This window comes from Papaver somniferum, chromosome 3 (genome assembly GCF_003573695.1).
Source record: "Papaver somniferum cultivar HN1 chromosome 3, ASM357369v1, whole genome shotgun sequence".
NCBI classification, from domain to species: Eukaryota; Viridiplantae; Streptophyta; class Magnoliopsida; order Ranunculales; family Papaveraceae; genus Papaver; species Papaver somniferum.
Window position 1 is genome coordinate 145,320,544 of NC_039360.1, and position 72,089 is coordinate 145,392,632.

At 40.4% G+C, this 72,089-nt stretch overlaps 1 protein-coding gene across 2 annotated transcripts; it reads right to left on the reverse strand.

The window, feature by feature from the left end:
* Nucleotides 1-24,780: 24,780 nt before the first annotated feature.
* On the reverse strand, nucleotides 24,781-28,228 carry LOC113357617 (uncharacterized membrane protein At3g27390-like). 2 transcript variants are annotated; one of them, XM_026601058.1, is made up of 11 exons: nucleotides 28,085-28,228; nucleotides 27,904-28,004; nucleotides 27,706-27,814; nucleotides 27,389-27,584; nucleotides 27,124-27,257; nucleotides 26,477-26,765; nucleotides 26,213-26,319; nucleotides 25,916-26,057; nucleotides 25,600-25,795; nucleotides 25,256-25,505; nucleotides 24,870-25,103 (listed from the first exon to the last, which is right to left on the reverse strand). In XM_026601058.1, exons 2-11 carry the CDS (start codon nucleotides 27,998-28,000, stop codon nucleotides 24,962-24,964), a joined length of 1,662 nt encoding a protein of 553 aa, XP_026456843.1. In that variant the 5' UTR covers nucleotides 28,001-28,004; nucleotides 28,085-28,228; the 3' UTR covers nucleotides 24,870-24,961. The 2 variants fall into 2 exon arrangements, with proteins under 2 accessions (XP_026456844.1, XP_026456843.1); XM_026601059.1 differs by having other exon boundaries at nucleotides 24,781-25,103; nucleotides 27,904-28,187.
* Between the last annotated feature and the right edge of the window lie 43,861 nt (nucleotides 28,229-72,089).

Sequence of the window (72,089 nt, forward strand, 5' to 3'; positions counted from 1 at the left end):
GGATGAAGGACACAACCGAGCATTGTATGTCACTGGTTTCATTAAAGGCACTGAATTTAGAAGAGTTCTTGTCGACAACGGTGCTTCCACCAACATTGTCACTATGAAGACTCTCAAGATGGCCAGCTTCCCACAAGGTAAAATCGTTCGCTATCCCATCCTAATGACAGGATTTGAAGGAAGTCAAAGCCATACATATGGATATGCATACATAGATTTGAGGGTGGGGCCGATTCGATCGAAAGCAAAGTTTCATGTGATCGAGCAAGAACCTGACTACCACATAATACTAGGACGCCCATGGCTCCATGATAACAAGGTGGTTCCTTCAACATACCATCAATGCATGAAGTCCCTGCTCGACAACAAGATCGTTTGCATTCCGACTTCATCATCTCCTTATGCTCCCGTCTAAGATACCGAGTTCCCTGAATCTCAAAAGGGCCTCCCGGAACCTCCAAGCAGGATTCGCAGTACTCTACTTCCAAGATGGAAGACTATCGAAAAGGCTGATAACGATCCGTCATCCTCAGCTGCTAAAATGATCAAGTCACCTACTACACCGACTAAACGCCATAATGGTCAAGTCTCAATTTCAGGGTCAAACTTCACGACCGATCGAGACGTAGAAGGGAGAGTCATTTATCGCCGACGGAAAGATTAGCAATTAATCGGGGAGAACGATGAAAAGTCTCCCCACCATGAAGAATCGTGTCAGAGTGAGCTATCACTTGAAGAAGAAGTCCAAGATGCCCCACGACAACTACAGAGGCACTGACTCTACCACTGACGATCTTGAAACAATCAACATTGGGACTGAAGACGATCCAAGGCCAATCCTGATCAGTTCAGCACTATCACCAGAGGAGCGGACCGAGCTGGTAAAATTATTGAAAGAATATCAAGATGTCTTCGCCTGGACGTACGAAGAAATGCCGGGTCTGGATGAAAACTCGTCACCCATCACCTGCACATCGTCCCTGGTTCCAAAGCTGTCAAACAACCGCCCAGACAATTTAGACACGAAGTCGAGGAGCAAATCAAGGTCGAAATCCAGAAACTGTTGGCAGCAGGGTTCATCAAGCCTATTCTTCATCCAACGTGGCTAGCAAATGTGGTACCTGTTAAGAAGAAAAATGGTCATCAAAGTTGTGTCGACTTCAGGAACTTGAATAAATGTTGTCCAAAGGATGATTTTCCTCTACCCAACATTGACATGCTCGTCGATGCAACCAGTGGTCACGGTATGTTCTCATTCATGGACGGCTATAGTGGGTACAACCAGATCAAGATGTATGAACATGACGCCAACAAGACTGCGTTCCGTACTCCCATTGGGAATTTTCACTACACTGTGATGCCCTTTGGATTAAAGAATGCTGGTGCCACCTATCAACGAGCCATGACTGCCATATTCCACGACATGATGCACAAGCAAGTAGAAGACTGATGTTGATGATGTGGTGGTAAAATCGAAGACTCGAGCATCTCATCTCGAAGTTCTAAGGCAGGTGTTTGAAATGCAGAGAATACAAATTAAAAATGAATCCTTTAAAGTGCGCATTCGGAGTTTCTTCCGGAAAATTCTTAGGATTCCTGGTCACGGCTGAAGGGATCAAAGTCGACCCAGACAAGGCAAAAGCTATTACCACCATGCCTCCTCCACGTACCGTGAAGGAACTACAGAGCTTTATGGGCAAGGTAAATTATATTCGACGCTTCATTCCTGGATTAGCTCAACTCATTGCTTCGTTCACACCTCTGCTGAAAAAGGAGCAAGCTTCACCTGGACAGCTGTTCAACAAGAAGCTTTCCATAAAATACAACAGATATTATTGTCACCGGCCGTCATGAGGTCTCCAGTGCAGGGACGACCTCTGATTCTTTACAGCCTCCAGTGACGTCGCCATCGGCGCACTCCTCGCTCAGGAAGACGACGAAGGCGTCGAACGACCGATTTACTACTTCAGCCGCACAATGAGAGATGCTCAACTCCGATATCCAAAGGCCGAAAGGGCATGCCTGGCATTGGTACATGCAATCCAGAAGTTCAGACATTACTTACTATCTAACAGGGTCGTACTCATCTCCAAAGCTGATCCCATAAAGTTCTTGCTATCAAAGCCAGCCTTGATAGGGAGACCAGCGAAGTGGCTACTCCAGATGTCAGAATTTGACATAGCTTGCACGCCACCTAAAGCCATCAAAGGTCAAGCGGTCGCAGACTTGCTCGCTGCTTTTCCAGGGGAAGACACAACAACACTACATGAAGAAGTGCCCGGCGAATTCCCAGACATCTTGGTCATCAAGGAAGAAACATGGCTTCTATACTTTGATGGATCTGCCACCCCTAGTAGTGACACCGGAGGAGCGGCGTAGTGCTGGTGTCTCCATCTGGTGAAGTTTTCTCACATTCGTTCAAGTTGGATTTCCACTGCACCAACAACTCAGCGGAATATGAAGCCTTCCTATTAGGATTATCTTGGCCAAGCAAGCAGGAGCAACACACCTCGAGATAAGGGGAGATTCAAAATTATTGGTCAACCAGATGAATGGAACATATTCTCTCAAAGAAATCACACTTGCTCCATTCAGAACCGAAGCTCAGCGACTGTTGACCTATTTTGCTGACGCAACGATCGTCCATACTGGACGGACTAACAATAGGCATGTGTGATTGCCTAGCAACTCTCGCCTCCAAGCTGCAATTCGAAGGAGCACAGAAAACGATCACTGTACAGAGGCGTACAGTATCTTACTTGGCTCACTCAGATCGAAGACATTCCAGCGAACGATTGGCGAGCACCCATCATTCATGAATTGAGCAGCTCTATTTCAGAAGGCCAAGTCAGCCTCAAGGAATTGAAGAACTACTTCTTGCTTCATGGAGGGCTATACTATCGAAACCCTGATGGATCTCTATCACGATGTCTTGGGAGCGACGAAGCGGAAGAACAGCTCAAGCGCATACATGAGGAAGTCTGTGGGAAAACGTTAGTGGTAACACTTTACAGAAAGCTTCAAAGAATGGGGTACTACTGGCCATCCATGGAGACTCAGTCAAGAGCTTTACAAGGATCTTGTCCTGATTGCCAAACACCTCCTCATCACTTGGAGGTTTTGACGGTCCACCACACTGGGGACTGGAGGGAGCCTTACATCAAATACCTCCGGGACAACGAACTACCACGAAAAGAAGCAAGCAGTCAAACTCATTCAGAAAGCTAAGAGATTCGTCTATCTCGATGGGATCTTATACCGCAAAAGCTTTGGTGGAAATTTACTGAGGTGCTTAGCCGAACATGAAATCCCTACAATCCTGAAGGAAGTACATGATGGAGAACATCAAGGAAAGAGGAAACTATTTCTTCAAATTCATGAGAAATATTATTGGCCAACCATGGAAGATGATGCAGCCGCACACGTTCAGAGGTGTCACCAATGCCAAACCCATGGTAATCTCATCCACACTCCTTGTTCCCGTTGAATTCTGTGAATAGTCGTGGCCTTTCTACATGGGGACTAGATATCATTGGGAAGATCAATCCAGCATCTTCAAAACAACATGAATACATCATCACTGACAGAGTACTTCACCAAGTGGGTCGAAGCTATTCCTCTTCGAAGCACCACTGGAGTTACGATTGCCGCCTTCATCAAAGAGCACATAATATGCAGATTCGGAGTTCCTAAGCATCATCACAGATAACGGAACTCCTTTTGCCAATCAAGATGTTGAGAAGCTGCTCAATAAATATGGGATCAAACAAATCTTCTCCACGCCTTACTATCCACAAGGAAATGGTCAAGCAGAAAGTACCAACAAGACTTTGGTCAGGATTATCAGTCGGACGATTCATGACAATCCTCGATCATGGCATGAGCAATTACCCATGGCTCTATGGGCTTACAGAACTGCACCAAGGAGCTCGATCGGTACTTCGCCATATTCCCTTGTCTATGGAGCCGACGCCATACTTCCAGCAGAAATCAAAGTTCCCTCAGCCAGGATTGCAGCATCCAGTGGTGTACAATGGGATGAGGCCGAAATCTCCAGATCAAGAATCTGATGGATATGCTGAATCAAGGAGAACCAAGGTGGAAAAATATGTGGAAGCTTACAAACAGAGGATCTCCAGAGCCTACAACAAAATGGTAAGACCTCGAACATTTCAAGTAGGAGATTTGGTATTAAAGACGGCAAAGCACATTCAACAAGACATGTTGCTCCTAAGTTCTCTCCTAAATGGGAAGGGCCATATGTTGTTATCAAAGCAGTGTCTAGCGGATACTACAAAATTTTAGCAATCAATGGAGGAAAGGAAGGAAACATCATCAATGGCAAATGGCTCAAAGCTTATTATGCCTGATCCATGAAACAAACTACCTCTTCATCATTTCAAGCATTTTCAAAAATGTAATTTCATTCCTCCAAAGAGCATGCGAATGCTCCTTTGTTCATTAAACATTTCATAAATGAGCAAAATTCGTTCATACCATGATCAACTGTTTCACCTAACTAGAAACTCAGATTTACTCAAAAAACAACAACCACAAATGCTCACTCAGAGCAAACCATCCAGCAACGGAATCCCTGTAAGAAGCCTCGTCAAGCTTCTTCTGAAAAATCTTGGTCTTTGCCTTCAAGTCTTCGACCGCTTTCTCAACCCTTGCTGACTCCAGAGCCAGTATCCTCTCCTCATCCAGTAAAGCTGCATTCATGGAAATTGCATCAGCAGCCTCTGCCGCCTTATGAACCTTGATTATCTCAAGACGACGACGGAGCCAGCTTACATTGAATCGCAATATCTCACAATTCGAGATCATTTCATCCCATTGGTGCAGTTCATGGTTTTTGACGTCTCGCAAGTGCATCTGATTCATTTCCTCGATGATCGGCAATAGCCCCGCTACCGTGGTTAAAAGGGTTGGAAGAAAACCTTTCCACACTTCTGTGGTAGCAATGTGACCATACTTCTTCCAGATCTTGGTGTACAGAGACATGACATTTGGGAATCACGAATCCGCCGACCATTTCATTGTCTGGGAAGGTATTAATCAATGGGGCTTCGAATAAAAGTCCAGCGGTTGGGTATTCACGAGCATGGACCAGTCTCCAGTCTCCACGGATCCTACAGAATCTTCACATGCCTGGTTACTGCTTTCCTCAACCTCAACCACGGTCACGGACTTTCCACTCTTTCTTCGTCTAGCATCGACGACGACACGGACATCCGCCTACGATGAAACGAAGGAGTGTTAATCCCGGGACTCAGTACAATCTCAAGAGTCATAGGTTTACTTACAGACGATCCAGCTTCAGCACGAGCCGATCCATACCGGGCAGGAGCTCTAACAGTCCGCTTAGGCCTTGCATTATGAGGAGTAGCATTCTTCTTACAGTCCTACGACAAATCATTTCTTGTGATCAACAATCGAACAGAGACAAGAAAGGAGAAAAGAAAGAAGTGTACAACTTACTGAGATAGACGTTGCTATTTCACGCTTCGACTGAAGATCATCTTGAGAAGAAATGCTATTGCTCGACATGACGGCAAGAGGTAGGATCAAAACTTCTCTGCACGATGAAACTGACTCAGGAATGGAAGAAATTTGCGTGGATCATAGATTTGGAGTCTTGATAATATATATATATCAGGCGATAGTCATATAGTCAACTCAGTTACGAGTTTCACTGAAACCCTAGGCTTCAAAGATCGATACCGAAGACGCGGAGGAAAATAAACACTGGGGACTGAACATCACGGGTCAAAGGATAGGCCACGCGGCCTTGTACACGTCATGAATTCTCAGCCGTGTGTTATGTTACTTCTCATGAAAATCGACAAGTCATGATGAATTTGGATATATGGACATTGGTCCATGTCATGGATTAGAAGAAATCGACGTTAACAAAATGTTCATCATTCAGAAGAAAAGTCTAATTGAAGTAAAGTCGTTTAAACAGTCAAAAGAAAGATATCCACTATGAAGACTAAAAGGGAATGCTCTAACGTCTAAAGAAGATGGAAATAAAACTACTCGTAGGACTCATCCGAATTGTCGGCTTCATCGTCACTGTCCTTCTCGGAATCATCTTCTTCAGAGTCACTGTCAGGATCATTGGTGAAGTCCAGTGGATGGAAGATAACATCATCATCTGAATCCGAGTTATCTTCTACTGCAGCTTCAGCTTCAATTTTCTTCATCATCCTATAATGCTCTCTTTCATATCGATCAGGCTTAATGTAACGCTCGGATGGTTCCCATGTGATCTCTCCTTCAGAAGCATCAGCATCATAATCAGAAGGAACCCCATCCAAGAATTGACGCTTCTCCACAACCCTCTGTCTCACGTTGACGGGCATCCTCGTTTTTATCTTCAGCTCTTTTCTTTTCGAGTTCAGCAAAAGAGACTCTTCGCTCACCCAAGGGAACATTACCCTTTCTGGGTAACCCTAGCCTTTGATTTCTCTACAGGAGCGTCGTAATCCTCATCAGAAGAGCCAGAGGAAGAATAGGAATACCAGTAATCGTAATTGCTGTTATTGTTGGTCGACATTTTCTGAAACCGGAAGATCAAAGATTACTACTATGCAAACAAACCAACATCACCAAAAAAAAGGTAACTCTTAACTCTTACCTTTTATACTTCCACTAACAATAGTGATAATAATGCTAGAGTTAACACCTCAAAATCGTTCGTCTTTTCGAAAACCGCAAAAAACGAACGAAACTTTATTTAGTTTCCGAAACTGATTTTCATGAAATCACGGACACAATTTTCATAATGTGAGAATTAACACAACTGACCTATGAAGTTCATAACAATACAATATTCTATCATAAATATATTGTCTATCTTTGAAGAATCCTCAAAACCCACGTTTTGATTTTTCGAAAAAAACAGCAATTAATGCAACTTGCATACATAAATTCTCAAGGATTTTATCTAACGAAAAGAAACTCATGCAAATAAAATATATCATCATATTTTGCACAATATATGTCACGGCTGCATATATATATATATATATATATATGTATATATATATATAAAACTATTTTTCCTTCGTATCATCATTATTTGTCTTTAAAACGAAGGTTTATTTCAAAAAATATTGTGAAAGTTCACATCTCATACATATGATAAAGTTTTGTATTAACATGAAAGCTCATAAAAAAAATTTTATCACTGGACACTAGTTCATCATACATATTTTCCTTCGTGTCATCGTTATTTGTCTTTAAAACGAAGGATTATTCCGATTTCATGAAAATTCACTTCTTTTATGATAGAACCTTGGTATACATGAAAGCTCATAAAATAAGTTTTATCACTGAACCTAGGTTCATATACTAAAAAAAATCTCTCCTAAATCAGGGATTATAGTTAGTTTGCAAAACTAACGATCGAACGAACATACGTTTTCAAAAAACGAGGGTTTTTCATAAAACTCACACTAATATACACACATGTATATAACTTCATTATGATCAAAGCATGAAAAACTCATGAGGATCATATACATCAGCAAAAAAAAAAAAAATTACCTAACGTGCGGCGGCTGGAATTTGGCTGGACGACAGTCGGACGGCGCCGGCGATCGGTGGCGGCTCCGGCGGAAAAACCCTCCTTCCCTGGCGTGAAGGTGATGAAGGTGCTGGTCGTGTGTGAGGAAAATTAAAAAAAAATATTAATCTCTTTTATATCAATTTTATTTCCAAAACCTAATTTTCTAAGGATTTCCTTATTGGGTCGACCCGCGAATCCTAACCGACCACGGACTCGTCGTCTAAACCAGCGGTTCAACACCAATTTATGCTCATCAAACGACGCTCCAATTATGACATTGAAGCCTTCATCAAGTCGTGGTTTTCTCATGCTCTCTAAATCCGGTAACGTCTCAACTTACGATTAAGATTCAATTACTGGTATTATTATTTATGGCCGGAAAATCACCATTTAATGCTGACTGAGGAACCCAGCTTTCCTCAATAAGCAGGGGACTTAATGTAGATGGTAGATTTTCGACAAAGGCTAAAATCGTAAACTCATAATTATACGAAGATCTGATTCAGCAATCAGACGTGAGTATCGAGACACGGGTCTCTCATCGAATTCTCAACGGAGAGTACTTTCTCTCAGAGTACATGTAGATATGTAGTCTCACGACTGGACAACGGCATATCTCATGAATACTGAACACTTCCAGTGATTATTTCTATATAGTATCACGATATGGACGGCTCCTAGACAGCTTGCTCTGCTAGTATAGAGCGATAACGTCTTCAGGAACAAACAACGAGTTTACCCTAACTATATAAAGGATATGACTTACCGACAAGCTCATATCGGGATAATTAATGCTCCTAGACAGCTTGCTCTGCTAGTATAGAGCCACAAAGTTAATTATCCCTAATTACAATTGCTCATATTCCATGGTCGAACCCACGACTGGTCCCATGGAATGGCGATAACAATTGCTCCTATTTCATGGTCAAATCCACGACTGGTCCCATAGAATGCGATAAACAATTGTTCTGTAGCTATGATCGAATCCACGGCTTGATCTCATAGAATGGCAATAACTATATTATCTCATTACTCCGATTTCATGATCGAATCCACAACTGGTCTCATAAATGGTAATAGATAAAATTTAATTACTCCGATTCTATGGTCGAATCTACAATCCCATGGAATGGTAATGCTCACTTTATTATTCTGAATTCTGAATTCACTTTATTAATCCGATTCTATGGTCGAATCTCCACTGTATTCCATAATTAGTAATAAATAATCAACAACTGGGCGTCTGAGCTACCTCTAAGTAAGCCCCGATTCAAATGGTGAAGGTGTATTCAACGACGATACACTAACAGTCACCGCACGAACGAGTATTTCAAAAATACAATGAAACGATGAACCTATGCAAAATAGAGAAGAAAATAATAAATAATTAAAAATATTGACCAGGGTGCTGGGAGCACGGACACACGATCGACCGACTGTGTCGTGGTCAATCCCACCCCAATTTTATATTTTTAATGCATTTTTATTATTTTCCATGATTTGATGAAAATTCTCTCATTTTATCAAATCTCCTTCGTCTCAAGGAAACTCCTCGGTTTCATGGTACTTCCATAAATCCATAAAAAATAATATAAAATTAAGGAAAGGAGTGTGTGCGTGACCATTGGCCAACCGGCCATGCCTTGGTCCCAACCGGCCCCACACCCCACGGTTCCTTATTATTTTATTATTATTATTATTATTTCTCTAATTTCATGAAAAAACTCCTTGATTTCATGGTATTTTTGCACAAATCATCAAATAATAATAAAATAAATTATGAAAACTTGTAGCACCGGGCCTTGGCCGGCCGGCCATGCCCTAGCCGGTCCCACGCGCCCCTTTGTTTTATTATTTTATTATTAGTTTTTCTTGAATTCATCAAATTCCTTGATTTCATGGCATTTCTCTCAAATTAGGAAAAATTCCCTCAATTCATCAAAAATACATGAAAAATACACAAAATTAGGGAAACTCGTGGGACCGGGCCCAAGTGATCGTCAGGCGGTCACGAGAAAACCCAGGGCCGGTTTCATGACTCCATGGTCGGTCCCTCGCCTCGTCATAATTAATTAGGTTTTCTCACCTAAGGCTCAGACGAGCATTTTTGAATAAATGATTAAGCCAACATTTAATCATTCTTCCACCAACAAATCGTCAACTCTTCAGGAGTTCTTCGTATTTTCTCACGTGAGCATATGGACACTACATGGTTGATCCACGGTCCCATGTAGTCGATCCCTCCTTCGTCCCATGGTTGAAATTCTGACGAACCATGAATTGATCATCAATTGATCAAATTAGGGTTTCTGAATCCAAGGATCGTCATTCCAGATTCTAACCTTAATAATTTTACGACGACCTCATGGTCATTAATTTTATTAATTATGCTCGGTTCAACGACCAGTATTCTAATTAATATTTTTGGTACGCTGCCAATAATCCATCAGACGAGCAACACATTCTCAGACGATCAAATATTCAACAATTCATCACATGAGCAACACTTGCTCAGATGATAAATATTTTCTCAAACCAAGGAATATTGGTTCAACAATCAATATTCAACGAATGAGCAATACTTGCTCACTTCATTGTATGAACTATACCTCTGTCTCATGACATGTTCAATTCATGAGTTTCAGAACATCATGTTCGACACTCAGCAACTACATGGACTCATCGTCCCATCAAACCATGAAGTCATCAATTGACTAACAAACGAAGAGACGTCAATCGTGTCACTTGGGGGGATATCACTTAGGGTATTGGTCTGGCGGTCTATGGCACGTGTGTTCAAACACACGATGGAATGTGAATAAGTCATGCAATCAGTTGAAGGAATTCACGAGGTAGTGGGTGGAAAATCGACCAAGTCTCCACACGTTGAGCAACTGGTTTCAAACACGATCTCCACTTCCCCACTCCTTGATTCCATCAACTGTCACACTTCATGGAATCATGGTGTCTAAAATTCCAAAAATATAAATAACTCTCTGAATCATGATTGAATCATCATCATCAACAGTATCATCAATCTCACGTCTCATCGACAACACGAGATCATCAACTCATCAATTGAGCAACTACTCTAAATTGAACAACTTCAATCACTCAGAGCTTATCGTATTCAGATTCACACACCCACAATCTTTGATTATCATTGATTCCACACATTTCTCAGCTTCCCTCCTACAGATCAACCCATCCTCTCTTGTGACCGAATTTACTCTGGAACGGTCATTGTCTTGATTTAGGCCGGAGTACTACAGATTGATCTCTCGAATCTAAAGCACCCCCTTTGCAGCGGTGCATCTGTGTGAGGTTTAACATTTCGCTCGGTTCGAGGAGTCTCCTCCGTACGGTCGTCTCCTGAATTCCTTAAAAACCAGCAAATCTTTTTTCCCCATCTACACCACCGTCCCATACGGGTCTTCCGGATATCCACTCGTAAGTGGGGTGCCACTTAGGCCAGGCAAACTCACAACACTCAAAAAAGCTCAACTCGATTCGCATAGTAACTGGCATAGCAGTTACAAACTCCTTTCTGCGCAAAAGTTGGCCTACTCTCCCACTTATTTCTGTGACGCCCCAACCTAAATACCTGCTTAGCTAGAAGGATTACAACCTAATTGAAGCATCAGAATCCAAATTATCGATCTAAAGAACCATCTTCACAAAAAGTGCTAACAAACAAACCCAAACTCCCTGATACAGTATATTTGAAAGTCTCTCATGTTATATGAATATATAGATGTGTTGTTTTACAAAATAAAGAAAGAATACATATAATAAAAGATACACAATAATACCAGATCCGGTAAAGCACTAAGCTACGAAAACGGATATCTTCTCGCGCTCCTTTCTTTCTGATTACTGAAAACTGAAGTGGGAACGAGAGAACACATCATCCCAGAAGGGTGCTCAATGAAAACATGTAACTCTCAAGTAATTACTAACATGCTTCATAGTTCTACATGAATATAAGTTGAAAGAAACAAGAAGAAACTAATCTAGTTCAGCAATTTATGCATCATGAAGCAAGTGTCACTCTAACCTCGCCAAACTTATTGGAGAAGACGACGCGAGAGCAACCCTAATCAATAATAATAACATCGTCCATACAGAGTGCTCATATAAATCATGATTCAGAACATGACCATCAAGATCAGAAAGTTAGACAAACAAGTATAATATGCATAATAGTGATTTCTCCCAATTAATATAGTATATATAATATTCAAACGGATGACTTACCGCCCTACTAGGTACTATAGCCGACGAATGACTTACCGCCCTACTATCTTAATAAGCAATAATATTCAAACAGGTGACTTACCGTCCTACTAAATGAAATAGTTATAATAATATTCAAACAGATGACTTACCGCCCTACTAATACTATTTTCGACGGATGACTTACCACCCTACTTAACTTAGCTAAGAGCCGTGGGGAAACACAGACACTCTTCGCGGGGAAATCATACAACGCATATTACACACACGCAATTACATTTCAAGCAACATTGTATGCAATTAGAATATACACTCATACAATTAGTAAAGAACATCATGCTCGTAAGGAAAAAAAAGTCAGTGATTACAAGAAGGTTACGAGAGTTCCCACCTGATTTGATGACAAGCCACGCCTACCTTGAAGTCAAGAATCCCTAGTTCATCCTTTGAATAGATCGTTGTTAATAAAGACTAACTGTTAATAACACAATAAATCTACGAGTTTAGCCAAAAGGCTCATACAAGGTTCATAACATAATATCACACAAGTCTCCAGATATGGGCTAAGTCAAAGAACTAATGGTTATAACTTTATCAGTGGTTCTATCATTTGATATTAAGCACTCTAGGCATAAATAATTATCTACTTATCTAAATAGGGTCAAATTGGGTATCATCGGAAAGCCCTCGAAAAACCCTACAACTTTACAGAAGGAACCAAAAGCTAGTCCGGATCATAAGTGGTCAAAAAACTCCAAATAAGGTTTCTAGCCCTAAACCCAAGCCCATTGGGACTGACCCGAGACGGCCCGCTAATCCGGCCCATCAACCCATAACCTGACCCGTCGGGTCAATCCACGACCCGACCCATTAACCCGTTTCCTGACCTGAATTGTCTGACTCACTAACTTGGTCTGACTCGGTCGAGTCAGACGGCTGACTTAGTCATCTTCTCCGCTGGACAACTTGGAAATATTCCAAGTGTTGGCCAAAAACCCAGATTAAGTGGCCTACTTTCAATGTCTCTAGATTATATCCTATAAATCCAAAATACACACGCTTAGGTTCATTAGAATCATGGGATCATTCTCTATAATTTTATCCTACTGAATATTTTCCAATTATAACTCGAACCTATCTAGAAAGTCTCATAAACATTGACACTCGTGACTTATAACACGTGGTATCTGCTGCGACGACTAACTTTCTAACGCTGATAACTAGTTCTCTACTCAACCGATTTGGACAATCTTTATATCTGCATAATCACCACCCGACATACTAAAAAATACGTTTATAGATCTATATCCAGTTATTAATCTATGGTACCTATAAAAGTCTCTAGATATAAGCCAGTTAACAAAATACCATGCACATAAAATTATGATTATCATTTATTTATTTATTTTGTTCGGTAACGATTAATTTTATGTAGAATTGTTAGTATAAAGTACAAACCCCAAACATATGCTTCTAAGAAAGAAGCCCAACAAAGGAAAGACCTGGCCTAATGTAATAAGTACAAGGCCCAAACAATGTTAACTCACATTACACAATTGTGAGAGCCCAACATAGAAAACCCTCTTCAGGACAAATGAATTGCCCAAAATTACATAGAAACCCTAGCCCTAAAAGAGCTTATCACATAGAAACCTAGCCCTAAAAGATCTATAGAAAAGTCTTCCAGCAACCTGAATCCTAACTCCTCCTCCGCCGCCATTATTTCCAGATCCACCATCATCTAAGAATCCACTACAGAAGCTATTAACGTCCACAACCAAGCCACCATAACGAAATCCGTCGACACTGATTTCGTCAACCTAAACAAGTACCTAGGGTTGATGAAATCAGTGATTTCGATTTGATGTTGATTGAAACAAGAAGAAGAAAAGGGAGCAGATACCCAAATTGTATGAAAATCATGATTATCATACTATTCATAAACTGAAAAACTTGATTGTTTTTAATCTAATCTTGTTTCTAACACATACCCAAATCATTATACATATACAAATCATTACAAATGGTTACATTGATTGGTTTACTAACTTCCATCATCTCCATCCTCTTAAAAATTAATTCATCATCCTTATGATCAAGAACACCGTTAACATATATAAATCCTTCCAAGCTCATCTCCCAAAAACCATAACCTATTTTCTACTGACCTCTATAATAATTACTCATCCTCACCCTATTCATATATAAACTCTCCCCCATCAATATCTAGAACTCAAGTTTCTCCATAACAAATTCTTAAACTCTTTTCTTTTTCTCTTCTTGTCCTTCCTTCTCAAACTAATTCTTCCTTTTAAAACAAACAAAACAAACTCTCTCTATGACTAATATCCCTACTTCATCAATAGTTCCTACTTACTTTCAAATGAGATGAGTTTCACACAAAAAATACCTATTCCTTTAACTAATCGTAATTAGATGACTAATCTTAGCCTAAACCTGATTAGCTATTAGTAATTAGGTCTAAATTAATTAATAAGTTTCTACTATTACCAACCACTCAAAAATAGTAAGGGACACACCTTTACTAAAGGAAGGTCCGGTCAAACTTACTTTGACTTCGTGGTCAACGATGTACCGCAGTCAATGGTCATGGTCAACTCCGGTAGACTAATTTTTGTTCCATCTTCCGAGTCTGGTTTCTTCTCTGAGTAGTCCATTTCGCATAACTTTTCGAGATCTATCTAATGGTACTAATTTTTTATTCAAATTATTACTTGATTAATTTCTATTAAATTTATTGTTCATAATTAATCAATTACGTCATTATCGGCTAAATCGTCTCTTGACCGGTCTAATATCGTTGACGTGCTTGCGCGTCTCTAAAATTTCCTTTTTGAAGAAAAATTACTCGTTGACGAGTCCACTCCGCACAGTCCATAGAGTTATCTCGGAACTTTCTCTGATACCAACTGTGACGGACCAGAGAATTACGCCTGGCGCGCCTGGGCGCGCATACCATAACTTCCTCGATGCGCCATGATGATGTTACAGTCCGGGCCTTAAAGATAGGCAAATGCACGTCCATTTTCCCATGCATGCATGCTCCGTAAGCATGATGCATCTAACTTAGCTTCCACAACGTTCCAAACTTACCCTTGTCCGCAAAAGGGTATAAGGCCATAAGGCCAAGGCCAATACATAGTTGCATGCATCACTGGCATTGCCTCAGCGTAGGGAGTTCATCACTGAATTTCTTATCTAGTTGAGTAACCGTCAAACTGCCGAGTCTTGTCCAGGCATAAGGCATAAGCCTTGGACTTAGGCATAGGCCGCTCCAATCCTATTGCCATTTCCTTACTACGCTTACTAACTCTTTGCAGCTTGATAGGAAGTATGAACATCCACTTGCTGGCATGCAACTAAGCCTCATCAAGCTTGGATTCAATCATCTCTTGCATCGAGCTACCGAACTTAGATGATATGAGGGGCCAACGTGCTAGACCGGAAATGTTGCAACTCATTGCGGCTGCCTACGTACCCTTCCCTACTCTAAAGGGATCAAGCACTGAATGAAGTTCATCACGAAGGGACAGAAACTTAAGATAACTCATTTGCAAGGCTTTGACCTAACAAAAATGGTAATGGCCTAGTTCGTATTGGCCGTTCCGTCAACATGCACAAAGGTTGCGCATTATCGGGTCCGCGGCATGACATAGTGATGCCTAAGCATCAAATTCCCTCTTCGCAAGGCTATGCAGCTATGAACGAGGCTTACACATTATTTATACTCTTTCGTCTAAGCTATGAAGATTACTTGGTGCATAGTCCGCATATGCCCCTTCAACCGACTACTCCTCCCTATATATGTTAACTTGCAATTTTTACAACTTTCGAAAAGGGAGAGGATGGACATTCACCAACTGCCACTTTTGAGGTGCTTGCTTCACTATTCATGTACAATGATTGCGCACTATGATGGCGTGCAATGATTGTGCATAATGATTGCTTACAATTATTACGCGACATTCTCTAATCCAACCCGCACTGGCATATTGCACAATGATTGTGCAATATTCACTCAGTCAGCCTGCTCCGTCCTGATGCACAATGATTGTGCGAAATTGGCTCTAGACCAATCGTCCGCATGATACGCAATGATTACGTTGCAAAACTCAAGGCCATCTACCCAACTGGTCTAATGCATCATGATGATGCAACATTGGCTATGGGACAATGTTCCTCTTTACGCGACAGAAACTTGAGATGAATCATCATTTCATGCCATGTCGCATCTTTTAGCATTCACCATGCTAAAAAAACTGGGTGTTACACTTTGTATATACGACATCGACATAGTCTATTGTATTTAGTTACTTGATTATGTGTATTATATAGGTGTGATTTCATCCTAGGAAACTATGTATTATTACATTATTTTAAGGAAGTAGATGTATGAACTTGTTTCATAATCGATAGGGAAATCATGATGTGTTCATCGATTCTTCATTGAATATTTTGATTGATCAATACAAGATGACTAGGTAGAACCAATCTTAACTTTGGTTTAGAGATGAGGTATAACCGGTCATAACCTATGATATGTCGTTAGTTGTAATCAGCCACAAGCTACTTTGGAAATCAAGGTGTAACCAATCACAAGTTATATTGGAATGCAAGTTGTAAATGGTCACAAGTTACTTTGGAATCCAAGATATAACCGGTCACAAGATGAATTGGGAAGTTAGTTGTAATCAGTCACAAGCTACCTTCGATAAGCAAGGTGTAAGCGGTCACAAGCTACTCGGGGAAGCAAGGTGTAACCGGTCACAAGCTACTTTGTGGAGTAAGGTATAACTGATTACTATCTATCTTGGGATTCATGTTATAACCGGTCACAACATATTTTGGAGTGATGGTATAATTGGTTCCATGAGAAAAACCAACTATCCATGGTTCACATATCTCTTCATGATGTGTGTGAATTAGGGTTTAGGGTTTGCCAAGATGAGAAGCTTCTAGATGTAGACATTATTTGAACATGTGCACAACTCATATTATTAATTTTTCAAATATATTCCTTGATACTCAAGGTGATCCCAAACCGAAATGATTAAGGAGAATTTAATTATGATCTTTGATTTTATATGATTTCATTTTCATCAATAAAAGCATATACTCTAGAAAAGGGTTATTAGTTAATGTGCTAGACTAATAACAAAATTTTGTATGAGAGATTTCGAAAATATGGTTCAAAATTAATTGGGAATTGGAAAACCGAATTGCACTTATTGCATATCTTGAAAATACTTTTGGTTTTGGAATTTCCTTGTTGTTCAAACAACCTTGGTCTATAAATAGTTGAGTTTCCATTTCTTGCAAACCATCCTAAGAGCCAGGAAAACTTCAATCATAGAGTTTCTGGTGCAGCCATCTATTAGGAGAGTAAAGTACCCTAATTAGGCAAAATCTCTTATGACCGCTCCTTTAAGACTTCTGTGGGATCAAGAAGCTCTACGAGTACCGTTGGTGGGAAACTAGATAATTGCATTGTTATTTTATTTTTCGATTATTGATTTGATTGGCTAACGGTTGTTGTAACTTTGATTGCACCTAGTTATTCTTGAGAGCCTTCTCTTCTGACATAAGGGTCACTCAAACTAGATCAAAGTATCGACGGTATATTTAGAACCATATGCGGAGCTAAAGACATCTTGTGATAATCCATTGTTAACGGACTCCGTTCTGTGTGCGATTGATCACAAGAGGATTCAAGTTTGTGTTGTGCAGGTTTAAAGAAGGCGACTGAAGATTTAAAGACGAAGAAGATTTTCTTATTAGTTTTTGTATCTTTATAAAATCTTGTACACACATTTTGATTGGCTGGGATCCGTCCTAAATTAGATTTATCTAATCATAAAGTCGAACAGATCGGCAACTATCATTTGGTGGAATTTTTCAGTGCACGAATCTGATAGTTGTAAATCTGAATCTAAGTTACTGATTTGGATTGATCTAAACCGACAAAGGAGTTTATTAGATTAAAAAGAAGAGCCTTTGTCAAACTGATTATCTTATCACTAAGATTGAATAGAGTTGTTACCAAATAGATATTCATCCTTTACTATTTGGAATACGAACCAAAGGAGTTGTGATTCACGTGCGTGACTCTCGAATTCGAAGGCGCGGGGATACTGACGAAACTAAGTAGCTAGGGGTAGTTTTCTTGGTTTCAAATATACGAAGTTGGAATCATATTTTTTATAGCGGCTTAATTCTGAGAGTATTCAAAACTGGAATAGGTCCTGAGGTTTTTCTGCATTTGCGGTTTCCTCGTTAATAAAATCTTTTTGTGCCATTTACGTTATTATTCCGCATTATAATTGTTTTATTATAATAAAGTAAATTGCACTTGTACGTTAATTCGAATTACTTGACTTTGATCCTAATAGTGAATCGGTTTTTACCATAACTATTTTCAAGTAAATATGTTGTTGTTGTATTATCCCGACCTCGTCCATAGACAATCACACAAGGTATAGGACTTAAGTTGTTTTGTCTCGACACTTTCCATAGACGATCACCGGACTTATAGATTGAAAAGTAAAAGATTGTGGTATATTTGGGTACCCTCATCTAATCAAAAAGTAATTAAAACCACATTAGGATTAAACTTTGATATCTAAGTTCAAACACGGATTGACCCCGTCCAGCCAACTTGGTCGGCCAATATGACCGACATTTTACCTTCCATGGAGGACCAACCACGTCTCTCAGACTTGGGATGTTACCCCTCTATTGTCCTGACCAATCAGATCACTTAGAGATTGAAGGATGAACTCACAATGACCGGCCAAAGTTAGACGGACAAACTGATGTAAGCATGTGAAAGGCACATGCGACTATCTAAGAAATTTGCATGTGAGAAACGTTGAATGCATCAGGCTAAGGCTCTACAACAATTAATGGCTAGACCTGAACTCTGCGACAGGGCTCCTAATTCAATTTTTTTGTTTCTGAGTCAATCTACTCAATATTTATTGACCCGAAGCTCTCTTTTATTTGTATTTATTTTTCTTGTGAACCAGATTCATTTAATTATTAACTATGATTATATATGGCTGAATCTTCCTCTTTCTAAGCCTGGATTTTTGCATTCTATCTTATGATGACCTTTTCATATACTTTTCATGCTTATTGTGGTCCAATCCGTTCCTATTGAGTTCAGAAACCTGGTTCCGGAAAAACAACAATTCCTACTAGTTCTGTCTTGAAGCAAGGGGAAGCGACTGGCCCAAAGCAACAAGGAACAGAGAGGTATGGATGACCCTAAACATCTCTTCCTATTCCGGCCTCTCAAATAAAATAAAATACGATAACCCATAGCCCCTTTTTTATGACGGTGACACAAATATAGATTCGAACGAAGATTAGTCTATAAAAATTCTTTTTTATTTGGATATTGTATGTAATGAAAATGTGAATAAAGTATTCTGAAAATAAAGAAAAAATTAAGATACCCAGCTTTTCTCCAGTAATCCTATATGGGATTCACTCCTGGAGAACTCACAAGATAACTTTATGGTAGATTCCAATTATTCCTTCCCTACTAAAATAGATCAGACAAACCCTATATCTTCTAGCTCGAATAATTATTGTTACAAAGAATAAAATAAACCATGCAACAATTTATTCTTTGCAATATGTATTTCAGTTTCATTTATAGCAGTTGCCACATATATAAGTATTGCAAACATTGTTACAATGCGCAAGAATAAAGCATACAACGCTTTAGCGACTGTAACACTTGATAAAAATTTCAAAAACGGTTGCAACATTCATATTTAAAGCAAACCACGCTTTTCAAGTGTCGCCATAATCATCAACGACTTCCTTTTAGTTTCAAATTCATGACATTGATGCATGCGGCCTATTCCAACATTTCATCTCACATGGCCTAGTCATCAAAGGATGCCACATATTGGTGTTAGTCGATTAATGCATGGGATTCATATTATCAGTCATATTTCTATAAAATTGACTTGTCATTTGTGACTCTTCACACATGCAGCTCACATGTATGAAGAAAATCAGTGTTTGACTTACTAAACACTCATGTGTGACGTCACTCGTTAATATATGCATGTCAACATTGATTGATGCCTGTGAACTCTCACATTCTATCAGAGAGTCTTAGATGCTCAATTAAAAGCCTAATTAGATAAATATATATATATATATATATATATATATATATATATATATATATATATATATATATATATATATTCATTTTAGTCTGTCTGTTCCATACAAGCCTCACCAGTTATATCAGACTCATCAACATTTGTCAACCTCTTCAAGACATGCATGATAAGTCATCAGCCGTCCTAACTATACAAGATATCTTTGACTTCATATTAAGTTAGTGCTCTCTACTAAAATTACACGAGACATCAATAATATCACAAATGGGGGATATTCACTTTATTGGTCTAGTGTCATTTCTTTCTCTGCTTCCCTCCCTAAGACCAACCCTTCTCCTTTGTTTGTGACCGAAACAAGACTGGAACAACCATTTTTTGGTTTAGATCATCCTTGCACATATTGATCTCTCGAATCTAAGTTTTTCTGTATAATACATTTTGTTTACGGTTCAGACTTATTTCTCTTCAACCTACCCCATTTTACCAATTTAACCAGAATCAATTTTTACCCACATTGTGCAAAACTAGCACTAAAACATTCCAAATATAAGACATGACATGTCCACATGTTACCCACTAAGACATGACATGCATAAAAGTTGTAGACACATACTAAAGTGTTAATAAGTTGCAAAATGTGCCACATTGTGTAAAAAGATGCAAGTTGTGCTAAACTGTGTTAAAAGGTTGCAGCGTGTGCTGAAGTATTACAAACCTTGGAAAATATGTTCTTACACATTGCAACCACCTAACTCATATAAAACATGCGGGACTAATGTTTTAATATTCACAATGAAAAATAAGTATGGAGATAGTGATCTTGATCAAGCATGTAAAATACGACGAAAGTTTAAAATAAAACATGCGGGCGACCAAAAGACATATGCACTCCCTGATCGCTTATTTAGATGCAACACAAGGAAATCATCTTACGAGGCTAGTTACGATACAAAAAGAAAGACATGAACTAATGAACGCATACCTCGTCTCCACTACGTCAACCCTGCCATGCCTTTAATAAAAGTAAACCACGCAACGGTTTATTCGTTGCAATATGCATTTCAGTTTCATTTTATAGCAGATGCCACATAAATAAGAGTTGCAAACGTTGTTACAATGCGCAAAAATAAAGCATACAATGTTTTAACGACTGTAACACCTAATAAACGTTGCAAAAACGGTTGCAACATTCATATTTAAAGCAAACCATGCTTTTCAAGCGTCGCCATAATCATTAAAGGCATCAATGACTTCCTTTTAAGTATTGAATTCATGACATTGATGCATGCGGCCTACTCCGATATTTCATCTCACATGATGTCATGAACAGATTCACAGAAACAACTACTTTCAGTAACCTACTCTCCTAACTCAAGGAAGAGCCTGATAATCTCTTGATTATTTTCAACATATCTGTTCTTGCAAGACTCTGGCCAATAAATAGGCGCAATAATACTCAATCACCCATTGGGTGGTAATAATTTCTTAGGTGTCCTAATAAAGGAAGTAAACTAATTGGATCAGATACCCCAAGTGGGCTACAAAGAGTAACATGACCATAACAAACTTTAGCTAAATATAAATTCTCTAGTTACATGACACATGACCTAGTCATAAAAGGATGCCACACATAGGTGTTAGCCAATTATTGCATGGAATTCATATTATCAATCATATTTCTATAAAATTTTCTTGTCATTTGTGACTTTTCATACATGTCGTTCACATTGTCAACAAGAAGGGAAGATTTTGACCTACTCAACACCTCTGTGTGACATCACTTGTTAATAAATGCATGTCAACATTGATTGATGCCTGTGAACTCTCACACTCTGTCAGAGAGTCTCAAATGCTCGACAAAAGGCCTAACTAAATGAATATATATATATATATATATTATTTTTTTAATATGTCATACGATCCTCACCAGTCTTATCAGACTCATCAACACCTGACAACCTCTTCTAGACAGGCATGATAAGTCATCAGTCTTCCTAGCTACACAAGTCATCTTTGACTTCATATTGAGTTAGCGCTCTCTAATAAAATTACACAAAACATCAATAATGTCACAAATGGGGGATATTTACTAGGGTATTGGTCTGGTGGTCATTTCTTCCTCTGCTTACCTCCCTAAGATCAACCCTTCTCCTTCATTTGTGACCGAAACAAGATTGGAGCCGCCATTTGTTGGTTTAGGCCAGCCTTGAACAGATTGATCTCTCGAATCTAAGTTCTTCTATACAATACATTTTGATTAGGGTTTAGACATGTTTCTCTTCAATCTACCCCCTCATTTTACAGAGGGTTAGTCAATTGAGTTTTTTGGTGAATTTTAGAGACATTCCAAATCTCATGTTAGTCGATTGGGAGTCTTTGTAAATCTTCGAAAGTTCTGTTATTGCATAGTGACTTTCTGAAAGTCTTTAGAATTCTCTGTTATTGGATTTGGATTTTCAAATCAATGATTTAAAGTTATGGGAGACTTTCAGAGACTTTTAAATGAAAATATACCATAAAAGGCTAAACAAAGTCTCTTCAAAATAGGTGATATTTGGAGAGACTTTTGGATATTTACAAAAATAAAACAAATAAACAATAAGAAAATAATAATAAACCAAATAAGCTATAATAAAGTCCATGTATACTTAAATAATAATAAATATTATCTTCCAAACACTCCACATTATGCAAGATCTCAACCCATGCATTACTTTCGTGTTCAATTTGGTTTAATTTTTCGGTTGACAAAATAGTCACAATTTCTATTAGGCGCATGTAAATTTATAATTTTTCATTAATTATGAAGATGGTGTGTGCTCTTGTGTGCAATAAACCTAATGGATATTTTTGGTGATCATGCATTCCATTGTGCTAAAGATGTGGGTCTCAAGTTTCGCCATGACCTGGTTCGGGATGTGATTGCGGATATTTGCTACAAAGCGGGGGTGCCTGCATGTAAAGAGGTTTCTTTGGGTCTTTTGTCGGAGAGTAACAAAGGACTTATGTCCAGCAGACATCCTCGTACTTAACTGGGAAAATGGTCAAGATGTTTGCATGGATGTCACAGGTGTCTCGCCCTTTACAGGTGAGGGGGTTCGTTCTTTCGTCCCAGGTCAAGCCATTTCGAAGGCTATTACGCGTAAACGTTCTAAATACTTGAATGAATGTACTTCAAACAGGTATGGTTTGGGCGTTTTAGCTTTCACCACCTTGGGGGAGCTTGGTGAGGAAATGATTTGTTTTTTTAAGCGTTTAAAGAACTGTTTAGTTAGTAATGATGCTGGTAGTGGCTTAGGCAGTTTTAATTTTCATAGGTTAGAGAGTTGCTATTCAAAAAGGTGTTGGTGCCCAGCTTGTCGCTCAGTTACCAACCAAAGCTTTGTATGGTTCATGATTTGCTCTTCATTAATTATGACATTATCTTTTAATTATATTCTTCTTCTTTTTTTTTATATTAAATATATGAATTATTTATGATACATTAATTTTATAAAGTTTGAAAAAAAAAAACAAATTTCTTCTTATTTGTTGTATGGAAGGTAAAATTCTTATATATCTTTTGTCTGCATGACTCACTGAAATTTCTTAAAAATCACACAGAGAATCCCCAAAAATCAATAAACTTACAAAAGATCTCCCCAAATCTAATACAAAAAAAAAAAAAATTCTCTAGGTATCTCTAAAAATCCTAATTGACTAACCCCTTGTAAACATTGAACTATACGAAGTTCTAATGCATGACATTACAACTACATAAAATTGGCAACGTCTTGCATTGCTAATATTGGTGTGCCAATCGGACCCTATACAGATGCAACTTAGCTTGTGTAACACCAACATCATGAGAGGCTTGTTCTCATGACCCTTACAGATACGACCTTTTAGATGTGCATGTGGAACTTAGCTAGAAACCAGATCATAAACCTTCCCGTTTAATGCATTTGACATTTAAATGTGCACATTTTTTTGTGTGATCATGTGAGTTACATCCTTATAATTTGACAGTTTTTTAATGGAAACCCTAAAGTTGGGGTAAATTTAAAAATAATGGACAGATTATGAGAAATTAAAACTCAATTGGCCAAGGAGGAATAGCCTTCCCATTTAAATAAAAGCGGATGCAAAATGCAGTCATGAACCTTGGTAATGCTTCAAAACAAAACAAAAAAAATGAACCTTGGTAAAAAAAGCTTATGTGACAACTACTACTCCAGCTCATAATCACAGCATCTGCCTTTCTATATCACAAATTTTATCAATTGCCAACACCTACAAACTGGGTATAATATAACCTTTTTGATCCCGTATTGCCATTGGGTTTAAGGTATGTTCGGACGGGATTTTAATCCGCCCTGGTGGTGAGCATGCCACCTCAAACGACCATGAGTGCTGCGGCCATCATAACCCGTCGGCGTGGCCTGACCGCCTCAGCGTCCTTGGTGGGCCCAAGGAGAACACTCTTCGGCTCAACCTGCCGATTGATTAGATCGGCTTTCCCGTCTCACTACTTCGTATATCACGAGGTCCGTCTATTAGCAATAATCCGTCTCGTATTTAGACCAATTGCAATTGTTAGGTATATTCCACTTCCCCGATAACGCCCCTACCAAATACACCCCGCCTAACTGATGATGTCCAATCCGGAATAGCGGGCCCGGGCATGGCCAGCGGGCGGCTGTTCGAGTCGGACCGTCCATCATCAGTTGTCGGTTAGTCGTTTTCATTATCGGGGACAAGTTGATCCGCCAACAAGGGATTGAATGCCCTGAACCCTGAACCTACAAACTGGGTATCACTTGCAAGATTTGGTTAATGCATGATTAACCAAAATGCTTCTTTAGTTCTTTATAAGCGGTTGAGTTTCATCAGTAGTTTATGGACAATAATTGAAAACATTCACTTTTATTCGTTAGGTTTACATATGAAAAAATACCTCCAGATATAAATAAATCAAACAGACAAATTTGAATTGAAAAAGAAACTATACAGTTGATTCTATAAAGCTTTCACTTCCATACCCACTGAACTGTCGCTTTGCTTCTTGGTCCAATGTGTTTACCACCTCACAGAATCTGCGCCGGAATGTTGGCAGCCTTGAGAGTGTCAGGCAAAACCCATGTAACCTGATGAAATCACCAAAAACAGGAAAAGAGTGTTTAAGAAGAGAAAACCTAATTCAAGATGGTTAAAAAAAAAAGTAAGTAAAAATTATCCGAATGAGACAGAAGATCTCTTTCCCAACAGAATGACGATGAAAATTGATTGCTGCTTATACCTTCTTGTTATCCCCTCCAACTGAGCTCTTCTAATTTCATTATAGGGAGGAATTCCACCATTTTCCCATGCTTCCACTCTCTGTCTTTGAGTATCACCACAATATAGAGTTAACTTTGCCAAATATAGTTCTTCTGTTTTTTGTAAATGCAAACTCTTAATTTGTTCTTTCATTATACTCATTGGCTCAAATAACCAATCAAATACTCTTCCTTCGGGTCTATTAACATCTGTAACTTGGACATTATCACCTGAGATAACATAATAAAAACAGAGTGTAATAGCTAAGAAAAAAAAAAAATCTGGAGTGAAGTATTTGCAGTGAAAAGAAGTCATTTTACATACGCATGAGAAATCCATCAGAACCACTCTCGATGGAGTGAAGAAAGCAACGAAGAAATGCATATGCAGGAATCCCAATCGTAAGCGTCTTTTTGTTGGTAGAGTTTTTCCATTCCTTGAGGTCCATTATCCCAATAGCTCCATCTGTAAGGAGCTCTAACCCAGAAAACTCACAAGTCTCCAAGAAATTATCCCAAATCTGATGACAAATCAAAGGAGATCAAATGAGTTGCATATATTTTCCAAGAGAATCACATATATAAATCTACATGACAAAAAGTTCAAAGGATCAGCTTAATGATAGATCCACTAATCTTACCACGGCAGCTTTCAGTTCCTCCAATTTCATCGAGGCTGTTCTTAATGGAGGTTTTGCACCATGAACAGACTCAATCCTTTCGTGCAATTCCTTTACAGGAAGCAGAGGTAAACTTGCTTCAGTTGACTCCCTATACCTAAATCTGGCTGCCCATACGAACAAATCTTAATAAATCTGGAACTGGGGAAGCTTTCTCTATTGATTAATCATTATTCCATTCTATGCATACATGACATTAAAAGTAAAACAAACAAAAGAACGGGAACATTGGATGACACTATTTACAAAGTCACATACCTGGGGAAGCAAGATCCTTCTCGTAGGAAGAGGAAATCATTGGTGTACTCATCAAACAAGGACAAACAAGCAATGCTATACACTAATCCTTTCTTTGTTGAATTTTCCTACCCAAACAAATAGTACACCAAAAACTAAGCTTATGATTTTAAATCCATGAAAATATAGGCATCCAAACATAATCCTGATCATGTGTTGCAGCATCGCTTGGGAAAGAAAGACGAAGCAAGTAGTAAGTTCTGAATGAAGTTGATAGAATTGTACCTGATACGCAACAACAGCGGCATAACCTCCAAAACCGAAGCTTGAAATGATTCCGACTAAAACAGATAGTATAACAGTGAACGGCCACATCAAAATTAATAAACCAGCAAAGGGAACACAAACATCCTCCAAAAAAGGTCCCGCTCTTCCAATAAGATCTTCAACTAACCGATGCCATCCTTTAAACAACATGACGGGGGCTTTGTATATCACTATCAAACTAATCATAGGAACATCCACTATTAATCCGAAAATTGTTGCCAATATGCATCCTGGTATCTGCAAGACCCTAGAAAGGAAAGGGAACATAAGTTCCATACTTGAACCTGCCCGGGAATATCTTGCAATAACCGAAGCTACAGTTAAATAAACCAATAGAAAATACTGTCCTTTAAAACAATTTATCTTGCCAAGTGGAAGGGTGCAAATGCAATCTCATCAGTTTGTTATTCATATGAGGTTCTTCACTAAGATTTGGCTTACTCACAAACATAGTGTGCCAAGAATTCAGCAGCTTTAAATAATAACAAGGCTCAGTAATATTGATTGGTCAAAATTTGAAAAGGTCCGGCAAAGTTTATCCTTGTGAATAGCTTAAATAAAACTGAATTGCAAAGAGATAAAAAGTTATGTTAAAGAGAAAGTACTTGAGTTCTATCGGCTTCTCACAGTCTTTCACCTCGAGCAACTCATCCATCACTGAGAAGTAAGAATAATAGGAGAAATCTGCAAAGTCGCGTACGATGGTGCATGCACCCCAAAGAATACTACAAGTGCCATCCTAAAGTGAATGATTTAAAAAAAACAAAAAAAAAACATGTCAATTCCTTTTAGAATGAATACAATCACCTCTGACCTCTATCAAGGTTCAATGAGAAATCACATGACCAAAGGACAAGACAAGAATTTTACCGTGAAGCAGGCGACCAACTTATTAACATAGCCTTCTTGATTAGTAGCTCTAAATGTCTCCATAACAGGCCAAATGAAGGCATAAAAAACACCCATAATCACACTTCCTACTACACCCACAACTGCCCACAACGCTATTGGAATCGGCATTAATAGAATCAACAAGCATTTCATATACGGGCCGAATTTCTTTGACCTAATCCAATTCAGAAAATCAACAACAAATCATTACTTGAACTAATCAATCTTCTCAGTCTAATTTGAACTTACAAAAGCTGAATTTTAACAATACATACTAAATTTTCTGACGGACTTACTTGGCAATACAGTATGAAGTCCAAAATAAGTGCATCGGCAGTAGCCCAAAAATAATACATGTATCTCCAAATGCAATCACTAGAAATACAAATGGGCAAAATACAGCAACTACAAGCATACAAATTACACAAAATTAGTTTCTCATAAACAACAAATTCCATAGAGAGAAAATTGAAAACCCCATAGACTTAACATACCTTTAATGATCCCAAGAAGAAATAGGAACACAAAAACAGGGATGAATAACAAGGAGTAGAACAGATAACGGAGAAATCCAAGATGCCCGGTCTCCATTTTCCTGAAATAACAAAGAATGATAGCAAAAACCCTTATAAAACAAAATAACAGAGAATGAGAAGAAGAGGAAGATCAGCTAACCAAGATAATCTCTATAGTCTATTATTCATAATTATTCATTCATGAGAATAATGACTTCTTCAATTTTTGCAAGTCTGTCTGTAATTGGAGTGGGGTCGTCTATTTTACTATATAAATCCCAACCTGCTTGCAACAACCCACCAGTCACCACAATTTGTGTGAGATTAGATCCCGCCAACAAGTCAAGAGTCAATTCTGTTTCTCCAATCATAAATGGTCAACCCTAAAAGCTGGATCTTTCCGTGGATCTTTGTATACCAGATCAAAGGTTTGTGACTTTTTTTCTGTGAGTTTCGAGGTGGTGTATCAACGGTGATCAAGTATAGATGATGATTAACAACTGTCCACAAGCTTCGTTGGATTCTACCGGACAACATGTGATATTCTTTGGTCTCTACCGGGATAAGCGTACCCGACACGGATTGATTTTTTTCTTTTTTTTTTTTTTTTTGTATTTTTCTGGTTTTGAGTTTTGACACATTCCGCGGAACCTTACAAGCAAAACCATTTAATAAAAAGAAAACACAATGCCTATAATAAACTTTCCCATTCCTATCCTCCTCAAGAATATTGTTCATCTCGCTATCAAAACAATCAGTACCACGGTCTATATAGGAGAGCCCTGCCCAGAAAGCAGTCAATAGACATTAATAGAATCAGAGCAAATATGCAGTTTCCTGCACTTATTAACTTTAGCTAATTTAAGCTCTACCTCCATTCATTGCAGTTCATAAACCAAAACAGTGGCAGGGATAGATCCACCACAAGTTGTAGCAATAGTAATGCCCTGGTGATTTTTGATGATAGTGCCACTACCTCCAGATTCATCTTTTCGAGAGCCATCAGTGTTCACCATTACTTTATCTTCACCTGGAAACAACCAAGAACAAGATATCACCTTCACCTCCTTGTATAAGCAATCAATGCCCCAACCTTCCATAAACTTCTAATATAAGGTTTATCTACATCTGAAACCTTAGCAGTTGCACACTTAAGCCTGATATCTAGAGTAATTAAGTGACTAACACCTCCAGGACTGGTCTTCTTAGTGGAAAAAAACCTATTATTGCGTCCCATCCATATATGATAAATAAAGTTGTTCAGACACAATTTCTTAATAGTATTGACAGCTCCTTCATTGTTGAAATTGTTCTGACACCAAAGAAACTCTTCATCCCAGGTTCTGGCCAAATCTCTAAAAATTCCCAGCTTGATTAGCATACCTTTCCAAAATATACTAGAGAAAGAACAAGTTAATAACAAGTGTTCCTCATCTTCAGTTCCTCCACCACACAAAGCACAAAAGGCATTGTTCACAAGACCCCATCTCTGCAATTTTACTTTGGTTTTAAGCGTCCTATGACAAGCTAACCAGCAAATAAATGAATATCTAGGGATATTATTCTTGAACCACACCAATTTTGTCCAACCCACCTCAATAACATCTCGATTAAGAGCTCGAAAAGTCTCTTTCATAGATAAATCTCCATTTTTACCACCCTTACATATCATGTCCTCATCTCTAATATCATATTCCACCCCTTGAAGTATATTCTTACCATCACAATAAGGCCAATGATTACAATCTGGAAATTCAAGAATACCATCAACCATATAATCAACAACTTTTAGCTCCTTATTAGGACAGATAGTATCTAAACATTCTCCCATCATCCAGTCACATAACCTTCCATTGGGATTCCAAAAACCATAATAAAAACTAGTATTTTCCCCATTACCAAGGCAGGTACCCATAAATTGTTGAGCATTATCTATGAATTCAAGGATTCTCCTCCAACTCCAAGAGCAATCATTTAGGACAGCTAGTGACCAAAAATCCCTCTGCTTAATAAGATTAAAATGAATCCACTGAGTCCAAATGGTGTTTACCTGAATTTATGTACCAGATGTGTCTTAAATTGGAAGTAATATTTGTTTGTTCCAAGTCTCTTACACCAAGACCCCCAGCTCTCTCAACTGTGCACACCTGGCTCCAACTTATAGGATTGTACTTCCTCCCAAGGTCATACCCTGCCCAAAGAAATCTCTTAAAAGTAGTGTTTAACTCTTTTATCACTCTCTTAGGAAGTAAAGCAAGAAAATCAAAAATCGACCATGCCAATAAGAACAGCAATCTTCCTGCAAAAGATAAGTGTCTAGCCTCCTAGGATTTAACCCTCTTAGTCAATCTGCATATGAGAGGTTGGAAATCCACATATGAGAGTCTTGAAGAAATTAAAGGAATTCCCAAGTACCTCATTGGAAGATCCCCTGTAGAACAATTCAAGCATCTAGTAATATCTTCTAGAACCCCAACCTCCACAAAATAAGAAAATAAAGAAGTCTTGTTGCAATTCACAACTAAACCAGAAAAGTTACTAAAATCCTTCATCACCTGAGATAACACATGAGCAGATTTCACATTACCTTTGAAGAAGACTAAAATGTCATTAGCAAAACACAAGTTTGTTAACTTTGTACCCTTACACTTAGGATGGAATCCATAATTACCAAATAGAACTTTCTGTTGCAACAAACCACTTAGGGCCTCCATAACCATCATAAACAGATAAGGAGGCATAGGACACACATGTCTCACACCTCTTTGAGCACCAAAAAACCCATAAGGGGAACCATTTATCATAACAGAAAATTTGGCAGTAGAGATACACACCATAACCCAATTAATAAACCTATCTGGAAACCCAAACTTCATCATCACGGCAGCAATAGCTTCCCAACTGACTGTGTCATAGGCCTTTTGAAAATCTGTTTTAAGAGCACACCTAGGACTTCCACCAGACTTATGGTAATTCCTAACTATATCATGAGCAAGAAAGATATTATCTTGAATGGATCTCCCTGATATAAAAGCAGACTGACTACAACTAATTAACCCTTTTAAGATGAACTTCATTCTAGAAGACATTATTTTAGTCAAACACTTATAAATTGTTAGAGCATAGCTCGGTTGATCCCACCAAGAGTTGGTATGTCAAGTTTGGTTGTCATATTTTAGTGAATCAAAACTCATATAAAAAGTCGTTTGATTACTTACTAGAGTCAACTTCGTATAGGTTATCTTGAAAGTATTAGGATATGAGACATTACAAGTATTACGTGAAGACTTGAAGAATGTGAAGAAGTAAGGAGCTATAACGATGACATCATCCTTCACTTGAGGTTAGTAATATTTTACTTGAATTGTTTCATTCCCTAACGTATCTTTCAAGTCGTGCATATTGAAAACATGATTGCGAAGCTGTGAATGATTATACTCTAGTTAGACGTAGTATTAAGGAATACAATACGAAGTATAACACTTATCTTTTGAACTTCGTATGTAAGACATCGACATAATCATATGAATGCTATTGTGATTATGTATGGGTATGGGTGAAGATTTCGTCCTAGGAAATAATGTTTTACATTCGTTTAAAGGAAGTAAATCATGAACTTGTTTTGTGAATCAAAAGGGAAATCGCTAGGCTTATTGGTATTGTTATTCATTGCAAATATTTGGATTACCAATATGTGTGTTTAGTATAACCGCTCATAACTTGTTTATGTATCTTGGTAAAACTATTCACAAGGCCTGACTTTTGTATTGGTATGACTTTTATTAGTGAAACCGATCTTAAGTAATCACCTGAGATGGTATGATCGATTTATTGTAATTGGTATGACCAACTCTAGACATTGGGAAACCGATCCTAGTAAGAGGTGCAACCGATCACAAAAGGGGAATCGATCCTTGTAAGAGGTGCAACAAGTTTTTAGTAATTGGAAAACCGATCCTATGAACATGTGCAACAAATACAAGTTGGATACCATATATATGTGAGAACCGATCCTAGTACCTAGTTAACCAAGTTTTGGTAACTAGCGTGACTAATTCTAGTACCCACATGAAAGTAGAACCGAAACTTATTTTGGTAGAACCGTGAAACCCATGATTTGTGATTTGATAGGATAATCAATCACATAGTTCTTGGAAGCATATGAACCAATTCTAAACTCATTTGGAAGTGTGGAAAATCGGTTCCAAGATTGTAAATATGAAAAAGTATTTACAAAATAAAGATGTCGACATACTTTGAACACGTGCAATAATTCTTACCTTTTATTGTTCAAAGTTATTCCTTAATAGCTAAAGGAGAATCCCGGATCGAAATTGAGAATCTTTTAATTAAGGTTTTTAGTTTTATATGCTTTTAATTTCCAGCAATTAAAATGCATATCTTTAGAAAATAAAAATTAGTAATGTGCATTTACTAGTTGGAGATTTTCTACTGAGATTTCGGTCATTAATTGGACAGAGCATTTCCAGGAATTATGAAAACCGTTTTAGGCTTTATTGCATATCTTTGAGAATATTCGGTTTTGGAAATTCCTTGGTGTCCAAACTTCCTTGGTCTATAAATATTGAAGTTTGCATTTCAAGCAAACTAATCCTCAGAGCCAACAAAACTACCTAGTTGTGTTGTTACTGGTGGAGTCATCTATTCGGAGAGGAAAGTAACCTAATTAGGCGAAATCTCTTACGACCGCTCGTTTTAAAGACTTCTTTGGGATTGGGAAGCTCTACGAGTACCGTTGGTGGGAAACTAGATAATTGTAGTTTATTATTAGTTTTCCATTGATTTTATTGACTAACGGTGGTTGAACTTTGATTGCACCTAGTTTGTTTATGCTTGAGAATCTTCTCTTCTGATATAAGATTCACTCAAACTATATCGAAGTTTCGACGGGGATCTTCAGACTGTTTGTAGTTCTAAAGACGTCTTGTGATAATCCATTGTTAACAACCTCCATTCTGTATGTGATTGATCACAAGAGATTCAAGTTGATTGTGTGCAGGTGTTTATTGAAGAACTAAGAAGATTTGAACACGAAGAAGATTTCTGATTTGGGTTCATAATCTTTGGTGTGCACAATACTTGTTTCGGATGGAAAGGGGATCCAACTATAATCGGTTTATCTTTGTCATAGATTTGATTGATTAGTTGAGTAGATCGACATCAATATAATTCTTTGTGATTCAAAGTATTGATTTCTTAGTCTTAACAATTACTTTGGTAGTTGTTGAAAAGATAGATATAAGAACCTGACAAAGAAGTTTATTGGGATAAACGGAAAAGCCTTTTGTCAAACTCATATCACGTTGTTTGAAAAGATTTGTTACCGAACATATTTGTTGTTCCTTTATTGTTTGGAATACGAACCAAAGGAATTGTTCCAATTGCGTAACTTATTGCAAGTTGGAGGCGCAGGGATACAGACAGAACTAGGTGAACTATAGGTTTAGTTGCTTGGTCTCAACTATACGAAGTTGGTTTAAATTGTGTATAGCGGCTTAATCCTGAGGGTATTCAATTCTGGACAAGGTCCCGGGGTTTTTCTGCATTTGTGTTTTCCTTGTTAACAAAATCTTGATGTGTCTTTTACTTTTCTATTTCCGCAATTATAATTGTTTTATTATAATTAGAAGTAAAATACACAAACGTTAATTCCTATTTACTTGATAGAAATCCTATTGTGTTTGGTTAAGTCTGAACCTATTATCAAGTAAACATACTTCGTTGTTGTATTGTATCGATCATGTATCCATAGTCAATCACACAAGTTATCTTGTTGTTGTATTATCTCGATCTCGTATCCATAGACGATCACACGAAGTGTGAACCGATTTGTTGTATTATCTCGACTCAGTCCATAGACAATCACTTTCAGAGAAAGGACTTATAGGTGGAAAAGTTTTAGATTGAGGTATATTTGGGTACCCTCGTCTTTTCATAAATGACATTACAACAAGAAATATGACTGAAGTCTAAAATAGTGGAAGCATTCTCACACTTAGCAACTATAGTAATAAAAGTATTATTTACCTCTTTAAGTAACTTGCCAGTCTTGAAAAAATTACTAATAGCAGCAACAAATTCATCCCCAACCACAGACCAAACACTTTTGAAGAAGTAACTATTGAACCCATTAGGTCCCGGAGCTTTAGAATAATGAATAGATGACAAAGCTTCAATAATATCATCTCTAGAAATAGGCATCACCAACTTTTCAGCATCAGAAGGAGTAAGAATTCTATCAAAATGCAGTTTGTTAATCACCTCCTGCATTTCCTTCTGATCAGAAGCACCACCAAATAGGCAACTGAAAAAGTTCACACATTCTTACCCCATCATCTTATCATCCTCCAACTTAATATCATCCCTTGAATTCAATCTTGACCTCCTCTCCTTCAAAGAGTTATAAAATAATCTTGTGTTTAAATCACCAGCCTCCATCCACTTAACCTTAGACTTCTCCTTGTTAATGGGTTCTTCATACCTATAGCTAATTTAGCATAAGTCTTAATGGCTTCTTTTTCCTTGACAACTAAATCATTCCTCAAAGGCTGAGCTTGAAATTGTCTTTGCAATTCTGTTGATGGTGGATTTTCGATAAAGGCTAAAATCATAAAATCGTGATCTTGCATATTTCTGACACGGCTTCAGACCATATGTGAAACTCAAATTTTGGGATTCGTCAAAGCTCATTTTACAATCTTTGACTGAGCAAACACCCTCTCAGATCTCTGCATTAATATGATATTCGTAAAGCCTCTCTGAAAAACCGGGGGTCTAACAACCACACCCAATGTTTCGTTTAGGCAATCTATATGGAATAACTCTAATATATTTCCAAGAGAATCAACTAGACAGACAGACTCAATCAAGGAAAATACATCCAAGAGTTATATCTCAATTTCTCAAATCAATCTGCAATCGAACAGATAGAAATCCATAAACCGGATTAATATGAGAAATAACTTGGATGGTACCAAAGACCAATATCCAAGCGCCAATCAATTTCAATCAACAACCAAAGGTTGGATTCACCAATTGGTTGAACTAAGCACAACTTGTGATATTTCAATTATATAAAAATATAATGCAGAAAAGAAATAACACAGACACCATAAATTTTGTTAACGAGGAAACCGCAAATGCGAAAAAAAACCCGGGATCTAGTCCAGATTTTAACACCACATTGTACTAAGACGCTATAGACTCTATCCTACTACAAGTTAACTTCAGAATGAAATATAGTTGATCCCTAACCAATCTCACATTGATTAAGGTACAATCGTTCCTTACGCCTCTTGAACCACGCAGGATTCTGCGCACTTGATTCCCTTAGATGATCTCACCCACAACTAAGAGTTGCTACGACCCAAATTCGAATACTTGATAAACAAATCTGTCTCACACATAAAAGTCTACTGGGTAGATAAATCTGTCTCCCACAGAAATACCTACGAGTTTTTGTTCCGTCCTTTGATAAATAAAGGTGAACAACAACCAATTGATACACCGGTCTTATATTCCCGAAGAACAGCCTAGTAATATAAATCACCTCACAATAATCTTAATTGTATGGAAGCGAAAAAATATAACGTGGATCACAAACGATGATACGAAGATGTTTGTGACTACTTTTTATCATACCTATCGGAGATTAAATCTCGAGCAAATCTTATAGAAGATAGTACTCAATACGATAGCACCAAGTAAGATCAGAACAGGCAACTACAGAGAAAATAGTTGGGACTGGCTTTAGAATCCCAATGAAGTATTTAAGTCGTTAACCTATAATGGTTTTAGGAAAAACCTTGGTTAAAGGAGAATCGACTCTAGTCGCAACTAGTATCACACAAGAGATGTGGGAATTAGATTTCCCAGTTGCTAGAGTTCTCCCTTATATAGTCTTCAAATCAGGGTTTGCAATCAATGTTACCTTGGTAACAAAGCATTCAATAATCACCGTTAGATGATAACCTGATTAGAGTCAAGCTAATATCTTTCAACCGTTAGATCGAATTTAGCTTGTTATACACAAATGAAATGTGACTTCATTTAGGTATGAGTAACCGTACCCAAATGTGTGCACATAGTTGACTCAACAATAGTTAACCTAAGTTAGCCATATGAACACTTTCATATCAACCTTGTTCATCTTAATCACAACTAGTTCAAATGACTTAAATGAAACTAGTTATGGAGTTGTTCAATTGTTTATATTCTCGTAGAAGTATACAAGACACTATTGAAGCAAAATCGATTTTGATTCACTTGAATCAATTCATGAACATTATACCCACGGTTTGCAAAAGATTGCATTCCTTTATATATAATGTATTAGTTCATGAACAAACCGATTTTAGAACTTAACCCACTCAAGTATACAAACAGGTACGCATACCTAAGTGTTGCAGCTGCTATATTGCAGTGATGGAAGTGTTGCAGCTGCTATATTGCAGGATTAACTGTGGTGTTGGTATAGACATGACCTGCAAAATGGTTCAGTTGAACTGGAGTGAAGTGTTGCAGCTGAATTGATATGTTGTTAGCAGTAAGAGGAGATGATGAATTGCATCAACTAGGTGTTATTGTGGGGTTCGTAATGATGGATTACTGAGGTCGAAATTGCAGAGAAGCAATAGGAGATGGGTTTGTGGTTGTTAGGTTCAAGGAAATATACACAGCTACAAGGAAGAGATGAATGAGTTGATTCAAGTTGCAGGCAAGGAATGGAGTTAATGGGTTCTGGTGGAATGATTGAGATGCATATGGAAGTATGTTGCTACTATTTTTGTCTGAGTTGCGGAATGCGGTGATAGTGGCAGTTGGGAATGTGCAGAATGTTGCAGGATGAGGATGGTTGATTTATGTTGATTGTCATGAATCTGTAATGGACTTGAATATGAGATGAACAAGAAGAATGTGTTGTTTTGAGCTGCTACAGGGGAATGCTGTCAGTGAATGTGTGGTTGCAGAAATGGAGTGATTTGTGGCCTGAGTATGAAGCTGTAATGCATAATGATGGTGCAACACAGAGTTTAGGCCGTGCAACAGCTCAGGCCTGTGATCAAGACCAGTCAGATGCTGACAAGAAAGTGAATCAGACTGAGCCAGACCTGACTCATCTGATTAGCCATCTGACTCATTGACTCGGTGTGACTCAGTTGACTTCCTGAGTTGATTGGGTTGACTCATTTGACCGGTGACCGGGTAGACTTTGCTGGTCACCTGAGCTACTTCCCGACCACTTTTCCGGCCAACTTCCGGCGGTGGAGCCAGTTTTCCAGTGATCTCTTTTGGGACATATTTTCACTTGGGTACTCCTCACATATGGGCATGGTGGATATCTTGTTATTGGATTTTGGAGATTGGACTTAATTTTAGAAGTTGGAGAAAAGCTAAAAAAGGGAAAGTTTTCTATAACTTTGGGTAGGCTGCACAAAACTGAACCAGAACCGAAAACCGAAACCGAAGATTTTAAGCCGAACCGAACCGAAACCATATTGTTATGGTTTATTAATGGTTGTCAGTTTCAGATAACCAAAAGTATTGGTTTCGGTTTAGGTTTTATCTCAAAACCGAACCAAAAACCAATTGGTTAACCGATCAATAGTGACCATAGCAGAATGAATTTTTTCACACTGATGAATTGTAGTTAATGAATGGTTAGGACTCTTAGGAGGATTATTCGAGTTAAAGCCTTTTGCTGTCATTTTAGTTGCTCGTCATTTATTCCTCTGATATGTTTCCAGTAAACTTTTCTGTCGCTTGTAGTATAGGGTGTACTGTTTGTGTAAACTATAAAGCGCTGACACATTATTGTTTATAAATCATTCGGTTAACCAAAAACCGTATGGTTTTTAACAAAACCGAGTAGAAACCGAAACCAATGAAACCAAATATGCTATATGGTTTCATTGGTTTTCATTATTGGAAAACCGAGTACTTTGGTTTCGGTTTAGATTTTGCCAAAAACCGATAAAAACCGAACCATGTGCAGCCCTAACTTTGGGGGATCACGTATTTTCGACTTGGAGTATTGGAGAGCGGCGAGTAGGGTTTGCTTTCATTTTGTTTTCACCTTTTTCATTTGATTATGGATTATGATGAACTCCACAGCTATGAGTAGTTAAACAACTATTATTGGTTATGGGATAAAGTTGATTTCTCAACATGATATTTGATTCAATGCATTAGTTTTGTCTCAATAATTTATTGTTTATGATTCATGGTTTATATTGTCATATGATTTGATTGTTTTCTTGGTTGAGTCCGGAATCAATCCGATTTGCATTCATTTCTAAAGCTTTATTAGGGTTTTCAATACGAAAAAGTTGTTTATCCCTGATTCTAAGTAGCATAATTGTGGGTAGTGCTTGTAGTGATATATCCTACTAGTCACAAATGAATCATAACCTTGGTTAAATCGAATTAGTGCTTTTACACGTTTGATTGCCTTGATTAGTCTTATTCCATAGAACTTAGTGCTTTTAGGGAGTTAAACTTAATTGTGCTTTTACACTTTAGGTTGCTTTCTAGGAAGAATTCACATATACATCTTTTAATGTAGTTGTGATGAAATCAGGGAATTAGCGGGTATACTTGTGATCAAGGTATCCTAGGAATTTTAGTAAATGAGAGATTAAAATACCAATTCTAGTCATTGATGAAAATACATGTTTGTGAATGATACTATCCCGTGACCAATATCTTCCTCTTATTGATTATTCAAATTATTTTATTGTTTTCAATTACTTTTATTGCTTTGCTAAAACAAAAAAATCCCCCCTTGGTTACTAAGAAATTTGCATAACAACAAAAGCCTCTCTGTGGGAACGAACTCTTTCTTACCACATACTTAATTTAAATTTAGTTGAGTGAGAAAGTGAAATTATTTTTGACGCATATGACAGCGATCAGTTAATCAACAACCAAAGGTTGGATCCACCAATTAATTGAACTATGCACAACCTGTGATATTTCAATTATATAAAAATATAATGCGGAAAAGAAATAAAACAGACACCAGATATTTTGTTAACGAGGAAACCGCAAATGCAGAAAAACCTCGAGACCTAGTCCAGATTAGAACACCACATTGTATTAAGCCGCTACAAACTCTAGCCTACTACAAGTTAACTTCGGGCTAGAATTTAGTTGAGCCCTAACCAATCTCACAATGATTAAGGTACAGTCGCGTTCCTTACGCCTCTTAAACAACACCGGATTCTGCGCACTTGATTCCCTTTGGATGATCTCACCCACAACTAAGAGTTCCTACGACCCAAAGTCGAAAACTTGATAAACAAATCTGTCTCACACAGAAAAGTCTATTGAATAGATAAATATATCTCTCACAGAAATACCTACGAGTTTTTGTTCCGTCTTTTGCTAAATAAAGGTGAACAAGAACCAATTGATACACCGGTCTTATATTCCCGAAGAACAGCCTAGTAATATCAATCACCTCACAATAATCTTAATCGTATGGAAGCGAAACAAGATATTGTGGAATTACAAACGATGATACGAAGATGTTTGTGACTACTTTTTATATTACCTATCGGAGATTAAATCTCGAGCAAATCTTAGAGAAGATAGTACAAAGTAAGATCATAACACGCAACTACAGAGAAAATAGTTGGGTCTGGCTTCAGAATCCCAATGAAGTCTTTAAGTCGTTAACCTATAATGGTTTTAGGAAAAACCTAGGTTAAAGGAGAATCGACTCTAGTCGCAACTAGTATTACACAGGAGGTGTGGGGATTATATTTCTCAGTTGCTAGAGTTCTCTCTTATATAATCTTCAAATCAGGGTTTGCAGTCAATGTTACCTTGGTAGCAAAGCATTCAATATTCATCGTTAGATGAAAACCTGATTAGAGTCAAGCTAATAACTTTCAACCATTAGATCGAACTTAGCTTGTTATACACAAATGAAATGTGACTTCATTAGGTATGAGTAACTGTACCCAAACGTGTCCACATAGTTGGCTCAACAATAGTTAACCGAAGTTAGCCATATGAACATTTTCATATCAACCTTGTTCATCTTAATCACAACTAGTTCAAACGACTTAAATGAAACTAGTTATGGAGTTGTTAAATTGTTTTATATTCTCATAGAATTATACAAGACACAATCGAAGCAAAATTGATTTTGATTCACTTGAATCAATTCATGAACATTATAGCCACGGTTTGCAAAGATTGCATTCCTTAATATATAAATATATTAGTTCATGAACAAACCGATTTTAGAACTTAAACCACTCAAGTATGCAAATAGGTACGCATACCTAAGTGGCACGGACATAGCTTGGGTTCGCCAGTATGAGAATGGGTACGCATACCTCCAAAATCAGTGGAATTCTCGGACTTGAGGTACGCATATTAAGTTCTAGGACTTTCAACTAACCAACCAGTACGCTTACATGTATGCATACTATGGTTCTCGAACTTTGAGTAACTTACAACAGTTAGCATACAAGTATGCATACTGTGCTATATTCAATCAATGGTTAATCGTTCTAAACTCCATATTAATCATGGAAACATTCTTGAAGACGGGAATAGCTGTCTCACACAAACTATTAGTTTCAAAGCAATTTTCGAGTGATCAATAGATCAATACAAAACATTCCGAGTCTACATCAAATGACTGTCTCACACAAATCATGTAAGATGTTACCAGGCGATTTTCACATGATAATCTTTTGACTTTTGTCAAGAAAAAAAAAACTTGGTTAAAACGAAAACTTACCAACACATATTTCGAGAAATATGTAAGCGAGTTAAACTCAGCTTGCAATATCAAATGTGTATAATATAAAGTCTATATAGCTAAACGACTTTTGTCTCAATAGGAGATATAATAGAAATAAACTTCTGGGTGATAGATAAATTCAAGTCTCCACATACCTTTTGTTGATAAAGTTCCACTAGATCCCCTTAGTATTTCTTCGTCTTCAATCGATAAACACCGTGAAGCCTAATGCTCCTAATCCAAGACATAGCTATAAGTAGACTAGAAATCAAGACTTATAGTTTTGACAACTAAACTTGACAACAAGCTTGAGATAGCAACGGTTGAGAGTTCGACCGAGCAGTGCTCTAACACTCTCAACTGAGCTTTTCGATACTTCGCATATTTCATCAACACTTATACACAGAATCGAAATGATTGACGGCTCATAGACATATTACATGCTAGTATAGAGCGTTAACGTCTTCAGGATGCCACATTGTTCCCTGACTATGTAGAATGCATATGTATGAAATCTCCTAATGATTGGACGACTCCTAGACATATTGCATGCTAGTATAGAGTGAAAAAGTGGGGGTCTAACAACCACACCAAATATTTCATTCGGCAATCTGTATGGACTAACTCCAATATAATTCCAAGAGAATCAACTAGACAGTCACACTCAATCAAGGAAAGATATCCAATGGTTAAATCTCTTTCTCAAATCAATCAGAAAATCAACAGGATGGAATCCGTGAACTGATTGGTATGAGAATAACTTGAACGGTATCAAAAACCAATGTTCAAGTGTCAATCAATTACTGCCCGACAAACAAGGTCGGATTTCCCAACTGATTGAACCACGCACAACCTGTGATATTTCAATTATATAAACAAATATAATGTGGAAAAGAAATAACACAGACACCAGAAATTTTGTTAACGAGGAAACCGCAAATGCATAAAAATCCCGGGACCTAGTCCAGTTTTGAACACAACACTGTATTAAGCCGCTACAGACACTATCCTACTACAAATTAACTTCGGAATGGAATGTAGTTGATCCTCAACCAATCTCACACTGATCAAGGTACATTCGTGTTCCTTACGCCTCTGAATCCCAGCAGGACTCTAAGCACTTGATTCCCTTAGCTGATCTCACCCACAACTAAGAGTTGCTACGACCCAAAGTCGAAGACTTATAAACAAATCCGTCTCCCACAGAAATGTATATTCTGATAGATAAATCCGTTTCCGACAGAAATACCTATGAAGTTTTGTTCCATCTTATGATAAATCAAGGTGCACAGGAACCAATTGATAATCCAGTCTTATATTCCCGAAGAACAGCCTAGAAATATCAATCACCTCATAATAACTCAACTATATGGTAGTAGAACAAGTTATTGTGGAATCACAAAGAATGAGACGAAGATCTTTGTGATTACTTTTTATATCTTACTGTAGTTACCTAAAATTGGTGAGAGGTTAAAAGTGGGATTCTAGGGTTTCTGAAAGTGAGTCACGGAAGGTTGAGCACGAACAATCTTCGCCTAAACCACGCATAGTGGTCGTTCAAAGTCTGCTTCAGTCACATGAAAGAGGCTTAGAGTTGTTCTTAGGGACGGAAGCAGGTGAAGAGAGTGATAAGAGAATTCTAGGGTTTGAAGAAGAATTGCTCTGAGAGATTATGAGAAAGATTATCGTAGCTTGGAGAAATAAATGACCTATTTATAGCTGAATTCTCTAATCTCAGGCCAGTGAAGATAAGGATTGTTTTTTGTGTCGTGCGGATCAATTCTCTCGTCTCTTCAGAAATAGAGATAAACTAGGTTGAGTTTATCTCATTATTCCACATCCTTTACTCTCTTCTGCGGTAAGAAATAAGCCGGGTATTTCTCGCACGCGTTGTAGACCGCCGGACCAAAACCCTAAATGTTACCCCCCCCATTTGTGTGAAGCTGAGTCAACCTTTGTGATGACGTGTTGAGAGAGAGAAATATTCTCTTTAGCCGAGTTGGCCGAGATAGAGAGATATTCTCCGATTTTTAAGAATGACTAGGATGAGTCATGTGAAAAGGCATGGTGATGCCTAAGAATTTGTGTGGAGAGGAGACTCGATTCCTACATGAGGCTCGTGCCTACCATGGGGAATATTCAGCCTTATCCGAAATTTCCCGAAAGATTTGAATCTCTCTAAAATCTTGAATCTCTCTGAGATTTGGAAGAGAGATTTGAATCTCTCGGAGATTTTGCAGAGAGATTTGAATCTCTCCGACATTTTGCAGACGGATCAAAATCTCTACGAATATTTTCTTAATGGATCTGAATATCTCTGTGGTCAGCTGAGACTCGTCCTGGAGAGAGATAAAAGGATTTGTACGCCCGATTAATGCCTCTGCGAGACATTGGATCACTTGTCTTTGACCAGCGTATCTTGCAGAGATGTGCTAGGAATCAACTATGTGTCCATATGATGGGCCAACTAGACCAATGTATCTCGAAAGGATGTTATAGGAGTCTGTCGAAAGGGCCTGGAGGCAGAATAACCATCGTATCTCGCGGGAATGTCCTAAGAGTTATTCGGAAACCTCAGTAAGCCGAGTCAGAGCCTAGGGCAGACATGACCAGTGTATCTCGCGATGATGTACTAGGAATCAGTTATTGATCTCAAATAGGGTGAGTCGTGCTTACAAGAGACATGCATATCTCCGCTCCGGGTCATAAGTCCGCCGGGGACGTTTTACGCATCTACGGAGCCTACTGATAGACGCATTTATGTGTCTAATTTGTCCTCAATGTTCTGTATTGTTAGTACTCGTTTTCGTACTTATTATGGTGTTTTGTGTGTTTGTAGGTGTTTTTGGAGAAATACACTTGCGTGGAAAAAGTTGCTCAAATAGTGGTATTTGCACCCTGGAGGACGATTCTTAAGCGGACTCTCATTTTGGATAAGGGGCACCCAGTTACTAAGGGGAACCTATTTCGATAAGGGCCACCTTCTTTACTATACACATCCTAGGGCGTCATCTGCTATCAGCACCCCAACTCTGGATAGGGTGCACCCATCATCTTCCTCATTTGAACAACAGAAAAGTGGCGGGAAAACTGATTTTCACTGCCGGAATTAGGGTTTGAAAGTTAGAGGTGTTAGAGTGAGACTAAAACTCTGAAATTGATCGGGTATCTTAGTATGGACTATACAAGGCTGGTAACATCTTTTGTTTCGATTGAAATTGGTTGGAATCGTGGTTGGAAGGAATCAGGGAATTATGTGTGTAGTGAGAACCCGAGACTGCTGTGTTTGGATTTAGAAGCTTTCTAGGGAGATTCAATCGCTAAAATCTGTTGTATTGGGCCTGTAAAACTCAAACAAGACTGGTAAGTCCATCAGGATCGATAAAATTGGGCTGCAATGAAGATTTGGAGAAAACAGGGGAAGAATATTTACCCGAGGGCATTACAGGATTTCTGGTTATGTTTGAGAATATTTCTTGTGACCTAAGCGTGTTCAACACATTCTGGGATATGCGAGAGAGTGTTTGGATGGAGTTTGACTGCAACAGAAGCGTGAAGAAGTTATAAAAGGGAATTATTTTCCATGACAGGCATAAGAGAATAATGAATTTATTGGAGTATTATACGCAGTTATGGGGGAGTATTCTAGGCATTGAGAGGCTATATAAGTTGATGTTAAGGATTAGAGTGAGGATCGAGAGTTTGGGGCGAAGAATAGAGAGTTGCAAAGCAACTTCTCTGCTGCTGCAGAGAAGAAGAAGACGAAGAACACAGACGACTCAGTAGGTATGTCTTTTTAGAACTGTCACATTTTCTGGTCTTAGTGACAGTTTTTCTACGACAGTTTCCGAATATTGTTTACTGTAACAAGTGCTTAAGTTGTAACGGGGCTTTTGTAACGGCTGACAACCGTTGCAAACTCCCTATTTATAGTCTTTTCTCTTCTTTTCTTCATTGTAAGCACCAATTGAGCTATAAAAATATCTTTTGAGAGTGTCTACAATATGAGGAGTTAAACCCCTACACTGGGTCGACGGAGGAATCCGAATTTCATACATGGGTGAATTATTCTCTATATGACTTTTGCACTAATTAAAATAAAATTATGATTTTGATTAATTAGTTATCATTTTATTAGATGGGTCATGCTTGCTTAAATGTTTGATGAACCATGCTTACGGTTTATAACTAATGTTTTGAGGATCTACTTTGGCAAAAAAAGAGTCAATGTTTTATTTATTTATTGAGCGATAATTGTTGAGAATGAATAGTTGAGCCCTATAATATGAATGCGGTGGAATCCTAGACCCAGTAACTCTCCCTTTATTATTAAATCTTTAAATTCAGTCTTCACAAGTCTTAGAGTTCGAATCTTAATTACTACGACAATAAATTAAAAATCACATCACCTCATTAACCAGCAGTATCTTGTTGAGGATGTATACTAGGAATCATGGCATCACAATCAGCCCCGTCTCGCGAAGACATGATGGAATTTTGGTTGTTCTGGTTCGTAAGTCCACTGGGGACATTTTACGCTCTACAGAATCTACGTGACTAGCAGTATCTTGTCGAGGATGTGCACTAGGATTCACAACATCACAATCATCCGTGTCTCGCGTGGACGTATACTAGAAATTGTGGCTAAGAATTCCTTGAGGGCCAAGGGCTTAATCTCTCTCGTGAGAGTTGAATTTTGTCTATGGTCTTGAAATAATATTTTTTTCCCTTATCCAAATTTCACCATTGTTGATGGTGGATTTTAGTTCAGGGCTAAAATTGTAAAACCAAAAATAATATGTTGACATCCTGCAAAGGATAAAGCCATTTGATAAGCGATGAGCGCAGAAAACCTCTCGCTTTATTTACTTGAAGCAATTCAATAAATACATAAAATTCACCCAGAATGGTGCATGTAGCAACAATCCCAAATATTCTGTGAATTTTTTAGCATTATTAATTAATGCATGATTAGTCTAGTATTTCGTATGTTGTTCCTCGCCGAACTCTCATGTTTGGCATGGCATGACGACTGAGTGTTCACTCTCAGCAGAGTAGCATGAATCTCCAAGTGCCAAATTCGAGACACACATGAAATACCCGTACAGGCTACATCACTCTCTAACAAAGAGAATCTCGCATCGGCGTGCTTATATTAACCCGATCGAGCATGCTTAATTTCCTTAAAGGAAATCTAGATTGTCCAAATCAGTCTCAGAAACAATCGCGGCAACACAAGTTGGTCACGCAATTTAACAAGCCTATCCAAACCCTGGCAAGAGTAGGCGAGCATCGTGATGACCACCGGCGGGCCCACTTATGCACTAGCCGGTCGAACATCACATGAACTCCTCCCAGCACGTCAAACGTTAGCCCTGAAATAGGGTGGTTGCGCTGCTTTGAAAGAAGCTCGACGAGCTTAGACTGTTCAAAGTAGTCTTAAAGTCATCTCGACCGTCCAACTTCACTAGCCTGGTTGGACGGCTTAGATCATTCCGCGAATGATCATTGAAACGCCAACGCCCACATTGGCGGGCCCACTATGTATCCACTTGATCGGTTTTCTCACGACCTAGCCCTAGAGTAATGAACGCTTGCTCGAAGTGAGGCTGGCGTGATGCTTAAAGGGACGTGGAAACTCCACTAGCGTCTTAAACCGATCACAACCATCCAACTTCGCCTGCATGTTTGGATGGCTTAGATCGCGCTTAGGACCATCGGGCAGGTACATACATGTTCGCCGTCGGCCCAATATGGGCCCCACACGGTCGGTCTCCCCAAAGAAGGAGCATAGCCTGCCAAACCGTTTGGCCGAAGTCATGCGTGCGTGACTGCTTCAAAACCCTAATTAGGGTTTGCGGCGTTGCATAACTGCCGCAGTTTGATCACGACCATCCATCTTCGCTAGCTTGGATGGAGGGTGTAGATATAGATTAAGGAGGTCCAGAGAGTATCAACGTGATCACCATGGGCCCACCTATACGTGTGACCGATCGGCCTAGGCCAACCATGGCCGAGCGCCTCGAAACGCACACCCAAAAGTGGCATGACGTTAAGCTTTCAAATCCTTTGAGGCAATGGACTTCTGCCGCAAACCGATCTCAACCACTTTCCTTTTCCGGTCAAATTGAGTGGCCTAGATCGCACTTTCGTGAGACGAGAAAGCATGGACATGTACACCGGCAGGCCGTCTACATGCATGCCTGGTCGGTACTACCAAAAATGGCGTGCATGCTTGAATTCAATCGATCAAAAGAGTGATGCTTGCGTATCTCTTAAAAACCCTAAAATTCCATCAACGGTCACAAACATGTGCCGCAGATCATCTTGTCCGTCCAACTTTGCCAGCTTGGTCGGACAGCCTAGGCTAAGAGTTAAACAGTCAATGAAGCACCTTGGTGATCACCGCCCGTCGCTCTACCAAAAGGAGTGATCAGCCAAGCGATGGCCCGCCCATACGGCCTCCAAACGATCACTCAAAGATGGTTGGGCGTGCAGCTATTTTAAGACGCTTAATCCGTGACTTACTCCGTTAAGCTTTAAAACAACGATGCTTCATACATATTGATTGTATTCGATGCATTACATGCATAAAATATACGCGATATTTCATGAATATCTATTTCCTAAATAACTCAGTTATTTAACCTAGCACTGTATGCTACTTCCTGTGGGTCCCACGATCCACTCATTCGAGACATCAAGCATGTCTCAAACTGGGGGATACTTACTGGGGTATTGGTCTGGCGGTTTACAACGTGCAGTGTGGAACACGCCATCACAAGAACCTGTTAGGAGGCATGGACGGTTAAGATGATGAGGGAAGTGGGCTAAGACGTGATCGTGCAATCACCTACACGACTCCACTACTCCATCACTCAACTTCCTCCACTTCCTACGAGATGAGGGTTTGCGCTCAATGACTTGTATAAATAGGTCCTTCGATTATTTCAAAACAACACAAAAAAACAAACAGAGAAAACCCAGTGTTGTCACAGTATCCAGAAGACACCCAGAACTGATAGCTTTCATTGTGCAAGCCAGTTCATCATTCTGATACAAGTCATAAACAGCCAACACCTTCACAATCTCAACACCTTCTTCGCTTCCCTCCCTAAGATCAACCCCATATCCTTCACTTTGTGGCCGAAGCAAGTCTGGAACGACCATTTCTCGGTTTAGGCCAGGATTGTATAGATTGATATCTCGAATCAGAAGCACTCCCGTGCAGTGCATTTGTTTAGGGTTTAGATTCGTTTCTCATCCACACACACCCAAATTTACCAAAACCAGCAGAAACAGTTTTCACCCATAAACAATTGGCGACCACAGTGGGAGATTAATCTCTCGGTTGTGAAGTCAATTTCTTCAGTACCCAATCCCATTTGGCTGATTTCAAAATGGTTGGTCTTAGGACTTCCCCAACAACTTCTGATCCCGGTCGAAGTTCCTCAAACGAAGATGTCACTTTTCCCAACGGTATACCTGGTGGTGTGACCAGAAGAATTCCAACATTGATCGAGTTAGCACGGGTGCAGGAGATTCACACGAAGAACATGGACCTGATCAAAGAAACGATAAACGACATACTCGATCTCCTCATCAAGATGACATCAGATATGAGCGGTTCTCCTGTCACAGAGATTTCTACACTGGGGACTGATCCTCGCAACGATCCTCCTCAAGTCAATAGTTTCACTATGAACCAGAGGCCGGTGGACCAGGAAGCAGTTTCTCTAGTGGAAATTTTATGCAAACTTTTACACCTCTCGAAGAATCAGCGGGCGGAGACGTTTGCTGCGATCAACCAGATAGCCCTAGACGTGCGTTTAACTCCTTTGTGTCCAGAAGCCTCGAAACACCAAGATGTATGTGAATAATGTCACATTTACAGAAGAAGACATGATGGCGCAAGAAGGTCACAACTGGGACCTACATGTTACTGCACGCATCAAGGATTCAGAGTTCAAGAGGACCCTCATCGACACGGGAGCGTCTTCGAATGTGATTACTCTCAAGACACTCAGGACAGCCATCTTCCAAGCAAGATCGTGCGGCAACCTACTATGATGACAGACTTTGAAGGGAACCAAACCAACACATACGGGTATGTCAATCTGAATTTATCTTTAGGGCCCGTTCAGTCAAAGGTGAAATTCGAAGTCATAGAAAAGGAGACGGACTACCATATGATACCGGGGAGACCATGGCTTCATAACAATAGGATCATCCCGTCAACGTATCACCAGTGCCTGAAGACTATGCTGAATAAAGAAGTCGTTCGTATTCCTGCATCATTTTCTCCTTACGCACCAATATATGGAGTGGAATTGTTTGAACCAAGAGAAGCTTCGCGGGAAGAATCAGACAAAGTTCATTGCATCCCACTCCCCATGTGGGCGTCAATCCAAGAGGAGGATCGACTTGCATCATTGAAGGCTAAGCCCCATGATGCATCTTTGCTGACAAGGCGTCCCGATTCTTCTTCGTCATGTGAAGCCACGACCCACGCTCACACTAAGAGGGAACGAACTTTTGTGGCAAGCCGTGACCAGAAAGGGAAAACCGTGTACCGATGCCGCTGTTAGTAATTAGCAGGGAAGACTGTTGCCCACTCTCTCCACCTAACGGAATGCTATAACAACGACGAGCCACAAAAGGAAGTGCTAGATGCTCCACGACAGCTACAAGATGGCACCAACTCCACAACTGATGAGCTCGAAATCATTAACATCGGGAATGAGGAATCTCCTAGGCTTATCTCCACCAGCTCAACCTTGTGTACGGATGAACGCACGAAGCTCGTGGAAATTATCAAAGAGTACCAGGACATATTCGCTTGGACGTATGAAGAAATGCCCAGTTTAGATGAAAAATTGGTCACCCATCATCTACATGTCATACCTGGATCCAAGCCGGTTAAAAAATCTCCAAGGCAGCTCAGACACGAGGTAGAAGAGCAAATCAAGACTGAAATTCAGAAGTTGCTAGCTGCTGGCTTCATCAAACCCATTCATCATCCAACCTGGTTGGCTAACGTGGTTCCGGTAGAAAAGAAAAATGGACAGATCAGGTGTTGCGTGGATTTAAGAGACTTGAACAGATGCTTCCCCAAAGATGATTTTCCTCTGCCTAACATCTACATGTTAGTGGATGCCACCAGCGGACACGGCGTGTTCTCCTTCATGGATGGATATAGCGGCTACAATCAGATAAGGATGTATGAGCATGACGCGAGTAAGACAACTTTTCGAACTCCTCTCATAAATTTTTACTATATTGTAATGCCATTTGGTTTAAAGAATGCCGGTGCAACGTATCAACGCGCTATGACGGTAATCTTCTACGACATGATGCATAAGCAAGTTGAAGACTACGTGGATGATATAGTAGTCAAATCAAGATGCTGCCTCCGAGAACTGTGAAGGAACTCCAAAGCTTCATGGGGAAGGTGAACTACATTCGACGTTTATACCTGGTTTAGCCCAGCTTGTTGCTTCATTCACCCCCTTGCTGAAGAAATGAGCAAGTTTCGTATGGACCGCACTACAACAGGAAGCGTTTCGGAAAGATCCAACGAATATTGGCATCTCCAAAATCATCTTAAATGGTTCACCTATTATGTCAGCCCGGACGAAAGCGAGCTCGGGACATCTTCAGATCCACTGGAGCCGACACCTCAAGGGAGCATCCTCAAGAAGATAGCGATGTCATCATCATCATGTCGAGAAAGAATCAGCAGCTTGGGCGAATCACTCTGTCAAACTCAAGAGGAATGCTTCAGCGAAACAGCGAACATCCAAATGATTATGTCAAGAGGTCCCGGGAACTGGAGGGTCAAGATCCAAATGTGACTGAACAACAAGTGGTGTAATTGTGCATCAATAGGATGGTACATGTCTATTGTGCTTTGTCGAAGAACCTGCGCTTTCAGACACCCTCTGCACTCCGTGAAGCTGTTAAACGCTCCATTGCGACAACACCTTCCCCGCTAGAAAGAACAAGCCTGCCAGTAATGAAGAGCCTCATGATGTTCGTGGAAGCATACATCTCACCAACATGCAATACAACCTTCAGCCTTCTGTAAGCAGTTCCGCTGAAGCAGCAAGAGGAAAACCACCGAGATACAACATCCCGCGCGTCCAAGATCTCGAACTCCAACTCCAGTACCACATGCACGACAACCACAATGATGAAACAACGTCCAAGATATTCTATGTCTGGCTTGACGACAACAACATCAATAAGAGACGCTTTCAGAATTTCGTCTACCGTAGAAGAAGTAGTTGCGTTACTGAAGGAGATTGCACCTGGGACTTAACAGGTACATACAGATTCTCCATGTCAAGAGCTTCATCATATTTGCAGAACCTATTATTTAAGTCATTCGCATGAAAGAACTTCCCTACTCCTGAAAGACATGATCCAAAGATGATAATGGCAACGGAGTATGACGGGGGACTGCTTAACACTGCCTATCTCAAAGATGGTAAATTTAGATAGATGCAAGAACACTATCATTACAAGATGTCCAAATACGAGGATATACTCAAGAGAAAAGACGTGTTGTCAAAGGCCAGTGATATTCCTAGACGTCTATGAAACGCAACGTAGACGTAAAGACGACTTCATGAACCTAGCGTGACAACATATATAAGTCGAGGGCTCAGTGGATACTCGTGGGAAGGGGACAGTGTCCCTCTTTTCCATTCCATAAGGCAGCATCGAGGAAGCTATCGGTTCCATCATTAGCTTCTCCCTCTAATGACGAGACAAGCTCTACCACTATATGAAGACTGCCAATCCCGAGCTTCACCATAACCACTACAGACAGAGTCAAGGACTTCTTCAACACAAGAGAGGTGGTCAATCAAGAATCATGTAATTCGCAAGGGGAAGTCAAACTGAAGCAGAAGCCACTTCAACGCTCTCTCCAGCAAAAGCTGCTTCAACGCTCCAGAAAAATCCTCTTCAACACTCGCTCTAGGAGAAGCCGCTTCAACGCTCTCTCCTGGAGAAGCTTGGTTCAACGCTCTCTCCTGAATAAGCTTGCTTCAAACGCTCTCTTTAGGAGTCGCCTCGATGTTCGCTTCAGAAGCTGTTTCAAACGCTCTCTCCAGGAGTCGCCTCGACGATCGCTTGCTCCAACGCTCTCTTCAGGAGCCGCCTCAACGTTCGCTTCAGAAGCTGCTTCAATACGCTTTCCGGAAGCTACTTCAACGTTCTCTTTGGGAGATGCTTCAACATCTTTTTCAGAAATTACTTCAGCAGCCTTTTAAGGATATTACTCAGGATAGGGATCGTCCTCATCAGAGTCGAGGATTACAACATTGTCATGAATAGTTTGAGAATCCAACCAACCATATGCCTAATCTACCTATGGCCAACCGACATTATGCTATGGGAACGCTCGCCTGGACGCCTCTTGAACGTGACATGCTCCAAGCACAGGACGACCCGTCTCTCCTGGTAACATCTAACTTTGTCTCATAAGTTTTATCATTATTTGTCTCCATCTAATGCCTACCCCGCAATAGTGCAACTATTACGTGCTAGGCAGGAGACTTAATGTTGATGGTGGATTTTAGTTCAGGGCTAAAATTATAAAACCAAAAATAATATGCTGACATCCTGCAAAGGATAAAGCCAATTGATAAGCGATGAGCGCAGAAAACCTCTCGCTTTATTTACTTGAAGCAATTCAATAAATACATAAAATTCACCCAGAATGGTGCATGTAGCAACAATCCCAAATATTCTGTGAATTTTTTAGCATTATTAATTAATGCATGATTAGCCTAGTATTTCTTATGTTGTTCCTCGCCGAACTCTCATGTTTGGAATGACATGAGGACTGAGTGTTCACTCTCAGCAGAGTTGCATGAATCTCCAAGTGCCAAATTCGAGACATGCATGAAATACCCGTACATGATATATCACTCTCTAACAAAGAGAATCTCACATCAGCGTGTTTATATTATCCCGATCGAGTATGCTTAATTTCCTTAAAGGAAATCTAGATTTTCCAAATCAGTCTCAGAAACAATCGCGGCCACACAAGTTGGTCACGCAATTTAACAAGCCTAGCCAAACCCTGGCAAGAGTAGGCGAGCATCGTGATGACCACCGGCGGGCCCACTTATGCACTAGTCGGTCGAACATCACACAAACTCCTCCCAGCACGTCAAACGTTAGCCCTAAAATAGGGTGGTTGCGCTGCTTTGAAAGAAGCTCGACGAGCTTAGACTGTTCAAAGTAGTCTTAAAGTCATCACGACCGTCCAACTTCACCAGCCTGGTTGGACGGCTTATATCATCCCGCGAATAATCATTGAAACGCCAACGCCCACATTGGCGGGCCCACTCTGTACCCACTTGATCGTTTTTCTCACGACCTAGCCCTAGAGCAATGAACGCTTACTCGAAGTGAGGCTGGCATGATGCTTAAAGGGTCGTGGAAACTCCACTAGCGTCTTAAACCGATCACAACCATTCTACTTCGCCTGCATGTTTGGATGGCTTAGATCGCGCTTAGGACCATCGGGCAGGTATACACATGTTCACCGTCGGCCCAATATGGGCCCCACACGGTCGGTCTACCCAAAGAAGAAGCATAGCCTTCCAAACCGTTTGGCCGAAGTCATGCGTGCGTGACTGCTTCAAAACCCTAATTAGGGTTTGCGGCATTGCATAACTGCCGCAGTTTGATCACGACCATCCATCTTCGCCATCTTGGATGGAGGGTGTAGATATATATTAAGGAGGTCCAGAGAGTATCAACGTGATCACCATGGGACCACCTATACGTATGACCGATCGACCTAGGCCAACCATGGTCGAGCGCCTCAAAACGCACGCCCAAAAGTGGGATGACGTGCAACTTTCAAATCCTTTGCGACAATGGATTTCTGCCGCAAACCGATCTCAACCACTCGCCTTTCCCGGTCAAATTGAATGGCCTAGATCGCACCTTCGTGAGACGAGACATCATGGACATCTACACTGACATGCCGTCTACATGCATGCCTGGTCGGTCCCACCAAAAATGGCGTCCATGCTTGAATTCGATCGAGCAAAAGAGTGATGCTTGAGCACCTCTTAAAAACCCTAAAATTCCATCAACGGTCGCAAACATGTGCCGCAGATCGTCTTGTCCGTCCAACTTTGCCAGCTTGGTCGGACAACCTAGGCTAAGAGTTAAACGGCCAATGAAACCTTGGTGATCACCGTCCGTCGCTCTACCAAAAGGAGTGATCGGCCAAGGGATGGCCCGCACATACGGCCTCCAAACGATCACTCGAAGATGGTTGGGCGTGCAACTATTTTAAGATGCTTAATCCGTGACTTACTCCGTTAAGCTTTAAAACAACGATGCTTCATACATATTGATTGTATTCGATGCATTACATGCATAAAGTATACGCGATATTTCATGAATATCGATTTCCTAAATAACTCAGTTATTTAACCTAGCACCGTATGCTACTTCCTGTGGGTCCCACAATTCACTCATTCGAGACACCAAGCATGTCACAAATTGGGGGATACTTACTGGGGTATTGGTCTGGCGGTTTACAGCATGCAACGTGCAACGCGCCATCACAAGAACGTGTAAGGAGGTATGGACAGTTAAGATGATGAGGGAAGTGGGCTAAGATGTGATCGTGCAATCACCTACACGACTCCACTACTCCATCACTCAACTTCATCCACTTTCCACGAGATGAGGGTTTGCGCTCAATGACTTGTATAAATAGGTCCTTCGCCTATTTCAAAACAACACGAAAAAAACACACAGATAAAACCAAGTGTTGTCACAGTTTCCAGAATACACCCAGAACTGATAGCTTTCATTGTGCAAACCAGTTCATCATTCTGATACAAGTCATATACAACCAACTCCTTCACAATCTCAACATCTTTTTCGCTTCCCTCCCTAAGATCAACCCCATCTCTTTCACTTTGTGACCGAAGCAAGTCTGGAACGGCCATTTCTTGGTTTAGGCCAGGATTGTATAGATTGATCTCTCGAATCAAAAGCACTCCCGTGCAGTGCATTTGTTTAGGGTTTAGATTCGTTTCTCATCCACACACACCCAAATTTACCAAAACCAACATAAAGAGTTTTCACCCATAAACAACCATCTACATTAACTTTCCTACTCAGAATAGAGCCTTGATTGTTCTATGATGAGTATATAGATGGTTACGTATCGTTCAGGCACGAATTTACAATTTTTTTGCAGAGTCCCCGAATTGATGCTTAGTCCTTGCTTGCTCCGATTCTGGACTTCGAATCAACTCGGGACTTGGGAGCTTTCTGGAATTTCGTATTAAGAGACATTACTAGTGAGACACTTGAGCCTTGATGAAGTAAAATTTCTATTTTGAGAGACTAGACTTGCGAATTAGGGTTTCTTTGACCAAAACCCTAACTTCTTCCTTTTGTGCCACTCTGAGCTTGGAATTGACCCTGGACATGGAATCCTTTTAGGCTTTTGCATTGGAAAACATCATGGAAATAGAGTCTTGTAGAGGAAACTTCCATCTTGGTCGAATGGGATTTGCAAATTAGGGTTTACTTGGACAAATCCCTAATTTTCTCTCTTGTTGGCGTCTGACTCCTTTAGGAATTCTGGATAGGCTTGACGAGGCTTGGAAGGTGTGCATCTGTCTTGAAGGGTTAGAACCTTGTATGACGAGAGCTCGTTCTGAAATGAAAGACTTCGTGAGATGAAAGAACTAACACAAACACCAGAATTTTTGTTAACGAGGAAACCGCAAATGCAGAGAAACCCCGGGACCTAGTCCATATTTGAACACCATATTGTATTAAGACGCTACAGACACTAGACTACTCCAAGTTAACTTCGGAATGGAATGTAGTTGAGCCCTAATCAATCTTACACTGATCAAGATACAGTTGCGCTCATTACATATCTGAATCCCAGCAGGACTCTACACACTTGATTTCCTTAGCTGATCTCACCCACAACTAAGAGTTGCTACGACCCAAAGTCGAAGACTTGATAAAAAAAACTGTATCACACAGAAAAGTTTATTGTATAGATAAATCTGTCTCCCACAGATAAACCTATGAGTTTTTTTCCGTCTTTTGATAAATCAAGGTGAACAAGAACCAATTGATAAACCAGGCTTATATTCCCGAAGAAAATCCTAGTCTTATCAATCACCTCTGTTGATGGTGGTTTTTAGTTCAGGGCTAAATTTGTAAAAGTCTATCTACCTGACACGACATCAGATGTAGTAGACATTGATATGTCTATATTCCGCACGGAATTTGGAGAATGTATCAAAATATGATGAGTGTCTATGTCTCTCTTCATATTATTGAAACTCAAGCTCCTAGACGAATTTTTCACCAGTATAGAGCCTAATGAGTCCTGGATGCATTACTCACTAATGCCGGATCCTGCCGAGTATTTTTCCTATTGCTATGTTCCCCGGCTGAACCCTTAATATTGATATGGCATGACAATTTGTGTTCACTCGCAGCAGAGTATCACGAATTTCCAAGTATCAAGGTTAAGGTCCTTGCATAAAAGTACTCAATCGGAAAGCATACTGTTATCTGACAATAAACTTAAAGAACTCTGTGTCAACACATAATATTCAATCAATTTTGTGATAATTCACAAGATTCAGATATTACTCTGACTAACTTGCAACAATTGGGTTTTGCGTCCTGCGTAGTATATTAGACCCCGCCGGTCGAAATTAAGCTTAGGAGAACTAGGAAATTAAACCGCCATGGATTAGTAGGTGCAAAATCCTACCCAAAATCAGAAAACAAGGAATAAAAGGAGCCGCAGGATAGGAAAAGCAACAAAGGGAGGTGTGGCCATACCATAGGACAGTCGGCGCCACTTGCAAGTGGCCACACCCCATGTTGCCTGACCGTCCCCTGTTTCCTGTCGACCAATCAGGTCCCCTTAAACCCGCCACACGCACATGAGTTGTGGTTGGGCCCATGCTTGCCGTCCCTATTTCCACCGACCAATCAGGTCACTTTAAATGCGCCACACACATTTGGAATGAGGCCGCACCCATAGTGTTTGACGGCCCTCTTTTCATCGACCAATCAGGTCGCTATAAATTCGCCACACGCATTTGGAATGGGGCCGCGCCCATAGTGCTTGTCGGCCCTCTTTTCATCGACCAATCAGGTCGCTCTAAATGCGCCACACGTATTTGGAATGCGGCCGTGCCCATAGTTCTTGACGGCCCTCTTTCCATCGACCAATCAGGTCGCTCTAAATGTGCCACACGCATTTGGAATGAGGTCGCGCCCATAGTGCTTGTCGGCCCTCTTTCCATCAACCAATCAGGTCGCTCTAAATGCACCACACGCATTTGGAATGAGGCCGCGCCCATAGTGCTTGTGGCCCTCTTTCCATCGACCAATCAGGTCGCTCTAAATGCGCAACACACATTTGGAATGAGGTCGCCCCCATAGTGCTTGCCGGCCCTCTTTCCATCGACCAGTCAGGTCGCTCTAAATGCGCCACACAAATTTGGAATGAAGCCGCGCCCATAGTGCTTTTCGGCCCTCTTTCTATAGACCAATCAGGTCGCACTAAATGCGTCACACGCATTTGGAATGAGGCCGCGCCCATAGTGCTTGTCGGCCCTCTTTCCATCGACCAATCAGGTCGCTCTAAATGTGCCACACGCATTTGGAATGAGGCTGCGCCCATAGTGCCTGCCGGCCCTCTTTCTATTGACCAATCAGGTCGCTCTAAATGCACCACACGCATTTGGAATGGGGCCGCGCCCATAGTGCTTGTCGGCCCTCTTTTCATCGACCAATCAGGTCGCTCTAAATGCGCCACACGTATTTGGAATGCGGCCGTGCCCATAGTGCTTGACGTCCCTCTTTCCATCGACCAATCAGGTCGCTCTAAATGTGCCACACGCATTTGGAATGAGGTCGCGCCCATAGTGCTTGTCGGCCCTCTTTCCATCGACCAATCAGGTCGCTCTAAATGCACCACACGCATTTGGAATGAGGCCGCGCCCATAGTGCTTGTGGCCCTCTTTCCATCGACCAATCAGGTCACTCTAAATGCGCCACACACATTTGGAATGAGGTCGCCCCCATAGTGCTTGCCGGCCCTCTTTCCATCGACCAATCAGGTCGCTCTAAATGCGCCACACAAATTTGGAATGAAGCCGCGCCCATAGTGCTTTTCGGCCCTCTTTCTATAGACCATTCAGGTCGCTCTAAATGCGTCACACGCATTTGGAATGAGGCCGCTCCCATAGTGCTTGTCGGCCCTCTTTCCATCGACCAATCAGGTCGCTCTAAATATGCCACACGCATTTGGAATGAGGTTGCGCCCATAGTGCCTGCCGGCCCTCTTTCTATTGACCAATCAGGTCGCTCTAAATGCGCCACACGCATTTGGAATGAGGCCGCGCCCATAGTGCTTTCTGGACCTCTTTCCATCGACCAATCAGGTCGCTCTAAATGCGCCACACACATTTGGAATGAGGTCGCTCCCATAGTGATTGCCGACCCTCTTTCCATCGACCAATCAGGTCGCTCTAAATGCGCCACACGCATTTGGAATGAGTCCGCGCCCATAGTGCTTGTCGGCCCTATTTCCGTCGACCAATCAGGTCTCCGACACACACATTTTTAATGAGGCCACTCCCATAGTGCTTGCCGACCCTCTTTCCATCGACCAATCAGGTTTCTCTAAATGCGCCACACACATTTGGAATGAGGTCGCTCCCATAGTGCTTGCCGACCCTCTTTCTATCGACCAATCAGGTTGCTCTAAATTCGCCACACGCATTTGGAATGAGGTCGCGCCCCCAGTGCTTGCCAGCCCTCATTCTGTCGACCAATCAGGTCGCTCTAAACCCTCCACAACAACATGCCATGGCCATCCATGGCTATACTTACGCCTGTGGTCGTTCCCACATTATGGCCCTGCTATAATTACTTTGACGCGACCATGACACTATCTGCACAAAAAACGTCACCGTGTCGTGACCACATGCCACACACACTAATTAGGGTTGGGGCATGCCAAACCCTAATTTAGGCAGGCGCCACTGCACCACTATACCACTACTGGCGCCAACAAGATGTGGCCACAATCAACGGCCACCTTTTTCATGAGTTACAATCTCAGTCGTCCAAATTCGCCACAGAATTGACAGGCCTGTGGCAAGTCTTAGGCGACCAGCCAAGACAAGCCTAATATCATCACATGATATTCTCCTGTGGCAAGTCTCCTGACTTTGACTTGCCACACATAGCAATCTGCTACACGTTTTCCACGAAAACACTCGATACTTCAAACATGTCACAAAATGGGGGATGCTCATCAGGGATATTGGTCTGGCGGTTTACAGCATGCGGCGTGTAACACGACCATTATAAGAAAGTGTCAGAAAGCAGGGAAGTTAGTGGCGGCAAGAAGTAGTGGGTGTAAACTAACCCGTTTCCTTCATAGTGGGAACGTGGTTTCTGGCATTTATACATGACCCGCTTCTCCATCAGTCCCACTTTCTACGAGATCAGGGTGCGTTTAATATGCTTGTATAAATAGGTTTTACCTATTTCAACAAAATAACAGTTTTGGTTAAAAACAACACAAGTGCCCAGAAAAAAACAAAAGAACTGATAGCTTACATTCCGCAAGCCAGTTCCAAATTCTGATACAAGTCATAAAATAGCCACGCCTTTAGAATTAACCATTCTGGTCTCAACACCTTCTTCGCTTCCCTCCCTAAGACCAACCCATCTCCTTCACTTTGTGACCGAAGCAAGACTGGAACGACCATTTCTTGGTTTAGGCCAGGATTGTACAGATTGATCTCTCGAATCTAAAGTACTCCCGTGCAGTGCATTTGTTTAAGGTATAGATTCGTTTCTCATCCACACACCCAAATTTACCAAAACCGGCAGAAACAATTTTTACCCATAAACAATTGGAGACCACAATGGGAGATTAATCTCTCGGTTGCGAAACCAGTTTCTCAGTTTTCATTCCAATCTTTTCAAACTCAAGATGGTGGATCTTAGGTCTAAATTCAATCATTAACCAGAATTCACTTCGATCACCAATCCCAACTTTCCGCTTCATGAGTTACGCCGGCCATCCCAAACACTTCCAAAGCCGTTGATACTCGAAATCCAATCACCATGGAAGGTATGGCAAAAATATTAGAAGATGTTGTCGCAAATCAAGCTGATATTGTCAAGCTGCAAAATGAGATGTTTTGTCTCTTAAGGAGTATGGAAAACTATTGTAGCAAGATCTAACAAACATTCGCTCGGAGAATGCCACCAATTTCAGGGATGTCACAAAATATTGAATCCTTGTCCGAGGTATGTGCTCCCGCCAACAACGATGCAGACAGAGTATGTGGACATATCAAACAAGAGCAAAAGGGAATGACCAACAACAATATAACGTCCGCAAGCGCAGTCAACACATCCCATGGTGTTACACCCTCTAGCACCAGCATCAGCAGCACCATAAGCATCCACGAGAGACTGGAGTAGCTAGAGGAAACCAACCTCCCATTACCATTGTCGATTTAATGGAGAGACACGAAGTTCTTGCTAAAACTATGACGGAGACGGACACAAATCAAAGGGAGCGAAAACAACGAATATCCGAATGATTATGTCAAGGGATTCAGAATTCGGGTGTTAGATTGTCATGATCCAGATGCGACTGAACATCAATTGGCGGAGTTGTGCATTAATGCTTTCTGGGGACTCTGTTCACAAAACCATGTAATCTATGATGGAGCATATATTTTCAGCCCTCAACCGTGTTGTGTCGGGCAGGCGATTGTCTTCAATTGGAGAAGCTACCCCGAAATCCCAGTCTCTCTTGAAAGGTAATACTGGTAAATGTAACTGGGGACTCCTAACCACTACTCACATGAAAGGTGTCCAGTTTGAAAATGCACTAATTGACGCGGCCTCTGACTTCAACATTGTAACCATCAAGACTCTGAGAGTTGCAAGGGAAAATCAAACAGAAGAAGCGTATTCATTCCCATGAGGAGAAAACATGACTTTCCGACCATCATTATTTGTGTGCCGTCTTCCCATCTGCCATATCGTATCAACTCATTTCTCGAAGTCAAGGTTTAATGGCGCCCTAACTGGAGTTCTCTCCAGAAGCCGCTTCAACGTTCTCTCTAGAAGTCGCTTCAACGTTCGCTCCAGCATCCGCTCCGCCTCAACGTTCGCTCCAGGAGCCGCTTCAACGTTCTCTCCAGGAGCCGCTTCGACGTTTCTCTCCAGAAGCCGCTTCAACATTCGCTCCAAAAGCCGCTTCAACGTTTATCTCCAGAAGCCGCTTCAACGTTCGCTCCAGAATCCTCTTCGACGTTTCTCTCCATAAGCCGCTCCGCTTCAACGTTTTGCTCCAGAAACCGCTTCAAATGTTTCGCTAAGCCGCTCCGCTTCAACTTCTCTCCCGAAGCCGCCGCTTCACCGAAAATAAAAAGGGAATAAACTCACATACGTAAGTTATCAAAGCCCGTCAATGTTCATGGTCGTGGTCGTCCAAGGTTCGTGCTCGTAGCTGCCGCTCTTTCCTCCCAAGATCCATGGTCGTAGCCACCACTCTTGCCTGCCAAGATTTGTGCCCGCAGTCACCACTCCTCCCTGTCAAGGATCGTGACTGTATCCATACAAGCACCAACCAACTTGTTTTTTGTTCCCACGAAATCGCAGTCTCTTCTGATGACAGTTGCTGCAAAGAACCGTTGCTTCTCGTTTGTTGATACCAGCCAGAGCTTCATCATGGCAACAACCACTATATACAAAGGTAATCCGAACTTGTGCATATTTTAGTTTCCCATGGAGGAAGTAATGGACCCACCAATACAGAGGAAAGATGGTGACATCTTTATCATGGTTAACCCACCGACCATACAAGATAGAACCACGAAAACCACACTTGGGGACTGAGGCTCAACACAGAATCCCTTAACCGTCGAGAACCTTTCAACTCAGAAGGGACAACCAACCAAGAAGTCATAACCGTGACAAGGTCACCACTCTCCAAAGATGTAGCGCAAGGACATCACCACCTCCTTGTCTGGAAGGCGCCTGACCAACAAACAGTATTTGGCTCAACCATTCATAAGCATTGTTGCTAGTGAAGAATCAAAGAGGAAAGTCGCGCCTCATTAAGCCACACATACCAACTACGCCATGTCTGCCACATCACCTACTCAGAACTCAGCACGTCTACCCAAGGCCTGCATCAAGCCGCACATCGCCAACAAAGACAAATTCGGTGTTTTTAGATTTCCAATTTCCTAGGAAAGGGTGCATGGGCTGCCAGAAGTTGGATACAATGCAAAGCTATCAAGTGCGACTTCCGCCTACTGATCAACAAATGACGAATCCAAAAGATTGCCGCCTTCATAAATTCGTCAACCACCTTACCAGCAAATGCAATAGAAGTACGTCTTTCAAGAGAAAATAGGCTCAGGATAATTACACCATGGGACTGCTAGCATAGGATGTCCTCATGTCCCTCAACCAGGTTATTCTCGATATCAGCATCATTGTCATTGTCAAAGCTTTGCGAGCCGCATGAATTTCTCGACATGAAGCCGTACACGTGCATCAAAGACTCCAAAGTACGCCGCCAAGATATATTCACATATCCGGCCACGCCATCAGATCTATGACCAGACAGAAGTGCAACTGGGTACTGCTCATCGCATCCCATTTGATACAAAAATCCAAGATTCAGAAGATGGTTCAAAGGATGTCGCTTGGAATGAAGTCTTTGAAGACTTGATAGCAGCACGTCGGGAAAAAAAACGTCTCTTAGCTCGTCTACTTAATCCAGCGGTTCTGGAAGATTTCAACTATACAAGTATCCACAACATATCATCACCGCAATCAGAAAGGCAAGAATAAGCCTTCTAGACACGACTCAGCAGTCCAGGCACCAAATAACTTAAAGTCAAGGACGGATCAACAACGCAGATACACTCTCCAAGAATCCACTGGAGAGGTTACTTCTGGAGTCGGAACCTTATTACACATTCTGGAGAAGATCGATGGTATTTTTGGGTGGCTACATGTGCAAAATAGAACAGAGCACCTACCTTGAGTTCTCCTGGATCGCCTTGCTGCTGATTATAACTATTGGAGATTGCTTTGTTGCCATTGACGTCGCTAACAAAGAAAGTCATTCACATCGAACTAAATGTCCAAAATTGATCAACTACTCATGGATATTACACTACGAAGACAAGATGAACTTACCTTGCCGCTAACGATTGACACGCCTATGATCGAGCTGCCACAAACGAACACAAGAAGCAGACGAGCGAATAATAAAAAGGGAGGAAGTTAACACCCCCTTTTATATGCAGAGTGATTTTGGAATTCGAGTAGAGGAGGTTTTTTCTTTTGGACCATGCACGGAAGAAGGCAGTTGGGCCCGCAGCGCCAACGCTCCATGACACCAACCTCCATGACCAAACCAGCAGCGCGCCAGCATGAGGAACACCAGTCGTTCAACCTCCAATACTCCTTAGGCAAGCCAGCCGCTCAACCTGCAACGCTCCGTATCCAAGCCAACCGCTCAACCTGCAATGCTCCGTGGCCAAGCCATCCGCTCAACCTGCAATGCTCCGTGGCCAAGCTAGCAGCACGCCAGTGCAAAGATCACCGGCCACTCATGCCTTATTACCGAAGGTCAATCAAACTTTTCCTATTAACCTCTACATGTCTTTCTTTTTCGATTTTACTCCCGTCTGGCACCATCTCATACTTACCCCGTAACAATGTCACTGTTACGTGCTAAGCAGGGGACTTAATGTTGATGGTGGTTTTTAGTTCAGGGCTAAATTTGTAAAAGTCTATCTACCTGACACGGCATCAGATGTAGTAGACATTGATATGTCTATATTCCGCAGGGAATTTGGAGAATATATCAAAATCTGATGAGTTCCTATGTCTCTCTTCATATTATTGAAACTCAAGCTCCTAGAAGGATTGTTCACTAGTATAGAGCCTAATGAGTGTATAACCTCCTAGCTACATTACTCACTAACGCCGGAGCCTGCCGAGTATTTTTCCTATTGCTATGTTCCCCGGCTGAACCCATAATAGTGATATGGCATGACAATTTCACTCGCAGCAGAGTATCACGAATTTCCAAGTATCAAGGTTAAGGTCCTTTCATAAAAGTACTCAATCGTAAAGCATACTGCTCTCTGGAAATAAACTTAAAGAACTCTGTGTCAACACATAAAATTCAACCAATTTTGTGATAATTCACAAGATTCAGATATTACTCTGACTAACTTGTAACAATTGGGGTTTTGCGCCCTGCGCAGTATATTAAACCCCGCCGGTCGAAATTAAGCTTAGGCGAACTAGGCAATTAAACCGCCATGGATTAGTAGATGCAAAATCCTACCCAAAATCAGAAAACAAGGAATAAAAGGAGCCACGGGATAGGAGCAGCAACAAAGGGAGGTGTGCCCGTGCCATAGGCCAGTCAGCGCCACTTGCAAGTGGCCATACCCCATGCTGCCTGATCGGCCCCTGTTTCCTGTCGACCAATCAGGTCGCCTTAAACCTGCCACACGCACATGAGTTGTGGTTGGGACCATGCTTGCCGACCCTATTTCCATCGACCAATCTGGTCACTTTAAATGCGCCACACGCATTTGAAATGAGGCCGTGCCCATAGTGCTTGTCGGTCCTCTTTCCATCGACCAATCAGGTCGCTCTAAATGCGCCACACGCATTTGGAATGAGGCCGCGCCCATAGTGCTTGCCGGCCCTATTTCCATCGACCAATCAGGTCGCTCTAAATGCGCCACACGCATTTGGAATGAGGCCGCGCCCACAGTGCTTACCGGCCCTCTTTCCATCGACCAATCAGGTCGCTCTAAATGCGCCGCACGCATTTGGAATGAGGCCGCTCCCATAGTGCTTGTCGTCCCTCTTTCCATCGACCAATCAGGTCGCTCTAAATGCGCCACATGCATTTGGAATTAGGCCGCGCACATAGTGCTTGTCGGACCTCTTTCTATCGACCAATCAGGTCGCTCTAAATGCGCCACACGTATTTGGAATGAGGCTGCACCCATAGTGCTTGCCGGCCCTCTTTTTATTGACCAATCAGGTCGCTCTAAACCCGCCACAGCAACATGCCATGGCCATCCATGGCTATCCTTGCTCCTGTGGTCGTTCCCACATTATGGCCCTGCTATAATTCCTTTGACGCGGCCATGGAACCATCTGCACAAAAAACGTCACCGTGTCGCGGCCACATGCCACACACACTAATTAGGGTTGCGGCATGCCAAACCTTAATTTAGGCAGGCGCCACTGCACCACTATACCACTATTGGAGCCAACAAGATGTGGCCACAATCAATGACCACCTTTTTCATGAGTTACAATCTCAGCCATCCAAATTTGCCACATAATTGACAGGCCTATAGCAAGTCTTAAGTGACCATCAAAGACAATCCTAATAGCATCACATGCTATTCTCCTCTGGCAAGTCTCCTGACTTTGACTTGCCACACATAACAATATGTTACACGTTTTCCACGAAAATACTCGAGACATCAAACATGTCATAAACTGGGGGATGCTCATCAGGATATTGGTCTGGTGGTTTACAGCGTGCGGTGTGCAACACCCCCATTATAAGAAAGTGTCAGAAAGCAAGGCAGTCAGTGGCGTCAAGAAGTAGTTGGTGTAAACTAACCCGTTTCTTTCATAGTGGTAACGTGGTTTCTGGCATTTACACATGACCCCACTTCTCCATCACTCCATAACTCCCACTTTCTACGAGATCAGGGTGCATTCAATATGACTTATATAAATAGGTTTTACCTATTTCAAAAAAATAATAGTTTTGGTTAACAACAACACAAGTACCCAGAAAAACACAAAAGAACTGATAGCTTACATTCCCCAAGCCAGTTCCAAATTCTGATATAAGTCATAAAATAGCCACGCCTTCAGAATTAACCATTCTGGTCTCAACACCTTCTTCGCTTCCCTCCCTAAGACCAACCCATCTCCTTCACTTTGTGACCGAAGCAAGACTGGAACGACCATTTCTTGGTTTAGGCCAGGATTGTACAGATTGATCTCTCGAATCTAAAGTACTCCCGTGCAGTGCATTTGTTTAAGGTATAGATTCGTTTCTCATCCACACACCCAAATTTACCAAAGCCGGCAGACTCAGTTTTTACCCATAAACAACCTCACAATAATCTTAATCGATTAACAAAACAAGATATTGTGGAATCAAAAACGATGAGACGAAGATGTTTGTGACTACTTTTCAATCTTGCCTATCGGAGAATAAATCTCGAGCAAATCTTAAATAAGATAGTACTCAATCACGATAGAAAACAGCAAGATCAAAACACGCAACTACAGAGAAAATAGTTGGGTCTGGCTTCACAATCCCAATAAAGTATTTAAGTCGTCAACCTACAGGGTTTCGTGAAAAACCTAAGGTTAAAGGAGAATCGACTCAAGTAGCAACTAGTATCACACATGAGGTGTAGGGATTGGGTTTCCCAGTTGCTAGAGTTCTCCTTTATATAGTCTCCAAATCAGGGTTTACAATCAATGTTACCTTGGTAACAAAGTATTCAATATTCACCGTTAGATAAAAACCTGATTAGATTCAAGCTAATACCTTTCAACCGTTATATCGAACTTAGCTTGTTATACACAAATGAAATGTACCGTCATTTAGATAAGGTAACCGTACCTAAACGTGTACACTTAGTTGGTTCAACAATAATTAACCAATGGTTAGCCATATGAGCACTTTCATATCAACCTTATTCATCTTTATCATAACTAGTTCAAATGACTCAAATGAAACTAGTTAGAGAGTTGTTCAATTGTTTATATCCTCATAGAAGTATACAGGACACAATTGAAGCAAAATCAATTTTGATGCACTCGAATCATTTCATGAACATTATAACCACGGCTTGCAAAAAATTGCATTCCTTATTATATAAATGTATTAGTTCATGAAGAAACCGATTTTAGAACATAACCTACTTAAGTATGCAAACGGGTGCGCATACCTAAGTAGCCTTAAACAAAATCAAGTTAGGTAGACATGAACGATACACAAGTTACATAGATCATCATAAAACTTTCTCAAGTTTAGAGACATACCTTTTTAGAAGAATCCGATCGAATTCTACAACGTTACCAAACATTCAAAATCATACCCAACATAATATGTGTGCCCCAGTTCTTGTGTTTCCCTCACCGTATACATAACAGGGCATTTCTTGGTGAGGATCTACTTTCAACACAAACAAGTTGCGTTGAGGTGAACAATGTCTTGCTCACCATGGCACCAAGAAAGAATTTCTTTCCAACTACTTTTGCATTCAACAAAGTTGAGAAACATCCAAGAATCTGTTTTTACAAGTTTTACAAAAGACTTTAGAGAGATACCCAAAAATTTGAGTCCCTGATGTCTCATTTTAAAAATTAATAAAAACAGTGTCTGCAGATAATGTTTAGTACTGCGTAGGGAAACTCTTTTGATAAAAAGAGACGCCCTAACTCTTTTATAAAAGAAGACAATACTATTATCTTGACTGGGTGTATCGGGAATTAACCAAAGAGATGAATCATGCTTTGATATGATGCAGTCTGAAGACTGAGATTTAAACTCCTCTTGTAATTCGTTTAGTTTGTCACAACCAAATGGATTACCCATAGGAGGAGCATTGCTCTTACTAATTAGTAAATCAAGATATTATTCATCATTACTTGGTTTAGCTCATCAAGAGATTCTTGCTCTTTCTGGAGGTACAACTCAACATCAAGAGATAATCTCTCAAGATTCTTTTCAAGCCCTGAAACCACTTCAAGGGATTTAAAACCTGGTGGAGGTTTAGATAGAATTTCTTCTACAGATTTTATTAAATCGGTCATGGAAGAGAATTCTCAAATCCCTGGATCTGGTGGTGCGTTTATTGAGATAGCACTACTGTCAATAGAGTCAGATCGCCACAAACACAGATTTAAGGTCTTAAATGTGTTTGCCTGCTCTGATACCAATTGAAAAAGCGGGGGTCTAACAACCACACCCAATATTTCAATTAGCAATCTGTATGGACAAACTCCAATATACTTTCGAGAGAATCAACTAGACAGTTAGACACAATCTCAAGAAAAGTATATCCAAGAGTTGTATCTCAATTTCTCAATTCAATATGCAATCAAACAAATAGGAATTTGCGAGCCCGATTGAATATAAGAGAAATAACTTGAGCGATACCAAAGACCAATGTTCAAGGATCAATCAATTTCAATCAACAACCAAGGTTGGATTTACCAATTGATCGATTCAATGCACAACCTGTGATATTTATATTATATAACAAAATATAATGCGGAAACGAAATAACACAGACACCAGAAGTTTTGTTAACGAGGAAACCGCAAATGTAGAAAAACCCCAGGACCTAGTCTAGATTTGAACACCACACTGTATTAAGCCGTTACAGAAACTAGCCTACTCCAAGTTAATTTCGGACTGGAATGTAGTTAAGCCCTAATCAATCTCACACTGATCAAGGTACAGTCGCTCTCCTTACATCGCTGATTTCCAGCAGGATTATACGTACTTGATTCCCTTAGATGATCTCACCCATAACTAAGAGTTGCTACGACCCAAAGTCGGAGACTTGATAAACAAATTTGTATCACACAGAAAAGTCTATTGTATATATAAATTTGTCTTCCACAGATACACCTATGAGTTTTGTTCCGTCTTTTGATAAATCAAGTTGAACATGATCCAATTGATAAACCGGACTTATATTCCCAAAGAACATCCTAGTATTATCAATCACCTCAAAATAATCTTAATCGATTAACGAGACAAGATATTGTGGAATCATAAACGATGAGACAAATATGTTTGTGACTACTTTTTAATCTTGCCTATCGGAGAATAAATCTCGAGCAACTCTTAAAGAAGATAGTATTCAATCACGATAAAAAATAGCAAGATCAGAACATGCAACTACGGAGAAAATAATTGGGTATGGCTTCAGAATCCCAATGAAGTCTTTAAGTCGGTAACCTATAGGGTTTCGTGTAAAACCTAAGGTTAAAGTAGAAACGACTCTAGTCGCAACTAATATCATACATGAGGTGTGGGGATTAGGTTTCCCAGTTGCTAGAGTTCTCCTTTATATACTCTCCAAATCAGGGTTTGCAATCAATGTTACCTTGGTAACAAAGCATTCAATATTCACCGTTAGATGAAAAACTGAGTGGATTCAAGCTAATATTTTTCAACCGTTAGATCGAACTTAGCGTGTTATACACAAATGAAATGTACCGTCATTTAGATAAAGGTAATCGTACCTAAACGTGTACACTTAGTTGCTTCAACAATATTTAACCAATGGTTAGCCATATGAGAACTTTCATATCAACCTTATTCATCTTTATCATAACTAGTTCAAATGACTCAAATGAAACTAGTTAGAGAGTTGTTCAATTGTTTATATCCTCATAGAAGTATACAAGACACAATTGAAGCGAAACCGATTTTGATGCACTCGAATCATTTTATGATCATTATAACCATGCTTTGAAAAAGATTGCATTCCTTATTATATAAATGTATTAGTCCATGAACAAACCGATTTTAGAACATAACCTACTTAAGTATGCAAACGGGTATGCATACTTGGTTCCCAGACTTCCATAATCATCCAATACGCGTACGGGTACGCATACCAAGGTTCATGGATTTTGGATTTTACACAAATGTGAATACACACACTATGTTTATATCCAATTGTTGATGCTGGTTTTTAGTCCAGGGCTAAAATTGTACAACCCTGCATTTAATATGCTGTCATTCTGCAAAGAGACAGAGCCATGTAAAAATGATGAGTTCACAATCTTTTCACTTGCGCATTTATTGAGCAAATCAATATATTTACATGAAATTTATCCAGAATGGTGCACGTAGCAACTATCCCACATATTCTGTAATTTTCGACACCTTGCCTATATTATTCATTAATATAAGGCTCATTGAATACTTTTTGTGTTATGTTCCCCTACTGAACCTTTAAGATTGATATAACATGACAATTAGTGTTCACTCGCAAGCTGAGCAGCATGAATTTCCCGAAGTATCAAGGTTAAGGTTTGCATAAAAGTACTCAACCTGGAAGCGTGCTGCTCTCTGGCAATAAATTTAAAGAACTCTGTGTCAACATGCACAATTCAATCAGTTTTGTGGCAATTCACAAGATTCAAATACCAACCTAATTAATTTGCAAAGATTAGGGTTTTGCGCCCTTCACAGTATATCATACCTTGCTGGTCGAAACTAAACCTAGGAAAAATAGGCAATTGATCTGCCATGTAATAGTAGGTGCAAAGTCCTACCCAAAATCAGAAAACATGAAATAAAAAAGAGGAGCCGCGGAAAGTAGGAACAGCAAAGGGAGGCGTGGCCGCGTCATGGGCCAGCCGGTCTGATCTAGCAGGCGCCACCTGTGTGTGGCCACGCCCCATGCTGCTTGCCGGACCCTCCTCTCTCCCATTGACCAATCAGGTCACTTTAAATGTGCCACACGCACTTAGAATGTGGCCAGGATTTTCCGGCCACCCTTCTTTCCCACCTGCCAATCAGATCACTCTAAATACGCCACATGCACTCGGGATGTGGCCACATCTCACAATCGCGGGCTCCATTTCCTATTAACCAATCAGCTCGCTCTAAACCCGCCACAGTATTAAAAGGGGCAAATTACACCGGATGGCCGCAATGCCAATTAGCTTTCCAAACCGCGCCAGCATGCTAATGGCATGGAAAACATGCCATTCCGCGCCAAACATGCTAATCGGCATGCCATTCCAACGTGCAAAAACAAGTGCGTGATAACACACTTTTTGATCGTGGCCAATGCCATAACAAACCCCAATTAGGGTTTTATGATCAAAACACGACTTTTGCTTTAGTGCCATTAGTCGAAACCCTAATTTCTGATCGTGGCCCAAATTACGTCACTCTGGATCCACAACATGCCACGAGCCATGATGTGCCCAGTAAACCCTAGAAATAGCGCCATGTCGTGGCCACCCATGGCTACCCTTGCACCTGTGGTCATTACCAAACTATGGCCTTGTCATGATTCCTTTGATGCGGCCATGGCATTATTTTCACAAAAATGTCACCGTGCCGCGGCCACATGCGACACACGCCAATTAGGGTTTTGGTACGCCAAACCCTAATTTAGATAAAGTTGATACGCCAACCATGCCAAATAATGTTACCTAGGGCATTAGGTTTGATACGACAACTAGAGCCAATGTTGTCGAGCCATATTTGGGTCCAACACCAATATGTCAAAGATATGACGACTGCGGCTACGCCAGGCGCTATTCACACCACTATGCCACTGGCATGTGCCAAGCGCGCCACTGCGTCATCACCAGGTGCCAACGAGATGTGTCCATAATCAACGGCCACCTTTTCTCATAAACTGCAATCACGGACGTCCAATTTCGCCACGGAGTTAACCGGCCCACAATAAGTCTCAGGATCACACGCCATTTTCCTGCGGCAAGTTCCATGGCTTGACTTGCCACAACATGATCATCCGCCACCTAGCGGGCGCATGATTGATCAGAATAATTAGGTCTTGCACACAAGACTCATTCAGCAATCTGCTGCATATTTTCCACGAAAATACTTGAGACATCAAACATGTCACAAACTGGGGGATGCTCATTAGGGTATTGGTCTGGCGGTTTACAGCGTGCGGCGTGCAACACGCCCATTATAAGAAAGTGTCAGGAAAGCGAGCAGTTTGTAGGATCAGAATTTCGCAATCTTAATGTTTCAGCGAAATTATCAATGACACAACACAACAGCGTCGCAGAACAATTTCAGAAATGATAAAATAAATGACGTCAGCTAAGATCACGAGAAAGATATGATAGTCCTGCGAAGATTAGAAAGTTTGCGAAATTAACCTTTGTAAGGTTGCGAGAATGTCGCAGACCATACCCGAAAATAAAGGACAGATTAGCTGTCATCTACTATGTATTTCCTTATAAATAGTCGTTCGAGTTGTGAAAAGAGAGAGAGAGATCTTTTTTGAAGTAAGAAATAAGTAAATAGGAGAGAGAAAGTCTAGAGCAAAGATTATTCTTAATTTCTTTATCTTTTCTTGTAAGAATATCCTAAGATTGATCAATAAAATTAAGAGTTTAAACCTAAAAATGAGTTGAATAATGATGAAATCATATGAGGGGTGTAGTGTGGGATTTCCTGTAACTACATAATGACGCTAGAAATAGGGAG

Bases quoted from the DNA above. Each gene is read 5' to 3' on its own strand.
- LOC113357617 (XM_026601059.1), bottom strand. From the start codon at position 28,000: ATGGAGACCGGGCATCTTGGATTTCTCCGTTATCTGTTCTACTCCTTG. The intron at 27,585-27,705 runs GTAAGTCCGTCA...GAATTGGATTAG, and splicing joins ACTTCATACTGTATTGCCAA to GTCAAAGAAATTCGGCCCGT. The intron at 26,320-26,476 runs GTACAATTCTAT...TTGTTTGGGTAG, and splicing joins CCGCTGTTGTTGCGTATCAG to GAAAATTCAACAAAGAAAGG.